Source organism: Candoia aspera, chromosome 4, assembly GCF_035149785.1.
Source record: "Candoia aspera isolate rCanAsp1 chromosome 4, rCanAsp1.hap2, whole genome shotgun sequence".
In the NCBI taxonomy this organism is placed as follows: domain Eukaryota; kingdom Metazoa; phylum Chordata; class Lepidosauria; order Squamata; family Boidae; genus Candoia; species Candoia aspera.
This window is the reverse complement of record NC_086156.1, coordinates 44,024,609-44,096,697: the sequence shown is the minus strand read 5'-3', so window position 1 is coordinate 44,096,697 and position 72,089 is coordinate 44,024,609. Positions and strand designations below refer to the sequence as shown.

Sequence of the window (72,089 nt, the reverse complement as noted above, 5' to 3'; positions counted from 1 at the left end):
CGGATAAAAATTTGATCTGATATGCATGAGCCATAGGGTTTTAATGATATAGAACAGACTTCCCCAATCTATTGCCCTCCAGATTGCTGTCTTGGGATTCTGAGTTGTAATCCCAACATTATCTAGAATGCATCCCATGAGGGAGACTGAGTTAGGAGGAAGAGATGGATTAGGCCGAACTTGAAGAATTTGTTCCAAATTGCCTCAAAATCTGGAAACTCCTATGTTTCTAATTTCACAGGCTTAGTCAGAAGGGTCAGCAAGTTTCAAAAGGATTCAATTATCCTGTTTTGAGCCAGATAAAAGTGCTGAATATTTCTAGAAAGTGTGTTTCCTGCCATCGTTCTGCTAGTGATGCTTCTTAAAAAGAAAAACAACAACTGGATTTTGATTGACTGCAACAGCTGTAAAATGGATCAGCAACACAAACCTATCAGGTCTTTCCATGTTCATACGTTGTTGAACCTTCTCCATTCCTAAACATGTCCTGTATACCAAATTGTCTCAGCATCAGGTCATTTTGCATAGCAGGCTGGCACCTTCATTGCTTGCCCGTTCCAGCAACCCGCAGCTTTGAAAAGCCCCATCTTAATATTGTTTCTGCCTTTCCTCAGTCACAGTTGCCATGGAAATGATTAAGATGACTTGCCATGGAAGGCAGCCATCAGCAGCTAAAAAAAAGCCCTTTATGAAATAAATACCTTATTTTCATGTAAATCAGTTCTGCTTATAATAATGAGATGGGAGAAGGTGGGGAAAGTAAGGTTGACACTCTCAGTACCAATACTGCTGCAGAAAATAGCATACCGTGATATATTTTGGTATTTATATTCTATTACAAATCTAAGGCCTCCCCCCACACCACTGGGCAAATGTCAGGTGAATACATTTATCTCTCACTGCCCTCCATATTCATTGTAGGAAAAACAGATGAGACACAGACAGTTGTGTTGGTCTGTGAGAAACAAACACAATCCAAAATCCATTTTTGTATCATATTTCTGTTAGGGCCCACCAAAATGAATGTACTAGGTTTCCAATCTGCCAGCCCTCTTTATCACACAGTACAAAATCCCACACAAAATAAGGTGGGCAAGATGCAGAAAAGTTTAAAAAGTCAGTGCTTATCTGTAAGCGTGTAATGAAGATTCAGTATTAAGAATAGTAATTGCAGGCAGAATTCAGTCACCAATGAATAGGCTAGTATCAATTTTGTTCCTAGCATAAGGGACAAAGCAATTTTCTACAGTTTTGAGAAGCAAGGCTCACAGACTGTCAGTCTAGCCTTGAGAGAAACATGCTAACTCCTGGCTTAACAGATAACAGAAATGGAAAGAAATACAACAGTCTTCATTTTAGCAAAGCCTGAGATTAACTGTATCATCTTGCCCAATGGGGAGTTCTCAGAAGCTTGCATGCCCCCTGTTAGCTTCATTGGCCTTATTAAAGGTATCACCCATCTATAGATTACAGGAGAGGTCTGTTGAAAAAAGCCACTGTCATTTTTATTTGTTTTAATGTTTGCTCAGCCACTTCCAATTTGACCCTTCAAGACCTTCGTTAAGTTCAAGTGACTTCAGGCAAAAGGAATTATAAATTAACTCCATACATTTGTGCTTGCCCCTTCAGTGCTCATTCAAGTGGAATTTAAACTATGAGATTGAGAAGGAAATATTAGCTATTCATTAAAGGGCACTTTATGAGTCAAGTCATAAAAGGGCATTGGAGGTTAAAGGGTGATTCACTGGCTGTTTCCAGCTATTATTAACTTAAATGGGAAGCCTACTAAAATTTATCATCACTCATACCACATTACTGGGAGATATATTTCCTAATTCCCTATGTGGATATTAACATAATATTATTCTGCTATGTAGGAGCATCCATGAAAAGATAAAGAGAAAATAAAGCATGATAGAAAGGGCTGTAAGAATTGATAACAGTTCACAACTCCCAGTTCCTCATGTATATGACACTAATAATGCTGTTCCACTTAAGTGATGGTCCCAAAACTTACCAAAAGAAACAATTTAAAAAGTGTGGGGAAAGAAAAACATCAAAACAATCATCTCAAAACTCAGGTCCCAAATTTGCACATGATGTATCTCACTTGATTTCTTATTAAGACAGCTTCCAGTAAAGATAATCACTGCCTGGTTCCAATGCTTTGAATCTAAAAAATACCAATTCTTCCACTGAATGCATGAGATTTGAAAGTGCCAGCCATGCACCTGGATATGCTTACTGCTGCTTCTATATCATATGTACTTGTGTGAGGCAGTACTTTTTTTTAAATCACCATTATGAGCAAAGGAACCCCCCCAAAAAAATCAAACCAAGAGCTCAACAGCAAATAGTGAATGAGAAGCAAGAGAGAAAGAAACAATCACTGGTGGAAATATCATGAACACTGCTTGGAGAAGGCAGGCTATGGAGAAAGATGGAAATGGGGGACAGAGAGACTATTGAGCAGAGGAGACAGATAGCAGGGAAGCTTGTAGTTTCTACACACACACACACACACACACACACACACACCTTTGATTTAGCTGCTATGATGTCATGGAATACTTTGGAAGAAAATTCTCATTCAGCACAAAAGGTAAGTAGAGAGGTATCTCAGCTATTGGGGAAGATTGCAAAAGGAAATGGGGGACTGGATATCCAATGTGTCCTTTGCTCTAAGTTTCTGGCATTGTTCTAGAGAAAACACATAGAAAACTATGTTCTTATGAACTACCAATAGTTAATATACAAGAATATTTCAGAATATGCATGCACATCTCAAATGTGGAAGAAATACAGGGACATAAGAGCTACATTTATTTACAACAGCTGAGTCATTTAGTATTATATTAATAACAATAAAGCCTTCCATGCATTTTCCAGAGTTTCTGTTTATAATCACAGTAATAATAGCCAGTTTGGTCTAGTGGTTAAGGCAACGGGCTAGAAACCAGGAGGCTGAGAGTTCTAGTCTCACCTTAGGCATGAAAGCCGGCTGGGTGACCTTGGGCCAGTCCCTCTCAACCCAACTCACCTCAGGGTTGTTTTTGTGGGGAAAATAGGAGGAGGAAGGAGCATTAGGTATGTTCACTGCCTTGAATAATTTATAAAAATAAAGGTGGGATAGAAAATAAATAATAGCTGATACTAATAGTACTTGTCTGGCTTTCAGGAGGTAATGTTATGTATTTATATTGTTTGGTAGCTGAGTCTCAAAAGACTCCCATGAATATGTTACCTTGTAGTAAACCTAAAGATGAATGGATATAAATTAGTCCAATTTTCTATTTAGAACAAACAAAGAGAAAGCTCCTACTGTGATGGATTTTCTTCATTAGTAAGAAGACCACCTGAGGAAGAGCTTTTGACACTCTTGGCTTTCAAATGGTTAGGCAAATAGTTTATCCAAAAAACAAACAAGCAAACAAACCTGTCAGGAAGTGAAGCAGATTAATGAACAGCCAACTCAAGATCCCTGACTTTTTGTTGAAATGAGCAACTGGGGACATGTTTTCTTCAGAGAGCTCAACACCTAATCATACAAATGGCCAAATACAATGGGGATGCACATGCCACTACGTTTTTTCAATTATTTAATGAAATCACATCATCCATACAAATATGGATCCATGGAAAAGTATTACAAAGACTTTGGGCCAGTCCCACTCTCTTTCATCCCAACCAATCTGACAGGGTTGTTGTGGGGATAAAATAATGGGAAAGAAGGTTTGCAGTATTTGGATCCAAAGCATCTTCCATTCTTTGGATATGAAAACTACACAACTCTAAGAAATCCCATGTAAGTTGGCTTGAACTCTTGAGGAAGATATAAATAAAATAGTCATTTATTTATTCATTAGATTTATATGCACCTTTCATACTGGAGCTGAAGGAAGCATACATAGCATTTTCTCCTATTTTTCCCCACAACCACCACCTTAACTACTTGACCACTCTGGGTTTTAATTTAATTTCAAAAGTAATATGCCAATAGAAATCTAGCAGTCTGGTCTGAAATCCCTTGTCTGGCAGAAAACTTTCCTCTAACATGCTAATTTTTCTGTTTACATGTAGTTTTGTTACATGAGATAGTATTCCCAAGTAATCTTCCCTACCATGCAACCCGTAATTCACACATTATTAAGTGTGTGTTGTCATCATAAGAAGAGAGCCGTGTTAGTTTGTGGTAGCAAAAAATCAGGAGTCTGATAGAACCTTTTCCGATTAGCAATTTTTACCAAAAGGCATTAGCTTCTTGTTGTGTGAGTGCCCTTCTATATCTGCACAGACCTATTTTGGTCATTCAATCATGCTGTAGCTCTGTACCATCCTCCTTTTGAGGTATCTCTTTGGCCATTGTGGGAATCAGTGCTAGACTAGCTCCATGTGTGCTTTGGTCCAGCTTGGCTCTTCATTTTCCAGTGGCTGAGTTCACACAACAATCTTAATCTGATTTCTGCTTGAACCCATTTGCTGAGTGTTCACAATACATCAAACACTAAACTAAGTGAACACAACAAACCACAAGCCAGCCTATCCAAGATTGAAACAGATCAGTCTTAGAATGTAGCCAGCACATCTTTAACATGTGGTACACACACATCCATGATGTGCCAGCAACACCGGCCATTTATTGAAGTATTTGGGGAGAAATTAAGTCCACTATTTATGCCAGCTAAGGCAGAGGCTAGAAACCAAGAGACCATGAGTTCTGGTCCTGCCTTAGCCACAGAGCCAGCTGGGTGACGTTGGGCCACTCCCTCTCTCTCTCAGCCCTAGGAAGAAGAACTCAAGGGCAAACTGCTTCCAAAAATGTTGCCCAAAAAACTGCAGGGACTAGTCCAGGCAGTCACCAGGAGTCAAGACTGACTCAAAGGCACACACATACCCCCAATATTAAACTGGAGGTCCCTAGTGTGAATATAGCCTATAAACCACTTTCCCCCTTCCAAGTGCCCATCCAGCTCCGCATAGCTACAAATCTCAAGTTTCAGATGCCTTATTGGCTGGAGATAACATGTCAGACTTCAACCTGAGTAGACAAAAACATTAGGTTGTAAGAAAGGCTGCTTTAACACTTGCCCTAGCCTAAGTGATAGCCATTGGGGAGCTAAAAACACCAGGACAGGAAAAAAAATCTCAAGAATATCAAGAAAAAAAAAACCCTCAGGAAAATCTCTAAGAATGAAATTTAAAAATAGAAGCCTTCTTTTTGCAGGGGAAGAAAACATGAGCAAATGCAAAGGAGACTTGTCACAGCTATAGACCTAACTACCCCTCCATTCATTCCCAAAATATTATAAGAATGGGAGAAAAACAGCTCTTTGTGTACTCTTTGTGCATCTCTAAGGAGAATCTGGATTTCTGTATTCAAGCCTGGCCTTGACTGGCGTCCTTTAAAGCCCTATCATACATTCGCCAAAAGAGAAACTGAAATAGTATCATCTCCTAAAAGCTATCTAATATAGTGAAACTGTAATGGATCAATGAACCACCCACTCTTCAGACGTTTCATATTTCATCCCATTTAATTTTATTATCTCTATATTTATATTCTCTTCTTCAAGGCCTAAACCATCACAAAGCTCCTCAATGTCACCAAGCCAATATAAATCCAATACAAACAAACCCATCACCTGAAAAAAAATCCAAGAGAAGAGTTTACATGGAAGAACTGCAGCCACAACAGGACCCCGAGCAGAGAGGGGGATAATCTGGAGCTGTTTGGATAAGGATTTCTACAAATGGTCCTGCCTCATGAAAAGCTTTCTTGCACTGCCACAGAAAAGGCCCTCTGGTGTTGCCACTCGCTTTGTCTTGTAAGGTGATGTGGCAATCAAGAGAGCTATAGTAGATGATCATAGTAAGGGAGGCACTAAGCTCCTCAAGGTTAACACCAGCTGTTTCAACAGTTGCAATTTCCAGTGCCCAAAGTGGATAGTGTTATAGATGTGCTCCTAAATCAGCAAGGATAAAAAGGCATTTCCATCAAGGCATTCTCCATCCCTGAATGCAGTAAGATCTGGGTCTCCAGCATGGCACCAAGGGATAGCAGCGTTCATCCCTTGAGAATGCCATGCTCTGGGCCGTGATTTGATTTGATTTGATTTAGAATCTGTGAATTGAAATAAAGGGGAAGGTAGCATCAAACACCATATTCTATTTCTTAGATTCCTTTTTTGTTTCATGTACCCTCAAGAATAATTCTTAGAAAGTAAAGGAGGAGGGGAGACTTCGTAGCCCAGGATTTTGCTTTGCTTTTTGGTTGTCCTGTCCAGAAAAGGAAAAGTGCAGCTGGTAGAGAGCATCTTGGACTGCTAAAGGTTTCTGGAAAACAACTTTTTGCTTTCTTGGAGATAAAAATGATGTAACTGGCCTTGGGCTCCATGGCAGCCAATTGTGAGATGCCCATGGTATGATCTCAAGGATCATCATCATCATCATGAGAGCCAGTTTGGTCTAGTGGTTAAGGTGCTGGGCTAGAAAGCAGGAGTCTGTGAGTTCTAGTCCCGCCTTAGGCATGAAAGCTGGCTGGGTGACCTTGGGCCAGTCACTTTTTCTCAGCCCAACTCGGTGCAATGTAGACTAGCTTCCTTGTGGTGTACCCTGGGCAACGTCATGGCTAAATAGTCTACACATCTGGCTGCTGGACCTCACAAGGATTTCCCAGGAAGAAAAAGCAGCATGAACACTGAACTGCTATGCCATACAATAATAATAATAATAATTTATCCAGCCTTTTTATAATACATATTCGGTCAACTCAAGGCAATGAACGTACCTGGTACTTCTGCCTATTTTCCCTGCAACAACAACCCTGTGAGGTGGGTTGGGCTGAGAGAGAGGGACTGGCTCAAAGTCACCCAGTCAGCTTTTATGCCTAAGGGAGGCCTGGAACTCACAGTCTCCTGGTTTCTGGGCCAGCACCTTAACCACAGCACCAAACTGGTTCTCAAATGTGCTCACTTAGCTCAGAAATGTTGAGGACCCCTAACTTCAAGGTTTCATCTATCACCTTTGTAATTTAGAGTCAGGTTGGAGCAGAATAAATAACATCACCAACCTGGAGGAGAGCTGGCAGGGAGGCAAAGCCTGGAGAGGTAAAATGTAGCTTGGATCAAGTCCAGAGATATAGTTTGAGGAATCAGGAGGTCCTCATTTGGATACAGTTCAGTGATTCACCTCTCCAGCTACAGAAGAACTCAGAACAGGCACGGCATTCAGAACCTTAATATTTGCTCTTAATTCTCCAGGAGCAGTTGGCTTAATGTAGCCAATGTTTAAACTCTGTAGGAAGTAATAATAACCAATGTTTCTCTTTAGAAGCTAGCAGCACAGTATATAGTCTTTCTATTCATGTAACGGCATATTGTTCTCTCAAAAGTCTCTGAAGTTGTTTGATCAGGAATATACATTATTCGTTTTCTGACATAATCAAACACAGTGGGTGATGTACTGTGGATATGTTTAAACAAAACTGTCTCCCAAGAATTACAAGTGGAAGGCAAATTTGAGAGAAAGCAATGGGAATTGCACTTCTAAATATATACAAACAAAAGTGGCCTTTGGTTACTTAAAAAAAAATCCAAATTCATAATAGGGTAATACGAATGTCTTAAAGATATTGCAATAACAGTTTTTTTCCTCTCTCTCTCTCTTTCTCTCTCTCTTTCTTTCTATTGCTGTTACAAACAGCAGAATGGAGAGCCCCCCACTCCAGCCCAAAGGCTGGAATTAATTAAAGGTTTTATTATTCCAATAATAAATAAATCTATTACTCTCTATCAGAGGTACATAACCTGCAGGCTTGGGCTATTATTGAACTAAAACTCCTAGCAACCCTTACCTTTAGCTACAGTATGTCAACTTGAAACTCATAAGACATAATCAGAAGATTGGAAACTAAATCTTAAAAAGAGATTGAAAAACAGGGTATGTTTAATCTAGAGGAAAGATGGCTAAAGGGGCATTATACACAGAAAAGAAGTCACAACTTGTCTTTAGCATTCAAGAATGCACAATACGTAGAGCATAGGGGATGTAAGTTACAGAAACGCAAATTTAGGAACAACTTACTGATGGCAAGAACAGTTCAACAAGAGAATCACTTAATGAGGAACATGGTGAACTCCTGTTCATTGTGTGTGTTCAGGTAGCAACAAATGGATACTTTAAACTGGATTCCTCTACTGAGCAAGTTGGGGGGGAGATACAATAAACTATATAAAAACCATACATGAGGTTCATGGAGAAAATAAATCTATATGGTCGCTAAGAATTGACAGTTACTTGATGGCACATAATCAAACAATCAATCAATCAGTCCATCAATCACTTCATGAGGTAACTTGGTCTAAGAAAAAGTGATTGGCCCAAAATGATCCAATGGGTTTTGTGACTGAGTGGGGATTTGGACCTGAATTTCAACTGATTCCAGTCTAACACCTTAACCACTGTCTCTCCTCCTCTTCCTCCTCTTGATTTTCGCTTGACAGCAAATTCTGGATGTTCAAGGGCACAGCTATGGGCCTCAATTTACGCACCTTTGGTATAGTCTATTCTTCCCAGATTGCTGGCTTCACAGTAGATTCATGTTTACTTCCTTTTTATCCAACTTCAGTGAATCCAGAGAACCTTGCGGGTCTTCTCTTTATCCTAACAATATCCTGCCTTTCCCAAATCTGATCTGGAGGATTGGGGAGCCTGTGGAACAAATTTGGGATTTATGCAGGTACAGCAAACATGGGAAAAGAGAGAACTCAATGGGCAAAGAGTAATTCAGATTTGTGTCATGCTTTTAGCCCACTGAATACTTTTGAAGAAAAGGGGATGGGGACAGAATGATGTCCTCAAGCTGAGCTTAACTTTTGGTGATTATGTGGACACAACCACGGAGTGGTTTTGGTAGCAGAATGGCAGTGATTTGCCATTGTTTTCTTCCAGGCAGCTTTTCAATTTTCCAGTCTAGTTGACAGCCTATTCTTCTACTTCAAAATATATTTTGTCACATTGCCTTCGGAACGATTGTCATGGATATTGTCATTGGTTATACTGCATTCAGAGCAGGCTCCCCCCCCCCCCACCACCACCATTTTCTGCAAAACGCATCTGTTAAGATAAAATCTTAATATTTTCGCCCTATCTTCTTTTATGACATGTTTATATTTTAGCTAAATATAAATTCGGCAGCCTGGAATCTTTCTGTCCCTGCACTCATACTCTATTTTCTTCTTACTGGCTTAACACTGGAATAGCATAGCTCCTTTCAAGGTTCATCAGTATTAGCGTTCCTCATTTCAGCAACTGGAAAGCTTAAATAACTCAAGCTAATGAGATGCTATTTTGCTAACATTGTGACTTTTTTTTGAACCCAGCTCAGTACAAATAGTTCTGCTCCTGTTTATTCTTTCCTGTTTTTACATTCATCTGTGCCTTTTTAAAAAAAACAATAATAATCATGATAATTTGCATTTAAATACCCATTTAAATATGTATTTGTACATGAATTTTCTCTCAGAATATACATTTGTTAGTCGGTGCATATTGGTTGGTGAATAACTACATTCTAATCTACATTTGAGGTTAACAGATATGAATTGGATTAGGCGATATTACACCTCCCAAAGCTTGCATTTCCTCAGGTTCCCTACAGCTTTTTCATTTTGTACTGTAATAACAATTTACCCATGATCCATCATTCCTAATAAATATGAACAATTATTATTTTTTATTTATCTCCCAACTTCCCAAAACTATGGGCTGAATCTTAAAGGAAAAAAAGAGCTATAAACATCTAGTTGGAAGAACAATTGTTTTAAAGCAATGCTTGCCTCTTCAGCCATGGAATAAACCATGATTCAGTGCCATTTAACTCTCTGCCTGCCTACACTTGTTTTTTGGCCCCTAACCAAATGCCAGTAGCTGCTTCAGAATGTTTTACATTTAAAGGAAAGAAATATTGATGATTTGGGGGAGGGGGGAGCATCTTATGCTTTGCAATGCCAGTCAGAGTAGTATATTTCTTCCATGAAGGTCAACATGCCCTGCCATGGATTTTTATTTCTTATCTTTGAAATTTAGTCATAGTTATGACTGAAATATTTTCAGATATAGAAGTAATCAGTTTTGCTGTCTCAGTTTGTTTTATTGTCTTGTTCTCCACTCCTGTTTTCAGTTCATTAATGACAATGCTCTGGCAGCTGTTACCAAGTTGCTCTAGTTGGGAGGTAAGTGTTAGGGGCTTTACTCACAGGTCCTCATCACAAGTGGTGAGGCTGAGTGACGGACCCTAAGATTCAGATTTTGGAACACCTTCACGAACTCTTTTGCTCTTCAGAGAATTTTTTTAACTCTTTAAAAAATTCAGTCAAGTTTTATAATATCTAATTGTGTTGCTTTCCTTTTTACTGTAGTTTACTAGTTCATCTGTGTAGTTTATTAAAACCACAGTGGTTTGATAGTTAATGGCATATGCTCCAATTGCTGCCACCACCACCACCACCGCCACCTCCCCCTCCCCCCCCACCCCGTTCTCTCAGTATATTTTATTTTTCCTGCCAGAGGTCCTGTTCCTTTTACAAATAATGCACAAATTATTTTCTTGTTCATCACCTTCTATTTTTTCAATGTTGCATGAACAAGGTGTAGTAGAGCAAGATGGGCAATCTGTGATCCTTGAGAAGTTGTTGAACAACCATTTGCAGCATCCCTTGTTACTGAACATGCTGGCTGCAGCTACTGGCAACTGAAATTCAGCAATATCTGGAAAACCACAGGTTTCCCATCTCTGAAGCACAGCAACAGTTTTCATGAACAAGAGGTAAATATTCCCTTGAAGCTATGGGGTTACATTCTCAGTTTATCACCCTTCCAACTAAAACTTCCATTATTCCTAGTCACAGTGATTCTGCTAGCCAAAGATAAGCCCAATTAATCTTGATGTGTTCAGGCTGAAAAAGGTTGGATTCAACTGTTACATTGTAGCATGTGCCACTTGTAAATGCAGCAGCAAATTGATTTATTTATGAAATTTATCAACTGCTTCAATTTCAAAGATTATAAATGGCGTATAAAATAATGGAGTAATGTTGTGAGGAAAAATATGCCAAATCTTTGAAAGGCAAAGTAGAAAGAGGGCTCTGAACCGGTTACTGGTTTTCTTGGATGACCAACTCTTCTTGAGATGTGCTGTTCCAGGGCTCTATTTTATGCCTGTACCAGCAGTGATTCTAAGCTATCAAAGAAGATGAATGCAAAATTATGGGGTGGATAATTTGTATAATAACTATGTGTCTCACACAGATGTGTGTCTGCTGAAAGGTAATACCCAGCTAACCAATTTGTAATTTCATTTTGTCACTTAAAACCAAGGAATACTGAATCCCATCCGAAGGCCTTGAATCTTCTAGCTGCTTTAAAAAGCTCACGTTAATATTAATTACATGTTTGTTTTATACTTATTAGGATTACCATTTTAAAAAAAAATCAGTTGTGTTCCTTTGCCTTTAACAGCAGTTCAACACCATGGAATTTACATGGCCTAAAGTCTTCCCTGCTTTTTAGCTGTACTTCCAAGCTGTAGTTTCAGACACAGGAACTAACAATAATAAAACAATAAGTTAGCAATTCCTACTTTATTTTACTTTTAAAATAACTTTTATACTGAGAAAGCACCTGGGAAACACACACACACACGTGTGTGTGGCTTCTTGAAGTAAGATGTTGATGCACAGATTAAGAAAGTGTGGTCCTTTTAATACCATTACGTTCCAAATCCTAAAATAATATGAACAATAATGAAGACTGTTGTGAGTCATAGTCTGGTGACATGTGGAGGGGCTCAGGGTCCCCACTCTTGGGCTAATAATTCATGGACAACAGCAAGGCCTTCTGCTCTCTTTGGACTTGGATTGTACACCTTCACCCTCTGATGGACCTCCAAATCCACAATTCCCAAATGGTGCCAGGGCACTGCAGCAAACTCATAGGCATGCTGCAGGATATTTTAATACTCAGTAAATGGAATTGTCCTAATTCTCTCCAGGGCACCATGGTGCATAGCTTGGGAACTGCTAGGGAAGTTGCAAAAAATAGTAATTTTTTGCATGGCGCTAAGGGCGCCATGAACTAAGAACGTTTGGGATGCCCCCACCTTTGTTCTAGGTAAGAATTCAATTTTAACTCCCAGACAGCATGTGATTCTGGATAACGAAGTCCAGCACATCTGAAAAAAGCCCCAGATTAGGGAAGTCTGTAAAAACAATAGTCCTTTGAATAGAAGGGCCCTGACAACCCTTACTTTGAAAGACTCTCATTGTTTAGCATTGAGAACTCAGATTCCTCTTCAGCGTCTCCAAAATATACAACACGTGTTTTCAGACTCATATGAAATAGGAGAGCCACCCACTGACAGGGCTTCCATGTAGAAGGGTCAAAAAGTCAAGAAGGCCGTGACTGCATGATCAAAGCCTCATACTCGTTCGGTCATATGCTTCTTATGGGTCCATTTTTTTCCTGTTCTTCGGTTAATGTTTTTTAAATAATAAAACTATGATTGTTGGGGAAGGTGGTTAATACCACTGCAAGAAAGGACTTTAATCCCTTGCTCCTATTGTGGTTCCTTCCCAGATGCTCCTGCCATTACTCCCATTTACTAAAGAAAAGCTATAAATACAGGAACCAACCATACTGCCATCTCTTTTTGTCCCAATTACACTCAATTATTCCATATATTAAGGGACGCGGTGGCGCTGCGGGTTAAACCGCTGAGCTGTCGATCGGAAGGTCGGCGGTTCGAAACTGCGCGGCGGGGTGAGCTCCCGTTGCTCGTCCCAGCTCCTGCTCACCTAGCAGTTCGAAAACATGCAAATGTGAGTAGATCAATAGGTACCGCTTCGGCGGGATGGTAACGGCGTTCCGTGTCGTCATGCTGGCCACATGACCCGGAAGTCTGCGGACAACGCCGGCTCTAAGGCTTAGAAACGGAGATGAGCACCGCCCCCTAGAGTCAGATTCGACTGGACTTTACGTCAAGGGAAACCTTTACCTTTTATTCCATATATTGCTGCTCCGTGATTCAGTTCAGTGGACAATACCAAAAAAAGTAACAGGACTGTCCCATTCAAAACAGGACGTATGGTCAGCCTAATATCACATGTCTTTAATTGCTTGCTTATATTTATAACTTTGCTTTACAAAGGAAAATTCAAGAGCAAAACCAAGAAAATAAATAATTAAATTAAATAAATCTAAAGGGCAGTTTTCTGAAATAAAGGACTGCCCTTTATAATAAAGGAAGTATGGTCACTATATATTATACCTGTGTCTGCATTCTGTTCCTTAATGATATAGGTAAAGCTTTTTTAAAAAGTCCACAGCTAGGAGCAGGACATTTCTTCCTATTCGATGTCCCCAAAGGGAAAGAAATCATCCCTTTAGAGTGCCTGCCCCACTGGTGGGAGATTTGGCAATAGGACTGATTAAAGAAAGAGCTGAAAGGATCCTGCTAAGGGTTTCAATGGGAGAATTCTCTCTCAAATTATTTTTCAGGACTGACTTTGCTGTTGCAGCAGATTTTACCTTTACACATTACCTGGCCACCAGAAAACAGTGTACAACTGGTCAGCTTGGCTGACTGGGGAATTCTGGGAGTTGAAGTCCACAAATTTTAAAGTTGCCAAGGTTGAGAAACACTGGTCTAGTATGTACAGCTCTGTCTCTGTAATCTGAGAGTTAAAAAAGGAAGGCGTACACCACTCGTAGATTGTCCGTACTGTTTGGTTTATTGATGGAATCCACACAAATTTACGTCTTAAGAGTAGAAAAAAAAATCTACTGTAGATGTCGAAAATGAAAGAAAGCACCCCTGAACAAGATGCAGTAAATCAATATTCATTTTTAATATAAGAAGGCACAATTGTGCCTTCCTAATCTTTGATTCAATATGTAAATACTCTGTGGGCACAATTTCTATGTTGCATAAATTATGCAACATAATTTACCTTGTATTCTAAAGAACTAGTTTTAGAACTAGAACTAGTTTAGAACTTGTTAGAATAGATCTAGCTTAGAACTAACTGTTCCTCTGTTTAAAACCCACATGAGATAGAATAGTCCAACACTTAGCCTTGGACTGGGAGACCAAAATTCAAGTCCTTTCTCATCCATGAAAGCTCACTGGGCTGTGTTCCCACAACATGTTGGGAATCCCTAGGCCCTGTTCCAGGGATTCCAGTCCCTGGGCCCTGTTCCCACAACATGCTTAACCCAATCATCCACTGACCCAGTAAAATCTCCTTACCAGTTTTTGCAGCATACAGTCACGCTACAGTCAAAAATCTGGGGGCAATAGAGTCCCCACCCATTTACTCTAAGAAATGCTTAGTATCCTGGTAAATCTTCCCCACTGACTAAGCATCCAACAGTGGTCATGGCTTGATCATTACTGCCTTCAATATTTAGGACGTGTGTTCTATGCCACCAGACCTCAGAAATGAGTTCTGTTATGGATGAACCTGCTTTTCCAGCCCCAGTTTCTCTCCAGCTTTTTTTCTTGCAGAACCAGGTAGCCAAAAAAAAAAATGTTATTTGATTGGGTTAAGGTGATTCCACAACAAAACTGACTTGATATAAAATAACCTTATGTATTGCTGGGCCTGTTTAATTTGATCCTGGGGAGTTAATTGACTGGGTCAGTTGTCCCACAGCATACAAACACCCTGCATTGACCCAATTATGTGGGTTGTGAAAATAGAGCAATTAGCCTTCAGCCCCATTTACTGCAAAGTGTTGTTTGGTGAGAACTGGAGGTCTTATGTGCACCATTCTGAGCTTTGAAAGGAAAAACATGGTATAGATCTAATGAGAACTCAGTCACCACCCTGACTACTCTGTAGGCAGACAGTGGTAGGCTTCCAGCTCCATGTTTTAGCCCGACATATTTCTGTTTTTGTTCTGCACCCTGCTTTGAGAAATAAAATGTTACCACTGCCAACATGGACCTTTGAAATGGTATCCCCATTCCTGACCTATCTCATCAAAAACAAAAGGCAAGGAAGCCCTGACAGAAGTATATGTTATAGCCTGATGTTTAGCAAACTAGCCTCATTTAAAAAATATATTTCAATTCAGAAATCAGGTTGGAATCTTTGATATTTTTTCCAGCAGCTTTTGACACCTTATAAATTAATTTTCCTATATTGAGCTCACCATGTGTGTGCTGAGCTAGAAAGAAAAACTTTGCTTAGGAGCCATTGTGGTCTAAGGATGTAGCTCACACAACTGATGAGACTATTACTTCAGATTGAGGACACCTTTATGCAAAGTAATGGTCTTCTCTGACTAGGGAAAATTAGATGGTATTGAGAAAAGTTGTAGTCTGATCATCTCCTTACACACTTTATTCAATATGCAGCGAACAGCCTGGTGTCACACTCAGTATAGCTGGGCTGACCCTGGCTTCCTACATCAATTTTCACTCTTTTCTGGTTTTGTGGGGTGGATGAACCTAGCACAGTGGTATCCACAGGGTGTGGATCAATCTAGCACAGTGAAGGTAAGGTGCCATCTTCACTTCCCAGAATGTCTCTGAACTCTGTGACTTACTTTGCAGTATAAACCGTGCTCTGGAGATAGACTGTTCTATACCTGTTGCTTAGTTTTAAGCTAAGCATTATTGCCTGGCCTGGTAAATGTATTTGAAGTGGTACAAGGATGGATGGGAGCTCAGCCTGGGATGGAAGGGGAGGACCAGGCTACACAGGTTTAGGCATTGATGGTCTGAAGGCCCTTATACTCAGGGCATCCTCAAACCTGATACCAGCTCTGTCAGTTTGTATCTATGTTTGAGCTGTATCTTGAAGTTATCCATTTCAGATACAAACTAATCATCATTTATGAAAACCAGGATGACGTTTTGAGTCAAACTCAACTCATGGTGGCTTCCTCAAGCAAGTCCATGTAGTTTCCATATAGTTTGCCACTGCCACCTTCTGGGATGTTTGTTGACTTCCCAGTTTAGCTTACAATGCTTTATTTCCTGGTAATCTGCCATCCAAATACCATCCAGGCTCAATCCAGCTTGTTTTCTGAGCCCAGAAAAGGATAGCCAAGATAGAAGTAAGGTAAATGATAGATGGTTGGCAGGGAAAGATTTAAGGTAGTGCTGTGCAGAACAATTATTTTGCTTTTTTTTTCTTTTAATTTGAGAAAAGAGAGTTTGCCTTTGAAATGTCTATCAAAGGAGCTATCGGGTGGAATGTGGTGTCAGTGGTCAAAGGCCAGTGTGTTTGTGAATGTCCTGACTTTTTTTGTACAATCATCTCATCAACTGTCTGTGGCCTCTGGGAATGGTTCATAGAGGGTGTCTAAAAAGTCAAGATGGCGGTTGCAATCTTGTGATTAAAGCTCCACCCCTTTTGTATGTCAACGCACATCCATGAGGATGGGGCTTTCAACCACCATCTCATCTTTTTGGACCCCTCTTTCCCCGCAGACAGTGCTGGCAGCTTCCCTGACTTCCTGTGTTTCAGTTAAATCCTAAGGAAGACATTTGTCACACAACAGTAAGTTTATTTTTTTCCAGGTACAGCAGTATGAACAATAGGTCAGAATAGGGCTCTGCACACCTGGAGAGTAATTCAGAAGGACTTTGGACCTCACACAAACACAAGATTTCCCTGCTACTTACTGAAGCAGTGCAACTTTTTTCAGGCTTTTTTTTGCAGTTGCTACAGTTGCTTACAGCTTACAGTTGAGCCTTGTGTGGCACAGAGTGGCAGGTGGCAGTATTGCAGCCGAAACTCTCCCCGCAACCCGAGTTTGATCCCAGCGGAAGCTGGATTCTCTCTTGGGTAGCTGACTCAGGTTGACTCAGCCTTCCATCCTTCCGAGATCGGCAAAATGAGCACCCAGCTTGCTGGGGAAGGTGACGACTGGGGAAGGCAATGGCAAACCACCTTGCTGTAGTCTGCCAGGAAAACGTCACGAAAGTGGCATCCCCCCAAAGGGTCAGACGTGACTTGGTGCTTGCACAGGGGACCTTTCACCTTTCACACATTTGCTTTAAGGCAGGGGTGTCTGTGTGTGTGTGTGTGATCATGACTGAGCAATCAAAGCCCTACCTCTTTTTTACCTTCACTGTATGCATGACACACGTGAAACGGAGCTTGATTCCTTTGATCGCGTGGATGCCTCAGCTTTAAGGTGTGTATTCATTAAAGTTAACACAACTCTTAAAGCAGTTGCAACTTTTGTTCAAGTGGTGCAGAAGCCTAAAAATAAGAAAAAGAAAGCAAAAAGAAAAAATTAAAGGACTATCAGAGAAGTGCTGTACTTGCATAAGGTATAAAGCACCACTTCTGAATCATTTTTGAAACATGCAAATGCATGAGCGATGAAAAAAATGGTGGGAGAAAACAGGAACACCATCAATAGCACTTATCACCATCTCCAAAAATAAAATAAGCTCAGAAGCATGACCAAGTGAAAGGTGTATGCCAGCATCCTGAAAGCGAGGGGGACAAACAACAGCCATCTCCAAAAGGAAAGAAAGCTTTTGAAAAAGCAAGGCAGAGTTTAGCACAGCTTGCATTTAATCAGACATATTCACTCTTTTCTTGCTGAAAATAATTCCCTCTCAAAGAATGGTTTGAAATTGCCCAAAAGTGGGAAAACAAGAACAGCAAGTTAAACAGGACAAAAAGACACTGATTTGCATGAACTTGCATGCATTGAGGCATACATATAGAGTTAAATGCTGAAAACTTTGCTTTTCACCCACATGGGGAGACTGTGACCAGTCTTTTAACTGTTGGTTGACAACTTCAGGGACAACACATTTTATGGCTAGCTTTAAACTAGGCTTGTACTAAGCTGCCCTTCAAATGGAGGACATCTTCAGATACCATCGCTCTTTAGACTGGGGACTATGAAATACCTACTGTAGAATATTCTTCTATTTGGTTGCGCGTATTTGTATACTTTGGCTCAGAGCTTCTTGGAGGTGGAAATGTAAGGTGAATTCTAGATTGTTCTTATTTTAACCTGTATGAGTGTGTGTGTGTTTAACTCCTTTTATGGTTTTTTCTCCTTATTTTCATGGTGTTTTATAAATATATATTGCCTCTGTTCACATAATGCAAAGCATTTTTAAGGATAGTGATCCAAGGATTTGGCTGGGCTAGGCCACAGCTTTGTATTAGCAACAGCCATACATTTGTGAATAAAGACTTAGAAAATCAATCCTCACTTAAATTTACCTCTGTGTGACATCTAATCTGCTTCAAGGTGGTCAATAATTCAGGACAAATCAATTTCATCTGCTGTAAAGAAATCTCTGCTTAGTACAGAAACAGTGGTGTTTTTCTTCTGCTATGTATTGCTTAGAAACTGGTGATTTTGAAATTATGATTTATGAACTGCTCCTGGTTTAGGTATGTGAGAGAATGAGAAACAAATTCTATTTGGTATCTGCAAGGTTGACAACATGGTTCTAGGGGTACGTTACTTAAATAAATCCTTAAAAGTGCACACTTTTGTTAATCTGTTTTTCTTTGCTTTTTTCCACTAACGCTACAGAGGCACGAAAACTAAATAATTAAATCCTGTTGATAAATACATCTCCTGTCCCTTGAGATAAAAATTACTACTACCCTAACCAAATGTCAGATATGCGGAAACATGAAGCTAGAGGTTTGACAGGTGGAAAATATTTCTGGCGTGCATTTTACTGCCTGACTCTAGTTGAGATTAATTGCCTGGCTGCAGTCCTCAGTGTACCAATGAAATTGAATTCAAAATCAATCAAGCAGAAGAAAGAGGGAGATTTTAAAGAAAATGCCTCCTTGGAGTCTCCTTCTAATTCCCAATTACTTCCATTTCTTCAGGATTCTGCCTTTGAACAGCTCCCCTGCTTCTCATCCTTGCACGTGCCATGTATAATTCTACCAAATATGCACAGCTTAAAAAATGGGAGAGGGAACGTTCATCAGGATTTAAATCTATTGAATTGCAATTTTTAAAGGCCATCAAAGAAAGACAAGTTTGTAAGACAAGGTCTTAGTAAACCTGTTAGGTCTGAAGAAAACCTTAATTCTAATTACACTTATTTCTCTTTTGAAAAAGTTAATGTCATTTTTTTTTATAACTGTCAAACACTATATCCTAATTCATTATGGACAATGTAGGAGGACTGCCGTATTAGTCCATGGTAGCCAAAAAAAATCAGAATATCTCGTAGCACCTTTTTAGACTAGCAAATTTTATTAAAAGGCATAAACTTTTGAGAGCTACAGCTCACTTCACCAGATGCATAGTGCACCTTGACTGATGTCAGACTTAAATTGGGATAAGTTGGAAAGGGAGAGGAAAACAGGTTTGTTATTTACAGATGCAAGTTACTGGGCATGTGAGACAGATTACAAGTACTTTACCAATTAACAGTTGTAATACATCAAATCCTACATGAGTTTCGCTATTCTGTGTAACTGACAAGCGAGCTGTACCTCACAGAAGCTTATGTCTTTTAATAAAATGTGTTAGTCTGAAAAGTTGCTATCAGAGTCCTAATTGATGCCCTTGCTAAAAATGGATATGGATTGCAGCTTTGTGATTACAGCAGATGGCAGCACCAAGCCAGCCCTGGTTAAGCCTGAATAAACTGAACCATGTGGCTGTAGTAGCTTTATTTATTACTGCATATGCTTGGTACTTAGATAAGAGACCAGAAAAAAATTGAGGACTGTAAGTTAGACTGGGAAGTAGAAAAGACATCTTTGGAAAAAGACAACGCTAAACTACTAGGTGGTACGTAGATGTGAAGTGATCAAAATCTGAGCTCAACTCAGAATCTTTCCCTTTTTTAAAAAAAATGTTTTTGTGAGTCAAGCTAAAGAAAGCTCAACAAGCTAAAGCTGAAGGAATTTAGTATAAGAACACTTTTCTCATTGCTGGTGGGGAAAGGAAGAAGAAAAAAGCAATATTCATGGAACAGAACAGAGCATGACAGCAGAGTTCTGAAATGACACTCTTGGGAAAAGGAAAAATAAACTCAGATATGTTAGCTCTTAAGACAAGAATCCTAAACCCCTGGTTGGGCAGTATTTCTTTTTAGGATCAACTAAAATGTTTTTTTAAAAGTCATATCAGAGTTATCCAACAAGCAAGGCACACTCTTCGCAATTTGTCACACTTTTATATACTGAGTGTAGCAGGAAATAATGTTGCTAGATCAAACTCTTGGAAGGGTTATCTAAGGGCCTTTCTACCCATTCTTGAATCAGAAAACTATACCAGGGTAAACATGCTGTCCCACTGTCAGCTCCTATCCTCCTATTGCCTCTGTTCCCAGTCCTTGCAGTCACTGCAAGGACTTCTCTCCAAGGTGACAAAGCCTAACGAATGTTATATGCCTTGAGGCTGCCCTGATAATAAGGTGGGGGGGGGAGACATTGCTTCTACATCAATACAGATAGAAGGATGACTTAAATGTGACTTATTCTAGGGCTCAGACAAGATGGTGATGCCATGAGAATGCAGCAGACCAAAAGGGTAGTGAGAACATGCCTGTAATGTGGTTAGATTCAAAGGGGGAAAGGCCCTAATGTTCAAGCTACACCTAGGATTACTGAAGCAGAGAAACATGCAATGGCTTATATATCGTTTAAAAAAACACAGAACATCCTTAAATACATGGGACTCTTCAGAGAAGACAGAAGCAAACAGATTCTGAGCAATTCTTCTGTCCCTTTTCTCCAACAGGCAGACAAACTAAAAAAGCTGATGAGTGCTGATGGAAGCCTGAAAGTGTATAAATGTTAAAAACAGAACATTAATTATTAAAGATCAGTGCCAGCTGGAGCTGCCATCTGGATCTTGCTTCTAGGGTTAACTGAGCAGAAAGTAGGCTGGGGATCTGGAAGACTAATACAGAACACCTTATACAAGGAACACAAGATGAATAGCAGTAACAACACCCAGAAATCTATCTTTAGCCCTTCTACCCATGTTTCTGAGCTGGATTCAGAATAATTCATCCCACCTGAACTCTGGCAGCAGCAGTACTGTTGTATAACCCAGACAGGCCTGCAACTTGGGTCTGTGTCACCTAGGGCAAACATGGATTCCGCCCCCCAACCCGTGAGTTGGTAGGGAGGTGTTAGCAAGTTTTATTATTCTATTATACATTAAATTAATAAAACATTCAGTATACAAGTACTATTTTGGCATTTTGGCATCGCCCCAGCGTGGCACCCGGGGCACATGCCCCACTTCCCCCCCACCCCCAGTTGTGGCTCTGAACCCAGATCGCTACATCTCATTCCACATAAACACAGGAATTTTGATATGTTTTTGCTGGATGGCTGCCATTCTAGATTTCTTGAACCCCTGGTCTCACTTCGTTCTAATCCAGATCTACCGTGTATGTCTCACTACCAGGACATGCAAGATAGGGTGTAATTTTTTTTAAGTGTTCTTTGAGCCCTAACACTTACTATCCTGCCTAAATATGCACTACTGAATATTAGAGGTTTTATGGAGCAAGCAGGTAAGATAATCATAACAAGGAGATTAACAGGATGGCAACAACAGATTAACCTGTTGCCAAACCAACCAGCATGCAATTTCTCCTAACACATTCCCAACACACATTATTAAAAGGGTGACAAAGAGTCTGTTATCATGTTGACAGGCTTATTAAAGATATCTGGGACAATGAAAAAGGCAGAAAAATTCCCACGAAGGTGTCATTTCACTTTGGCAACTTATAGTATAAATAAGTTCATAAAATTATCAGTGGCCTCTTGCTGCTTAGGACTCCCATATGAAACTTTGGTAAGTACACTGAGCTTCCATACAGCACAGAGGGGGATCCACTTCTTTGAAAGCATTTGAGTGTGTCTGCAAGTGCATGTATGTGGAAGTCCACATAGTTGCAGCTTGCCACGATGGAAAGATGACACGTGTGGTGACATCATAAAGCAAATTCCACCCTTATATCCTTGCCTTTGTGTCTGACACAAGGGCTTCAGTCACAGAGTTTGCATCATGATGTCAAGATCTGTGTTCCATCATTTGCCTTCCTCTCCTATGGAAGTCTGTCACATTAAATGCATCTAGTAGATAAGCAGAAGCCACTGAACATATGGCCAGCAATGAGGATTTAAAGTCATGGGTCTACTAATCAGGAACCAGTTCCCTGAAAAATACTTCTAACATGACAGTGCTTGCTAGGAGAAGGCAGAGGAACAGTTGCAACCAGCTGTCTGTGACAAAATTCACAATCCCACAGGTCAGGTGTTACCAGTGTTCTGGGGGTTTGGAAGGGCTTTGCAGACACAGTTGTGTGAGATAGATAAACTGCAAGCCCAGTTGAGTAAGTCTAAAGGCCTTCAATGAAACAAACTGGCACTGAGGAACCTGGTGTCTTGTTTCGCAAACAGGCAACCAGGGCCACATATAGAACAGGGCGGAGCAATTTCCTTACAAGAGACATTTCTAGACCTACAATAAATAGCAGACTTGGCCTTTCAACCTGGTTGCTAGGGAACACTCTGCAATTAACAAGCCCTATGATACTCAGTTTGCATGCTTGGGTGTGATCTCTTGCCATCATTGTCCAACCTGGATGACTCAGTGGTCCTCAAAAAGGACTTCATATACAGGCTGCAATTTCCCCATCTATTCAGAGGTGGCTCCTGGATTCTAAGCTTAACTATTGCTGGTATTTCTCAAGATGTTTCCAGGTGGCTCCATTTTTACTTTACTTCCCCTGATTGCTCACAAACCAGTTTAAAGCTGACATTTAATCTTTTATTCCTCTTTGACTCTGAAGTCCTGGGAGCAGATGGGGAATATCAGAAGCCAACCAGATCTCTCTCCAGCTGATCAATTTTGTTGTTTATTCATTCAGTCGCTTCCAACTCTTCGTGACTTCATGGACCAGCCCACGCCAGAGCTTCCTGTCGGTCGTCAACACCCCCAGCTCCCCCAGGGACGAGTCCGTCACCTCTAGAATATCATCCATCCACCTTGCCCTTGGTTGGCCCCTCTTCCTTTTGCCCTCCACTCTTCCTAGCATCAGCATCTTCTCCAGGGTGTCCTGTCTTCTCATTGTGTGGCCAAAGTATTTCAGTTTGGCCTTTAATATCATTCCCTCAAGTGAGCAGTCTGGCTTTATTTCTTGGAGGATGGACTGGTTTGATCTTCTGGCAGTCCAAGGCACTCTCAGAATTTTCCTCCAACACCACAGTTCAAAAGCATCTATCTTCCTTCTCTCAGCCTTCCTTATGGTCCAGCTCTCGCAGCCATATGTTACTACGGGGAACACCATTGCTTTAACTATGCGGACCTTTGTTGTCAGTGTGATGTCTCTGCTCTTAACTATTTTATCGAGATTTGTCATTGCTCTTCTCCCAAGGAGCTGATCAATACTAGCATTTAAAAAACAGGATGTGATCAACATTGTCCTCAACGTTCCCCCACAAAGAATGTGCAGTCACACATCAAATATGTACCAGCCCTTCAAGGTAGATCGGAATAGGAAGCCAGAGTTATGAATGCGAATACTACTTCTATTATAAGGTTACAGTAGCAAAGTCTCGCAAGTCTGAATGCGCTCTTCCCCGCTCCCTCCCTTTATCTTCATGAGAACTAGGTAGGGTCATGTCTGAGATGCTTTCTCAAATTACATTTCTGCCCCGGACTCAGATTTCTCTTTTCTGACCATTGCCTTGGCTGAAGCTCTTCCTCCTGTTCTTCAGGGTTATTCCTTCTTCCCATTGCATCATGTTTTCAAGTATGTGTGCATAAGACAGAAAGTGCATTATGTTTTTATTACAAAAGGGAACATTACATTCCAGAAGTTCTGTCACCCATTCCTGGCTGGCCACATTTCAACAGAAACAGAACCCAGAATGATTTGTATGTGCTGGGTTTGCTAGAAACAAAACCCAAAACAGCTTTGGATGTTTCGGCCACTTAGAGCAAGTGTTTGCCCCGGGGCAGAAGTGTTCTAATTAAAACGAAAATGAGGAGAGATTGGCAGGTTCGGTATCTCTCACCAAGGCACAATCCTTTCAGTTAATTACCTCCTCCAGGCCACGAGAATATCCTAGCAGAAAATATGAAATAACCTCTTTTAAATATACATAATCTGCGCTGGAATCTAATCTAGCAGGAGGTCAGGAACATGGACTACTTAAAAGTTCAGTGGCAGATTTACTCCCACCCACACATACACCCCATACCAGAAGCAAATAAACAAGATTTGCATTTCTACCTGGTAGAAACAGAGCAAGCAAACAAGCAAAAGTTACTTAGGAGAGAGGCCCTATCCTGGGAAACATACAAAAAATCCCTCTCTGTCTGCCAGACTGTATAAATCTACATTTATATAACCGTATATAACTACATTCACAGTGTATACAGTATAACCGCATTCGCAGCGTCAGTACTCAGTAGCATACAGAACAGAAGATTTGTCATGTTCCCCGTTGCAAGGCATATGTGCATCACAATGGGGAACATGCACATTAGGTAAGAGGAAGGGATAAGCATAATCCCTAAATCACTCAAGCACCCATAATCCAGAAGGGAACCCCCAACACGATAGATAAGCCCTTCAGACCAAGCTTAGCACCCATCAAAAGGCAAGGGGAATGCCTTCCCATGTCCCCCGGGGATGCGTTCACACCTCCCTCAGGCACGCATATCCACAGAGTAATGCCCAACATAATGGGAGCACCCATCAGGCAGTAATTAACGCATATCAGAAGATTGGGGAAACACCTTCAGAGGACACACCCAGTCTGGACGAAGACAGGGAGACAAAGGAGATAGCCAGGATCGCCCATCAGCTGACACATCGAGGTCTCAAGCACCCATCTGGTCCTGGCCCGAGGGTGGAGAAGCACGTCGTCCGCCAGCAAAGTATAAACAGGGCACCCTGTCACCACATAAGGATTCCCGTCTTTCTCTGCACGCATTCCGTTTCAATAAAGCCGGAAATCCTTAGACCCTCTAAGTGAATCCGTGTTTTATTCGAGGCGAGGCTGCCCTGACAAGATTCATGAGTCCCACACATCTTGCTCAGCAAAATAACTCTTCTTTTTACCCCTTAAGTGCTAAAAAGATAGAAAAATTGCAGCAAAAACATCAAACTGAAAAGTCTGACATGCTTTTGTGGCAAAAGGCCCCATGGCCTCATGCAGTACTCAAGAGCATGAACAGAGTGCATCCACACTCCTTCAACAGTCCAGTAAGACAAGATTCAACTTAAGGAAGGTGAGTTGAAGCAAACCAGCAAAATCATTCAACATTTCTTTCTAAACCATATTAACAAAGAGGCAATCTGACATGGTGGTAATGAGTTTCTTCCTCTAGGCCCAAAGCACTTTAAAAAAAAATTAATAATTATGTTTAAAAAACTTACAAAATATTACTGATGTTGTTGAGCAAGTATGAGTGGATTTACTCCAACACAGCATGCATCATGCTGAAGAGACTTTATGACAAAAAGGCTAATATTAAACATAATCTTTTAATCTTTAACTTTTATGGAACAACTACATTCTAAATTAAATTTAAATGCTGAAGATGGAAATTAATGAAAAGTTTCAAGGTGGGGGCAGGAACAGGGTTGAAGTTACAATCTGCATCTCCCAAAGGGAGAGTTTGGTTTTTGTCATCATGCTGGACAGATTTCAATAAATAAATCCCATTTTTCTACTCCAAATATACAAGGAAGTGGGTAATCATGCTGGAACACCCTAATCATACAATATTTTATAATCTATAGAAGGCAAGCATCTTTTGAAATAAACTAACCCATTATGCTTTAACCACCAGTATTAAAGAGAGCTATACAATCGTGATTTCTTTTCACCCTGCCATTTGCCATGTTGCAGTGTCTTCTAGGATTGCATCAGTAGTTAGCGCATAGACTCTTATGTTACTGTACCGATGGTCATGGACAATAGTTAATGCAGTCTTCCTTAACTACAATCTAATTCAGTGTCTGGGTTTTGTCGTCATATGCCAAAGCACAATATGGCTTAGTGTATAAAACCAGCTCACTGGTTCATATTAGGAAAGACACTATTGCTCTTGGCATCTGTGACTATTGCTGCTAATTTGTGCACCGATGCTTAATTTAGGATTTGCAGGATGGATAGCAAAGAATGAGAACGCCAAGGGAGACACCATGACAGCAACAAACTTTCAAGAATATACTCACAGCACCGGGGGTCCATCCTTAATCTGACAGGTGGGCCCAATTGGCAAGGACGGTCCCGGAATTTGACTCACAAAGGCAGTGTTTCTCAACCTTGGCAATTTTAAGATGTGCAGACTTCAACTCTCAGAATTGCTGGCTGGGGAAGTCTGGGAATTGAAGTCCCCATATCTTAAAGTTGCCAAGGTTGAGAAACACTGCACAAAGGGGTTGCTTTCATTGGGCAAGTTTTACAGCCCTGCAATCTCTCTTTCCCCCTCCATCCCCAGAGTCGCTTAGTTTAGGCATCAGCAAACGGAGGTTACATATTAGAGGATTTAGTGTCTAGCAGAAGCATTGCTAATAACAAGGCAGCAGGAGATGACGGCATCCCAGCTGAACTGTTCAAAATCTTGCAGGATGATGCTGTCAAGGTAATGCATGCTATATGCCAGCAAATTTGGAAAACACAAGAATGGCCATCAGATTGGAAAAAATCAACTTATATCTCCATACCAAAAAAGGGGAACACTAAAGAATGTTCAAACTATCGCACAGTGGCACTCATTTCACATGCCAGTAAGGTAATGCTCAAGATCCTGCAAGGTAGACTTCAGCAATTCATGGAGCGAGAATTGCCAGATGTACAAGCTGGGTTTAGAAAAGGCAGAGGAACTAGGGACCAAATTGCCAATATCCGCTGGATCATGGAAAAAGCCAGGGAGTTTCAGAAAAACATCTATTTCTGTTTTATTGACTATTCTAAAGCCTTTGACTGTGTGGACCATAACAAACTGTGGCAAGTTCTTAGTGGTATGGGGATACCAAGTCATCTTGTCTGCCTCCTGAAGAATCTGTATAACGACCAAGTAGCAACAGTAAGAACAGACCACGGAACAACGGACTGGTTTAAGATTGAGAAAGGAGTACGGCAGGGCTGTATACTCTCACCCTACCTATTCAACTTGTACGCAGAACACATCATGTGACGTGCTGGGCTTGAGGAATCCAAGGCTAGGGTTAAAATTGCTGGAAGAAACATTAACGATCTCAGATATGCAGATGATAGCACTTTGATGGCTGAAAGCGAAGAGGAACTGAGGAGCCTCATGATGAAGGTGAAAGAAGAAAGTGCAAAAGCTGGCTTGCAGCTAAACCTCAAAAAAAAACCAAGATTATGGCAACCAGCTTGATTGATAACTGGCAAATAGAGGGAGAAAACGTAGAGGCAGTGAAAGACTTTGTATTTCTAGGTGCAAAGATTACTGCAGATGCTGACTGCAGTCAGGAAATGAGAAGATGTTTAATCCTTGGGAGAAGAGCAATGACAAATCTCGATAAAATAGTTAAGAGCAGAGACATCACGCTGACGCTTGTCTAAGCAGCCCCTCTTCCAGGTGTTAATTGAAAACTGCAGATCAATCACAGGACAGTGACTCAAATGAACTCTTTGAACTCTTTGGAGAGTGAATTCGAAATAAATGCTATGACAGCCATGTGTAGTATACGTCTCTCTCATAAGTCTGACCTCTCAAGAGCACCATACATTGTTAGGCAATGTGTGTCCATGTGCATATACCCAGGAGTACATCAAACTGAGTTGGGAGATTATGGGTACTGAAGTCCAACTCATGGGAAAGATGGGTAGTAGAGAAAGCTGCTGTAGTATGAGACAGAGTTTCTGAAACTGTATCAGAAGGAAAACCTAACCTAAAGTTTCTCATTTGATCTCAATAATCCTAACATGAACAGTTGACAGATACTGAAGAATGAATGAAAGGCCAAACAATGTTGTCATCTTTCAATGAAGCATCTTGTTTTTGGTGCAGTGTACAGGAATAGCTTTCTTGGTGCTTCTGTGTTACAATTCTCAACCTCCCAGTATCACTGTGTAGCTGTTCTGTCCTGCCCCAGATTTTCCCCACCCCTTCTATTTTTTAAACATACTGCTTTTGGCCACTTCAAAGTCAGACTTATCAGGGTGGCCAGAACTGAGATTGCTTTAGGTGTCTTTTTAACAGACAACAGTCCACTCAATGTAAGCTGTAATATCAACATTAAACAACACCAAGGAGTCAAACAAGTTAAGATGGTGGCAGTGATGGTACAATCAAAGCTTCACCTGTTTTGTACACTGTATGTGCAACACACACACACAAGACAAAGCTTCAATCATACTGTTGCAACCACCATCATAACATTTTTGACCATACCCTGGGGACACCTCTGAGCAATACATTCATATATTTATAGTTGACCTTACTTTAAGAAGTTCCATAGACATGATTCTGAACATGGGTAAAGCAATAGTATATACTTACCTGATGTGATCCTTGATTTCCCAAACACTACGTGCTCAGATGGCACAGTTCTGCAAGTAACACTTTGGGAAACATACTCATTTGCATCAGTCTACCTAACTCATAATCTTGGAGGAATCTCATAATTCTAACGCAAGATTGAGGACTGCATATTACAAGGAATGTGGAACAAATTGGTTGCTGATTTTAATCAAGGATGGTAATTATGATTAAATGAAATGTCTGTTTATTATCACCACTGCTATTAGGAAAAAATGGGCAGCAGTCTTAGGACACACCCAATATTAAATATACCCTGAATTTTATATACTGAATCAATCACCTTCCATTTGTTCATCATCTGGGGCTGGAGAGGTACAAATGGAAAGGTGACACATTGCCCTCATTTACTCCCATCTATAGATCATCAGGATGATATTCTTTCCAATCAGTAGTTGTGTGAGGGGAAGGCAGAGTTGCAGCCCCACCAGTATTTTTGGACTACTCCCAGAATCCCTGAGTATTACTTTTGTTGGCAAAGCTAAGGGGATTTGGAGTACATGATAATCAGGAAGGTTTAAGTTTCCTGGCCAAGCCTCATCTGTACATTCTTCCTTTATCAGAGAAACAGGTAGCCACCTCTCCAGTTTATCAATGGGTGGTTAAAAAGATGACCAAGAAATCTCCACCCTAATAACTTAGAGACAAATTGGACGCTAAAGAAAATGTGACTAGTTGCCAAGATTCCTGTAACTTCCCCCTTTCAATACATTTGGTTGAAGAAGACACTGAGAATCTTGATTTTTGGTTGTAAGTAGCTGCTCAGGGGCTGACATCACACCTTTTCATGCTTTCTAAATTTCCTATTACAGTTTAGAAATGTTAAATATCTCAACAGTTACATCCATGTTTTCCTTGTAGGGTGACTTTTCTTGTAATTTTAATGAACAAAGACCTACCACCTTCATAGACTTCATCTTCGTATTTTTTATCAGATGTTCATCCCTGGGCATTGAATTTGGGCAGAAAGGATACCAAACATCATTGGACGCATGGAGAATACATACTACAAAAATAGGAATACAAAGCAATGCAACAAAAAACAAGTTAGGGAAAGCAGTCAGAGCAGGGTTTCCGGAATTCTTTCCAACTCCTTAGTAACAGCTCTGCTTTAGGTCCTATGACCAGGAAGGGACTTAGAATGGAGAAAAAAGTAACCTAAGTCAGTGGACAATTACTTATCCCATATGAATGCACTGGGGGACTTTTTTTCATCCTTCTCTTTCTCAGACCATTTTGAACCTTCATCTTTTGTTGGCTTCTTCAGCCATATCAGCATTGATCCCCTTCTATTCAATTTCAACAGAGTTCTATTTTATGCATAAATATCAAAGACAAAAGAAGAGGTACGAGAATAGGTTTTCAACAATTTAATAAATATTCTGGTACCAAATTTTTGCTCTGGGATACAGACCTTTGGGGAAACAAACAAAAATTAATAAATTAAAAATTGTACATCCAGTGACATAGCCAAATTCCAGTATAAAGCTAGGTTCAAAATATTTACCACACAAAAGAAGGAGAGAAAAGTTCATAGAACAATCAAGATAAAACAATTACTCCACTCTGATTGATTTTGTAGCCTCGTGCCTGTTGCCTCTTTAAAGAACTAAGAGAGTTTATCTACCAACTGGATGTAATGTTACACAGAGCAGAGAAGACATTCAGAATGCAATAAAATGGACACGTAGGCACTAACATGGTCTGCAAGTTCTTGTCCATCCTCTGTAAACTACAGGACATCAGGGTTGGGCTTGCCTTCTTTGAAGCCAGTTGATGGAGAAAAACTATGTGCTGCACACCAACACATCTGCAAAGGGCCCAAGGAGATTTTTGTTGAAAATGCAGCGGATCCACACCAGGTAGTTCGTGAATGGCTTAATGTTGTCTGAAAATGTATGATTTTGGTGGGACAAAATGTAAGGCATGTACGTATTTTCTCCTTGCTCCTGTATCCAAACTTCATATTTCACTTCTCTGACCTTCAAGTATTTCAGGTTCCAAGGAATCTGCCAAGACACAGAGAGCTTTGCTTCGCTGGTACCCTGGACAGAGGCTTGGCATTTGGCATCTCTAACTTTGCCTGGGTAGAGACCACTAGTCCACTTTTGCTTCTTAGGTCCTGGTTTGGTTTTCACCGTTTGCCTGATCACCTGGATCAGGGAAGCAATGTTAACTTTGGTGTCCTGGTAGATACGGAAAAGCCATTCTGGGTTTCGGCAACACAGGTGCCGGGGAACCTCACTGCTCTTTATAATGCGATCCTGCTCTGTTTTGTCCAAGTGGGCAATTCCTCCTTGATCCCAGGGCCTGTCTGGATAGGTCACAGTATTCTCCTTTTCAGTGTTTTGCCATGAAATGTACTGAAGATCCATGCCAGGAAGGGTAGATAATGTCTTGTAAGGTGTGTAATGTTCAGGATTTATGGCAAAAGGGAAGAGTTCCACAACAGTGGCTCCTCTCGGCAGGAAGAGAGACATCACAAGCTGAGCTCCATGCATGCTGACAAGCATGGATGCATTGCTAATCAAGCGGACAATCTCTGAGAATGTATGGTCTTCTATGGAGACAGTAATGGTTTTCATCTGAAATTCTTGGGCAAGCGCCAAAATTAGCTCTGCCTCATTTAGGATTAGTCTATTGATGGTTCGGCTGAACACGATGATGTATTCCTCGCCAGGTGTTCCTTCCTCGCTGACATTCAGCCTCTCCATCATGAACGTTTTGAACTGTCGGATCTCGTTGCCAGACACCAGGAGGTTGGCCTTTGGCCCCTGGGGCTGAACAAAACCGTACTGATACCAGGTTGTGATTTTAGACAGACCCACGTATGACTTGGTGAAGCACAGGAGCCGCCCAAGAGTTTTAAGCTGCTCCCTGAGGAGTGGTTGCTTGCTGCTAAGCAGTCTGTAGAGATCAAAGTGCAGTCCTTCACCCCAGCCCTCCATGAAGAACAGTCTGGCCTCCAAGTCCAGATCTGGGAACTGCTGCATGGTATAGAAAATGGGAAGGAGGTCATCGTGAAAAACGTGCATCAAGTTATCCGGATTGAACCTATTCATAATCAGTGCTACATCAGGAACAAAGACAGGCTTTGGCATAAATTTCAGAGCTGCAGCTGGCAGTTCTACAAAATTGAAGTACTGAGTATTATGGTCCTCCACCGAGGAGAGATCAAGCAGGGCAGGCTGAAATCGTCTGGAGCCCAAGTTTGGAAGCATGACAGAAGAACTGCTGTGGAAGAAGACAAATTCCTCTGCCTCGGTGGAGTAACAGAGAGACTCAAAACGGCAGATACGGTCGGTGTGCATCCTGCCAGTGCAAACCATCTTGGTGCCATCTTCTACCAGAGCTCGAAGTGCAGCATGGTAGTCAATGCGGACCTGAGAGAGTTCCTGGGACTGGCGCAAGAGGGCTAACTCTTCTTCCAGCACAAAGACATGGTCGTGCAGCTTGATATACTTCCACAGCACAGCAGCAAGGACACACACTAGCAAGGCGTTCAACACTGCTGCTATGTTCATTCTGGACCCAGGCCCTAGCAAGTGGGCAGGTGGTGAACACTAAGGAAGAGGGAGGCATTCTCAGTCTTCTTGATCATAATGGAGCAGAGACCTAAAAAAACAAAGGAAGAGCAAAAACACAGTTATGTCCATTATGTCACCATAAAGAAGTAACGGCTCCCCCTCTCCCCCATCGATAAATTCTTTAGCATTTATGCAAGGAAGGAAGGACTGCAGATAACGTTTAAAAATATGCTTTGAAACAGCTGCCCCAAACAGATTCCACTCTAATTTTAGCAATGCCGCTCTCTAAACAAAAATACATGTTATATTACAGCCTGATAAATAGATGCTACACACCAGCAAATAATTTCTGTTCTTAAAGCACTCTTATAAAACTTCATCCATGGACATCTTTTAGGAAAGAAGGTGTACTTGTAGCCACATGGACAGACTTTTGTCCCAAACCAGCTATGTGATTTGTGTTTCTTTTACTACCTTATTTCTTGCAGCAAGAGAACAAGTGGGGGTGAAAAAAAAAGAACCTTTGAGTTTCAATGTGACTTATGGCAACTTAAGTATGTATAGAATTACTGCCTAATGGACATGACAGCCAACAGGGGCATTCTACAGCAGAGCTTTGATAACTCTATCCCTGCATCCATCACATCAGCAGAGTAAGTGCCAAGAAACTGCAAAGAATCCACTGCAGAAGGAGGTGATGGATCGGCAGGAAACTGAGTCTCCTTTGTTTTCAATTTAGGAGAGACTTTTAAAATGGTCAGCCAGAGATGAGCTAGATAGGAAAAACGAACGATCTGTCTTAGCTGAGTTCTACCATATGGTTTAGAGCAGTGTTTCTCAACCTCAGCAACTTTAAGATGTGTGGACTTCAGTTCCCAGAATTCCCCAGCCAGCATCTCTGGATTAGAGATAGCAAGTGTTACAGGAGAGGGGCATAAGCCGTTGATTCTGCTCCCCAATGCCATACAATTAAAAAAAATCAAATCAAGACACAGACAGGGCCAGTGTCCTAATAAGACCCCCAATTGTGGCTATGAATACTCTTAGGGGAAGCAACATCAAGCAAACCCTGAAAGCCTTTCCACTATCTTGCTCTCTCATTTCAGACTGATGTTATAAATGGGCTCCACCTTTTTGAAACTCTAGTTGTAGCCATTTCAAAGAGCAGAAAAGTGCTTGTGCTTTGCTTTGTGTATGAATACAGCATCTCCAATAGATTAGATTTTCCAGAGTTTGGGTTCAGTAAGGTGAATTTTTGGTCAAAACCCAAGCACAGGATTAATGAGATGGTATCTTATTTCAATTACAGCTATAGGGAATTATGGAAAGTATTCGATTGTCACCAGACTGGCTGAGTGGCAGTAGGAAAGGACAAAGAAAGAGGTGGAGGAGGATGGAGTGAAGAAGAAGTCCAATAAATTAATATTGATCTCTTTGAAGTGAAAGTTATAATCCTATTTGGAATCTCCAGGGATTTCAATTCTGCTGGAATTCTCTGTAGGAAGGGAAGATGACTTTGTGTCAAAAGCACAATTATAATAAAAATAATACCACCTTAAGTGTTGGAACAAATCGAAAAGTGGAGTATAAGTTCAATAATAAACATACATAAAATAAGGGCACATGTTAATGATCTGTAATCCTACTGCATACAAACATGTATACAAATATTTCACCTAATGGTTTGAGGATAGCATTCGTTTCCCTACATTTCTTCCATCAAAGTATTCTGAGAACTTCTAGGAAGCCTCAACATTCCTCACAGGGGCATAAGCCCCACCATTTGATGGACTTCAAGAACATAACATGTCAAGGTCCATTACATATCAAGATTTGGAAAGGGATAGTAACAAATTTTCAACCACATTTGCATATGAAAGGAGAGGGGCAGGAAAGTTGCTGAACACAGAACAGGACATGGATTAATATCCCATGGAACTACTACTTCATAACATTGTGACCTTTGCATGCTTATTCAGAAGTAAATCTGCTGTACTCAACAGGACTTATGTTTAGGTAAGTGTAAATCGGCTAGGCATAATTACTGAGTATAAGAGGAGACTTATTTCTGAGCAAGGTATTGTATACCTATTTACTTGTTTTTTCTGTAGTCTTGAAATATCAGATTTTAAAAACACTTTAGAGACAAATTTGTGGGTACAAACAAGCATCACAGTTATCCAGATATAATCTCTCTTGAAAAAAGCCTCATAGAATTTAGCACACATTTACTACGTTCTGCTTAATATGACTATATCTGAATAAAGAAACAGGTACAGTCTGCACTGCATAGAGATTTGGACTGATTAGAAATCCTTAGAGATACACCTAAATTATGGTTTGGGCCAAACCTTTTTTATTACTTAAGAATAGTTGCTTTCAAAGCATCTTCATATCCATGTAATGAATATAGTAACGGGGTTGGATTCAAATCAAGCTACTTGAACCTAGGTCGCATCTAGTCAGCAACCAGGATGTTGGGTCTAATGTCAGGGCTACCACTGCTAATGGTCTCCATCAGTTTCTTCCCCCACCCCCCATATATAATACTAAACTGTTTATCTCTGAAAAGGGAAGCACTGGAATGTTTTTCTAGTGTTGCTGGTTGTCAGAAAGGCAGTACTGAAAAAGAAAATACCATCTGTCTCACTCTCTATAACAAACTTCTCAGTCTGGTGCCTTCCAGATGTTTTGGACTTCAGTAATTTCTAGACAGAAGAGGAATGATGGAATCTGATGTTTAACACATCTGGAGGGCACCAAATTGTGTTACAGGGGCCAGCAATAGTCTGAGGGAATACTGGACTGCACTGCTTACAAATTTGGCTATCCCCCCACCTTATCAAGTCTAGGGAGGGCGGATTGGATCAGCACCTCAGAAAATCTGGTCCTGCATCTGACTGAAATCAGTGGAACAGCTTCATAACGAAGAGAACTCACTGAGTTCAGTAGGAAGTATTGCAACTAACTGGCTGGATGCACTCAATGTGCTAAGTCATGGTTTGTTGCAATCATGATTTGTTGAACAAGCAGAGTGGTCTAGTTCACACATAAACCTAAGTTATACATCATGGCTTAGAACTGCAGTGAATGAGTTAAGAAAATTGTTTAGACTGAGAGTTTGTAAAAACTGATGGGTCAACATGTAATGTATATCAGGGTTTTTTTTGACAATGTAATTAACAAGGAAGGGATATCAAGTGCCTCAGTGTTTCTTTGTTTTGAAAATATCAATATTTGTTCACTGATAAGACAGTTGCAAGATGCTTTTGCTTCTCTCTTAAGCCTCGTCTAGCTAGAACATTATTCTGGTGACAAGTGATGTGTTAGTATGCTGATTGTTTTAAAAAAAGTGAAGGGGGAAAATGGCACAACCCTCTTAACAAAAAATATCAACCATAAAAACAAAGCAAAATCAATTAAACTGGCCAACAGGTACACTGTAAAATTACTAAAATAAGCCATTGCTGTTAATAATCTCATTTCCATCAGTAGAGGATTAGAGCTGTCTCTCTCTCTCTAACTATGCCCAAACCAATTTAACTGTTAATTAATGAACAGGACTGCATAGAATTCAGCCAGCAAGAATCCAAAATGGGTACATCTCGATGTCAAACTAAATCTGATCTTAGCTCATCCTTGAACACACTCCAGTTCTCTAGAAAGGAGTTCAAAGGGTTTGTCTACATTTTAGGTGATAACTGTCTCTCATACATGCAGCCCCCAGACCATTTTTTAAGTTTTGCTAAATCATGTTACCATTGGTAGCAAATCTCTAAGTTCCTATGAGAAAATTTTCTTTTTGTTTTAAATCAATAAAATGGGTGCATTAAGTCTCCAGTGGCTTAAAACACACGCCCTTGCAAAGTGAAGAAAAGATCCCTTAATTCTGTCTCAATTGCCTTCAATGATGTTATCATTTCATATCTTTGGTGGGTTAAAAATGTGGCTTTTAACACACACCCCTTTGCCCTCCTGTGTTAGACAGACTGCAGTTCGGCAGGATGTATTAGTGCAGGTAATTTCTAGTTAACTTTAACTATGATTACAAGTTCACAAGCCAGAAGTATGGTTTGAAGCTGATTTATTATCACAAATTATGTTAAACTCAAAAGATTAAATTCTGCTTCAGTTAGAACCAAAGTAAATCTTTCAGCTATCCCAAGGAAGGCTCATTCCCATCACAACAACCAAAGTTATTACTGGGACATTTAAATGCAGCCTTAGCTTCCAAAATGATTTTTAACACAATTGCCCTTTTCAGGCAGATCTCCAAATATTTTCAGTTCCAAGTCCAATTAAGATGACAGGACCAGTGGACTGAACAGTTAATAGGAAGGTGAAATTCAATGTGCAAAGATAGAGCAACGAAAGAAACAGTTTCGCCTGTTGCACTTCTGCTGGGAAAAACTACATAAATAACTGCAGTAAACAAGTCACTATAAACATTTTAAAATAAAACTAAAGCTGCAATCACAGGTAGGTGAATTTGAAAATAAGTCCTATTGGACTCCATATAGCTTTACTTCCAATCAGCTTCATAGGTTTGGCCCGCAAGTCCATTAGCTCTCAAAGTAGTTGAACATCAATAATGAAACTCTGACAAAAGAATACATGTTAAAGATACACAGACAAATCTAACAAAGTAAATTGCACACATTTAAAATTGCACGAACCCATCTGTAACAATAAGCATTAACCATCTCCAAGATACCTGCATGCTTCATTTCATCTCCTTAGTCAAGCCACAAAGTATGACCTGCATCGAATATTAAGATCAGCTTAAGATATGGCTATACTTAAGTCTGTTTCCTATCCAATAAATTTTCCCTAAGGCTCCATAGAGTTGGATGCCACATCAATGGAAATACTTAAAAGCCATCTGATGCCCTCCAGATGTATTGGACTATAACCCCTATTACTTTCCAGCAGGCCATATCAACTGGAGGTGACAGGAACAGTAGTCCCACACTTTTGGGAGCATTGTATTATGGGTATCAACAAAAATCTCTACATGTTGGGTAAAACCTGACCACAGAAAACCGAATCTGAAAACAAAAATCCCAACCCAGACTTTTTAACCATTCTTCCTTCAGCCTGGAGGGGAAAAGATGTAAAGAAGTACAAGTGGCTCAGTGTAATGAAGGTGTGTGCATTCACACATACACAATCACCATCAATAACAATAATATAAAACACAGTATTAAAAAACAGCCCAAACAGATAGCAGAACTGAAGAACTACACATGCAAATTAGTACATTTCAAATAGTGTTAACTCCCATTAACACTCACTAAAGAAATGTATTAATTTCTAGCAGCCTCAGAAATACAAAATACCAGCAAATTAAAGTTTCAGGCCATATACAAATGCACACCTGAGCCAGCTTCAGCAAAGGAGATGGGTTATCAGTTCCCCCCTCTGCCTCCCCAGGGAGTGAGAGCATCCCTTAACGAGGCAAAAGAAAATCCTCAGCAGTTTTTCTCCACGTGTTCCCTGCCCACCTGTCCCACCGCCCGGCCAAAGCAGGAGCTTGTGCTTCATCTACAACTCCAAAGAGATAATCTCGCTTCTGGAGAGGCTCTCTGAGCGAGCTCCATCTGTCAGGGTGGCCTATTGCTCCAGCTGACTCCTCTCTGTGCCCCACCCACCCAGGTTGGCCCGGCCAGCCGGGTGATTGCTGCAGTGTTCCTGAAAAGCTGCAAAGGGCAGGGAGGTTGAAACAGTTTGCCAGGGAAAACAAAGCTGAAAAATATGGCAGGGAGTTGGACAGGAAGCTTGTTAGGCTTTGGGGCAATTAAAAAGAGAGGCAGGCAGGCGGGCGGGCGCACAAACCAGACCAAAACAAAAGACAAGGACAGAAAAAGAGCATCAGCCATGAGTGCAAAAAAGAAAAATGGGGAAATGCTTCCTTATGAGTCTCCTGGCTCTTTATAAAAGCTACTCTAGGATTAACACCAGATGAACCATCAAACAGCACAATACACCCTAATCAAGGAACTATTAACTCAGGCAATCAACCAAGCAGCAAACAGCCCAATCAAGGAACTCCCAAGGAGAGGACAACACCTCCCACCAACACAAGCAGGGCAAGCCACGGTATATAAACAGAGAGCAAGGCCCACTCCCTCTTCGCACTGAAGATGTTGCCTAGTCTGGCAATGAAATGTCTGCAAGAAAACAACAAGGCTCAGAGAGCACCAAGGACTCCACAGTTCAATCCTGAGCTACAAATATTCGCTTCAATTAGAAACACTTCTTCATACAGTGCATAGTCCTGTTACAGAATGTACCAACTCAAAAGACAGAACAACTCCCAACTTAAAGGAGAACTATATAAACCCATAAAAGGATGAGGCTATTAGTAATTATGGTGTCAACTAGTCAAGAAAGTTATATGCTCCTTCCAGGATCAAAGGCAACATATATTTGAAGGCTAAGGGCTGTGAAAATGTCTCACTGGGTTGCCTTTCTTTAGGCATCTGGTTGGCCACAGTAGAAATCAAGGTGCAGAATTAGATAAGCCTTTGGTCGGATCTAGGAGGGTTGCTGTTTCTTATCCAGCCACTGAATAGATCCAGAATAGTTTTGCTCCAAGAGGGTTCCTACACCCTGGGCTGGACATCTTATCCCTGCCAATAATCATTAATGAGGGCTTGACAAATCCTTAGCGTGAATCTGTTAACTTGTTAAAACTACATGGATGTCTGTGTTTGAAAGACTGGATTTCATCCCTGATTGAGGCTATAAAGGGTTGTTTTATCTCACTCTGCCATTTGCTTCATGTCCAAAATGCTGCTGTGCACACTATTCTGGACCTTCCCCCATCCATCCATCATCTGTCAGATCTGTATAGCCACCCATCTTATGCAGCATAACCCTGGGTGGCTCACAAGCAATAATAAAGCCATAAAAACAGTAAAAAAATCCATAAAGCCAATTTTAAAAGCCTCCTGGTACCCCCAAATAAAACACAACCCCACGCATCAAAGAAAAAAAAAAGCTTATCTGGGCTCCAGCCTCATACTACCTCAAGAACTGTGGGAAAAACCAGGTCTTCATGGCTTTTTGGAAGGCCAGGAGGGTAGTGGCCTGCAGGATCTTGGAGGAAAAGCGTTCCAAAGGGCAGGGGCCACCACTAAGAAGGCACACAGCCTAGGTCCCACTAGGTGGCAACATTTAAGGGAAGGGACCTGGAGCACGCCCACCCTGTCAGATCTAGTGAAATGGTCAGATTCCCTCAGGGAAAGGTGATGTTGTGAACAACTTGGCCCTATGATAGTCCTCAAGGGCAGCCCCATTGCCAAATATTACTTGGTTGGATATTCATGAAAGATACCAATATAAATTGCTGGTGTTGATACACTGTGCCCTGCATATGAGGAAACCCAGTTAGCTGAAAGACCTCCTGGTGGCTCATGTGCCTGTTGATTCAACTATCAGGCTACAGTCAACTGAACTCTGGGTACTAGAACAGCCACACTGCACCTGAGGGCCTTTTCTTATCTGGCTCCAGTATTCTGGAATAGAGTCCCACCAGAATTATACCTGGAATCAGGTCTCTTAAAATTTAAGAAAGCACTAAAACTGCTCGTTTTCCCTGGGGCCTGGTGAAGCTGGTTAAAAGAAAAAAAAAACTAATTTGAATACATGGATGTTTATTGTATGTTATGGGATTATTCATTTAAAGGCTCCTTATTTTATATTGGCTTTACAACACACCACAGTCTATTATAATATTAACTGCTATTTTTATTCTTTATCTGTATTCTACTTTGTTCTAGCTGCATGATAAATACATTTAATATTACTCAGCTAAAACGACCAGATGAAGCTGCCTCCACTAATTCTGACTGCTGATTTATCTGTAGTAACTCTGGGTTTGTTTGTTTGTTTTTGATTCACAGATGCTAAATTATGAAGGTTGAATGAAAAGTAATGCCTCCAACTTCATAACTTTAGGTTAAATAGGAATATTTTAATAAATGAAATAGGAAAATAATCCTTGAAAGGAGCTTTTGTTACCTGCATTTCCTACTCCACATAATCATCACCATAGATTCATACTTCTGCCAACACTGGACGAGCATCTTAAAACTGTCATGAGAGGCAGTTTGTCCACATTTTGTCCCTTCAATCAGGTCCTGGCAGTCCTTTCCACCTCTTCATTTGAGTCAAAGGGCTGCTCATGAAGGTTTCATTCAATTTGGGGGAAAGGTGGAAATCTAGAATGTATGGCATGATCCAACTTCGCAATTGCCTCTTGAGTGGTCTGTGAGGTGTGAGGCTTAGCACTATCACCTGGAAGCAATTTCCTTCTTGTGTTTTCAAACTCTGCTTAATCACTGTTTCAGAGTTTGGAGTGTTGTAATGCATTACTCTGAGTTGATAGTGGTACCAGGTTTAAGGAAATTTAAAACCATCTGAGCCCCAAAAACTAACCAAGATTTTTCCTGCAGAAAGCTTGACATTTATTTGGCAGGTGAAGATTTATGATGATATTCCATGGACTGATGCTTCGTTTCAGGGTCATAGTGATGAGCCCATGTTTCACTGGCTATTACAATGCTGTGAAGAAATTTATCACCTTCCATTCTAGTAGCATGACAATCGTTAACTCTTGAAGCTTTCATCTCTGCTCTCAGCATGCAAAGAATCTATCTTGCACAAACCTCCCAATATTGAAGAATATCAATAATGTGATGCACAGGTTCCTGTGAAATACTAGTCTTGACAGCAACTTCCCTTTGAGTAATTCACCAACTGTCATTAATCAGTTCATCAATCTTTTTCATGTGAAACTCACTGGTTGTTGTTACAGGTCATCTACTTTGTTATTGATCACATGAATTGGCTCTTCCCGGTTTACCATCTTTATGGTTTTTTGGCCTAGTAACACACAATACTTGCATGAGTCATCATCATAAACAACCTGCATTTGGTGTTTAATTTTAATTGGAGGAACTCCTTTGGCAGTCAAAAATTCAGTCACAAGCATTCTGACGCGTACTCACTGCAGGTACTCACAAACAACAGCAACACAACCTTTTCTCATAGCAATTCCCCATCCACTGAGGTGAAAGAACAGATGCTAAAGAACACGTCAGAGCTTTTGGTGCATCAGTACTGCCAATTGATGGTGACTACTCTTCATTTCAATCCTTGTATAAATTTCAGTTCCTCAAGATTGGCTTGCCAGCAAGAGAAACATCTGGAGGTCCACAGATAGTTTATCTCTGATCTAACCTAATAATGTAACTTCCCAAGGAAGGGATTTATCACCCTATTACCCAGATCCCATTCCTTTAAATAAGATACCAGAGATTTACTTGCTGCCTGACAAGTATATGTCCTACTACTAAGCTACAGATGGGTTTTGCAAGCAAGCTGATCTGAATTCCTCCCATTCCTTTCCTTCCTGGAATAAATTTTCCTAATAGATGACTGCTGCTGCTGCTGCTTTAACCATTCAGTTGTGTCCAACTCTTGGTGACTTTATGGACGAGCTCTCCATGCAGCCCTATCAAGCATGGCTTCTTTCAATTGCTGGATGTTCATCTTGGTATCTGTTTTGATGGTGTCGAGCCAGCATATTCTTGGTCTGCCCCTTCTTCTTGTTCCGCTAACAACTCCTAGCATCACTGACTTCTCTAGTGAGTTTGCACGTGTGACATGGCCAAAGTAAGTCAGTCGTAGTCTTACAATTTTGCCTTCTAATGATGCATCAGGTTTTATACGGTCTAGCACTTCTCTGTTGGTTACTCTGACTGTCCATGGTAAATGTAGCAATCTACGCCAGCACAATTCAAATGCATCAGTTCTTCGGTTGTCCATTCTTACTGTCCAACTCTCACACGCAAACGTCATTATGGGAAAGACTATTGCTCTAATTAGTCTGCCTTTTGCGTTCAGGGTGATGTCTTTGCTCTTCCAGATCTTGTTCATGCTGATGAATAGATGACAATGTTTTTAAAGACTCTAAATAAGACATGTGCACGCCCATTTCTAGTTAAGCTTCTTCATTAAATTGCACTGTTGTGGTCAAGAAAACGTAATCATTTATATCGATGTACACTGAAGCGAACTTAAAATGAATGGTTTGACTTGTTTATTTTTAAACTGGGAAGGAAATAACCAACCAGTTATTTATAACTGATCACATTTGCAACCTGAGCAGTAATGCATTCTCTACCTTTTAGAATGCAACTGTTCTATGATAAAGCAGTGGCCATAATTTATTAGATGGGCCATTAATGAGATCCACTCAGCATTTGGGGACCTGATACTTTTTGAAGCCATGCAGAAAAGACAGGGTCAAGGCTTCCAAGTTTGCCCTTGATACCCATTTGCAAATGGCAAATACTTCCCTATACTTTCTTCCCCCATCAAAAATGGCAAGATTCCACATTACTCTGCATTATAAGCATTCCTAATTGGGTGGAGTTACATTATATCTGTAAAATAGACTGTGGCCATTTTAACTGATGCCTCAGATGTGATGTGGGAGCATTCTGACAAGTAGAGTGACTTACGACAAATATGTGGAGTAAGATACAGCAGCATTCCCTGACTTGGTGCCTTCCAGATATGCTGAAGCTACAACTCTTAAAATTCCCAGCTAGACCCAGCCATGTACAATGGGTTTAATTTCAGCACTTGTGGAGCAAATAGAGGTAAGATGTGCTTGAATACATGTATTATATATTCAGTGAGTTGAAAATCTGAGATAATGAAACAATAAAGCAGTAAAAGTTTACAGGAAGACAAAGTAATGGTAAAAGCAACAGAACCAAGATGGAATAGTCAAGAGTACTACATGCAGTAAAACAACATTTTGCAACATTTAAAGAAGTTAAATGGAGATAAAATGTCTCTGAGCAACCCTGAAAATTAATCAACAGGGAGTTATAAGACGTGCAGAATATCTGGCACAAAACAAAGTGAGCTGCTGAATCAATAATGCCCTCACTACTTGGACAGATCCAGGCTGCATAAGGAATACATTCTTTAATGGCCCTTTCAATATGGCTGTAACGCACTGGACTGTGCTAAAGCGATTCTGTACTTTGACACCATGCATTACTTTAAATATCATCCTGGCCTTAAACTAAAAGACTGGCTTTCCAAAAATACACGGCTCCAGTTGGCCTTTAAGAAGTGCTTGTGTAAAAAGAGTCAGCCTTTTTTTTTTTAATTTTTTAAAATTAAGTTTCCACCCAAGAGTTGTCAAAGAAATTGACTGCAGATTTATTTGGAAGCAATTTGCTAGATCCACTAAACAGACCTGACTGCAGGATGCACAGCTTCATTGGATGGAGTCTACTAATATCCATCTTTCTCTGGCAAAAACCTGTCCCATCCCCCCTCCAAAAAAAATAGAAAAAAGCTTGTGAAAGATGTACCTGCAAGGGGATGCATGCTTCTGAACACTGTATAACATAATGGAATATTTATACTTTTAAAAAAATAATAATGACATTATGGAATAAAAATATGCACATCAAAGCTAATTATGCAACCAAAATGGCAAAAAAGAAAAATTTGCATTTAAAAAGTTTCTCTGGAAATTTATGCTAATCACTACGTATGTCAGAGGGAATTGCAAACAAAAGCTCTGTGTTACAGGAAAAAAAGGTGGCGCAAATCAATGCCAGTTTTTAAACCAATCTTTAAAAAGGGCTGTAAAAAAAATGAGGCCAGCAGTTCAATGGACCAGCTATTTGCTGAAATACATGTCCCTCCTGTGTCCCCATTTGCAAGTGAAGCAGCAGCCCCATATCTAAATGCACAGAGGTGTCACCTTCCATCTTCCGTCGCTGGAAAGACGACTGGGTCAGAGACACAGAAGGCAGAGGCAGCTACTGGAGGGTAAGAGGTAAAAAGCTACATAAAATTTACTTCTTGGAATCAGCATGAATCACCACACATGATGAAAAGAGAGCTAGAAACCCCTTTGGAGTGAGCATCTCTGAATCTATTAGGCATCCATATGCAGCAATTTACAGCCCCACAGCTAGCAAGGTCCCTTTCACAACCCGACAGCCAGAAAATTGCAGGGTCGGGCAAGGGAAGGCCTGCTTATTCATCAGGGCTGGGACTATGCAGCCAAACCTATTTGAAAGGTTTCTTGTTTTATTTGCTTAACTTTATTCATCATTAAAGCCTCCAGGATAAAGCAGAGATGACATATTACGTTAAGCAGTTCTGAGAAAACAACCGAACTTCAAGAACACTGCTGTAGGTGGGCTGAGAGACCAGAAACACTCCCTCAATGCGTTTCCAGATTTGATTTTCAAATGTAGTCACGGTGCTATCAAGCTACTAGCCCACTGCTTGGGGAACAAGATTGGGCTGCTGCGTTACTATCGTTAAATAAGATATGGCAGAGCTGTATTTTTCCTAACAAAATGTTCTCATACATAATTAAAGTCTTGAGCTTTTTGTCCTGCAACAGTTCTCATTTCAACGCTAGCCTGCTACTACGTTGAGGTTGTTACTGCGTCTTTGGCAAACCAGCATCTGTAGTTCTTTGACAATGTTGCTGGGAATTCTTAACATGCCTGGAAAATGCCAGGCTGGAGAAGGCTGGTTTGGTTGAAGCAGTCAAACCAATGAAAGTACACTATTTCAGAAGTGTACTCGGACAATAAATGGTGCTTATTTATATTAGGGGTAAGTGATGAAGTGAGAAATGTAGAGGTAAGGACCTGTATCTGCATCAACAGATATAGTTGGTAGCCCATTCTTGAGAATTGGAGGGCTGACTTACACCTTGCTCACCCACCCCTACAAATAATTGGCTGTCACTCAGGACTATACACCAAATTTCTCTAACCTGGGTGCATGCCAACTCTCAAAATTCTCAGCAGTGGCCATGCCAGCTGGAAATTCTGAGAGTTGACAGACCTGAAGAATACACGGATTGGAGAAGGCTACTATAAGCTATGGATCTTTGTGTACTTTTAAGCCACGTTACAATGTAATGGGCCAGTCGGTTCAGCTGATTAGCTTCTGATGGAGCTGTCATAAACCTTCAACAGGACCATGGATTTGTTAATCCTATCCTGAGCTCTGCGGATCAACTCTACTTCAGGAGAAACTCTTGACATGGCCTGGAAGCCAAATATACGTATTTGTTACATACAGCATATCCTGTGATACAAATACTGTGGTGGATCTGAAATCTCCATTGTGCTACATTAGCGAGTTAGGACTCCCTTCCTACCATCACTTCCTCTATCTATTACGTTTCCCCCACAAAACTTCCAGCACCGTCATTGCCTGTTGATTGACAGAATCTCTATTCAGAAGCATTATTTAGGTATTTGCGGGGCCTCTGTGCTTATTTTGTGGGATTAGAGAAGGAGATGGTTCTGGATGAGAGAACTGGGCCCCTTCGCTCATACTTGACTATGTACCTAAAAATCCCAATACCCGAATCCTTCAAGTTATTCTGTCACAGCCTGGTTGCTCAGCGATATATGAAGCAGCCCTGCCGATTGCTAATGCAACACTTCCTGCTCTGGGCATGAATATGAGTAATAACTGGAGGCCCTGGAAAGAAATAATGAAAATCAAGTGGCAAGAAGAAAAAGTATTCAATTGTAAAGAGCTTCAACTGAGTAAAACCGCCCAGAGTCCCCTTTTCGGGGGAGATGGGTGGTGATGGAAATTTGAAATATAAATAAATAAAAGAATCAAAACAAGAGTTTCTTGTCCAAAAGAGCTTAAAAATGCAACAGCAACCAGTAAAAATCTTTTCATTCCACTGCAAACCTTTACATTTTTATGGGCTTATATCTCATTTTTATGCAGCTCTGCTTCATAACTACTTGAGTTAAACTGTATTTTTTACTGAATTCTACCATAAGCCATCCTTGGAGCTCTATCAAAAGGTGATATACAAACATCCTGAATAAACATAAACCTAGAGATGCATTTACATTTTTCAGTAAGTAATCAACCCATACAAAGGAAAGATTTGGATAATAGATCTTTTCCAATTTAGAAATTCCTTTAATCTATTCTGTTTTTTCCCCTTGTTCTTACATGAGATATAACAGAAGAGAATGCGATCTTTCAAAGCTTAGGTGGTGGGGGAAGCATGCTTCAGAGGAACTTGGCAGGCTGTTTATGGAACCGGATAGAACACTTCCTTTTTGCAATGGCATTCCTTCAAAATCATTCTGCCTTTGGGCTAAATGCTTTCTTTTCTCCAAAGCCACCCTTGTGCATTAAATGGTAGGAGTCCTGCACATTTGTATATTCTTCCTGTGTAGCGGCTCATCCACATCTTGGCCGGGCTACATCATGTGGTATCTCCAGCTCTTACACTGCATGTTCCCTGTGGCAGCCATGTTGTGAATGCACAAACACACTCCCCCCGCCTCCAGTAGCCGTTTAGTCAGAGGGCCTGCAACCATTCTCAAAATTCCACATCTGTCGATCAGCTCCAAAAGGTTGAGGATTTCTGATATAACAGAAGCGATCTACGGATGTAATCAGACCTTTTTATATGCAGTATTCATTCAGGTCATTTGCAGTAAAGAATGTGAGAAGGTAGCAAAGAAGGCCCATAGCTAAAGGGCCTAACCATACTGAAAACTGGAATGGACAGGATTACTTCTGGATCTTTAATTTCTTGCAGCAGTAAAGAGGTAGCAATTCAAGATCAAAGCAACTATGATCTCACATAGAGTACACAGTCAGTACTCATTCTCCAATATGGGTGGGAAAGATTGGCAAGGGCTACCATATAGGCTCATGTCACCAGTGCACACGCTCTGGAGAAGTCAAGTGCAAATGCATCTTCCAGATAAAGCATACATTTGAACCTCTTCAGAGGAGCACTGCCAATGTGCCTTTCAAACAGGGAACACATGAACCTAAGTGAAGTATAGATAGAAGCATATAAAAACACTTAATTAAAACTCAGTGAACTGGATCAGATTAAGTTAGTTGAACTTGGATCCAAGCAAAATCCATGGGATTAATTATCACTGACTTGGCTTTTTGATCTCCCTGAGATTTAATTGAACTAGTTTTAATCTGGAAATAGCGTATTGGCTCTAACTGAAGAAATCATCTGCTTGATCCTCCCTTTGAAGTCAACATCACTCTGAAATGATAATGACTTTCTAATTAGAATTGCAGTGGTAAGTTAAAACAACAAATAACCCTTGGCACTCAAATATTTCATAGTTTAAAAAATGTAAGGTATTTCCCATGCAGAAACAAAAAGGCCCTAATTTTTTGTTATCCAAACACTGCTTCAACATCTTCCTTTGAACTTTGTTTGGTATTAAAGATGTGCTTCCTTTTTGCCTGGTTTAAAGAAAATTCACCTGTCATCAACAATCTACTTCCCTATTGAAACATTACCCAGCCAACAGAAATAGAGGGGAAAAAAAGGTGCATACTTGTGAAAACCTTTTGAAAGGGCCAGTCAAAATATTGTTATGGCATGATGAGATGTCTGCAGCAAGTTAATATAACAGAGGAAGTGAGAGAGAAGAATCTCCCCATATCAGTAAGTATGCCAAACATTCTTTCTCTAAAACAGTAGGTCGTATGAATGCATAATTCAGTCCAAAACTGATAGAAAAGGTAAGGGAAATACAGAAAGCTTCCCTTTAAGGCCTCTTGCCTCTGCTCATTTTTAAACAGAGAAAATGGATGGCTTCCCTCTTGCCTATAGATAGGAAAAAGTATCTGCCAGGAGTACGGTCAACACAGGATGACTTGGCTATCAGAAGAAGCTATATGCTTTTACTGCAAGGTAAAGGAGCAGCAGCCTTAATTCTCCTTTGGCCAAGACAGAATGCAAGTAGGAAAGGGGATAAACTTGGATAGTTAGAAAACAGTTCCCTCATTACATGTAGCAGTTAATGAAGGTGTGTTGTGTGTAGGAGTGACATATGCAGGAATTACCAACTTCAGAGTTGGTGATGCTGTAGTGATTCCGTCTACCTCATCTGCCCTAAGCCAAATTTGACACTGTTGTTTATATTTATTAGCTTCTTAAATATGAAGACTGTCTGCTTGAAACCCCTTCAGTAATGTCTAGAAAACCTATAATGATCAGTTCCCCACCTGATGCCCTCTGGGGGCACTGGGAATACAGTTACTAGAAATTGCAGCCAACACTGCATTGAGAATTCTGGGAGAGTTAGACCCTACACATCTGGAAGATACCAGCTTATGGAAAGCTCAGGTAGAGGTTTACACTAATCTTCCTAAACTGTGTTAGAAAATGGATACATAGAGTATATCAAGCTAAAGCTAGCCTCTCTATTTCTGGAGCCACTTTTATCAGAAAACATGTAAGACATAAATATGGTTAGTATGATCTATGACAGTGTTTCTCAACCTTGGCAACTTGAAGATGTGTGGACTTCAACTTCCAGAATTCCCCAGCCAGCAACCACTTGCTGGCTGGGGAATTCTGGGAGTTGAAGTCCACACATCTTCAAGTTGCCAAGGTTGAGAAACACTGATCTATGATCTGAACTTTTTGACAAGCTCTGAAGAAGACTCAGTTCTAGATCCTAATACAAGATCACACCTTTGTTTACCAGAGCTTTCTCCTACTTAGCCATTTCCAATTCTAGATTTGACTTATAAAAGCAATATTTATTCAGAAGTCTGTCCTTCCTACTTAAGCACAAAAAGCATGAAGCCTGAGGCCACTTGTTTCAAAGGCTACAGCAGAATGAGTTTTGCTCTTCCATATTCACTGCTTACTTGGTGGCCACGTATATTTATTCTGTAATTTAATTGTTTTAATTGAAATTGGTTTAATTGGTTTATAGTTTTTATTGTTGTAAGCCACTCTGAGTCACTTGCTGAGAAGGGTGGCTACAGAAATGAACAAACAAACAAACAAATATTATCCTACATGCAGTTCTACAGTTGCTTCTGAACACATTCAGCATCTGCAGAAGCACAAGAAGGTACTTCCTTCACCCAGCCACCCACCCCAGAAGGAGTTTTAGCACCGACCATCCTTAAACACATTTCTGCAGCTTTTAGTATAGTGGGAAATCTGGTCACTATCTCTCAGCCCAACCCACCTTGCAGAGTTGTTGTAAGCTTAAAGTTGGAGAAGGGTATGCCACAGATAAAGTCTGGAGCTCCAGAAAGAAAGCAGGATAAAAACCTAATGAATAAATAAATACCTAGAGATGCTGAGGACTCAACTTTTGCATATAAAGCAGGCACTCTATCATGGAGTTATGCCCCTCCCAAAGGGCTATAAGCAACACAGAATAATAAATACAGGCTTTGCTTTTATTTCAATACTTCAGAGCCACATTATTAATTTTTAAAAATATATTTCAGCAGTTCGTTCCCTTTATTGTTGCTGTTTTCCTGACTTGCTGCTGGAAAGGAGATCAATAAAATCAATTCTGTTGTTTAGGCAAGCGCAGGTGATGTTAATATTATTTTAAAGCAGCCCATTTGTATTGGGAAGATTTCTCTAAGCTAAGTATCTGAAGAAGGATGCCTAGGCACGAAGAGGCCGGTGAGGGGCACAAAGGCAATTCTTTCAGGTCCAATGTACCGTACAGTACTGTACTGAAACACTACTTCTAATTCAAAGCAATGGAATAGGTGCACATATATTTTATGTAATAAATTATCACTGGAGTTAGAGTAGCTCCCCCCGCCTTATTACAGCTTATTCATTTGTTATTTGTTTGTTAGATTGCTAGTGGGAAAAATACACTACAGAAATCCTCCCATAGCTCCAAATCAGGAATCCCAGCTTGTGACTTCCCTTAACACACTACATGTAGAAACCGTGTTTTCCCCTTGGTTTCTGATCTCTGTTTGTTCACCCTGGTCTGAAGAATGCTGTGGAATTCAATAGTGTCCATATTCCTACATTAACTGAACACCATTGATAGGACACATTCCGACAGATATCCATGTGAGGAGCACATGCTTTCTTTTTTCTTTCATTGATAGGACACATTCTGACAGATATCCATATCCACAGCTGTCCATGTGAGGAGCACATGCTTTCTTTTTTCTTTCAGAAGGGGACAAGGATGGCAAACTATCCCTACCCTCCTCTATTATTGCAATGAAGTCCCATCAAAAGCTGAGAAATCACAGCTTGGTTTTGGCTGAGTTCTGAGCTGGGAATTTTGAAGTTCACGGATTTGCTCCTTGGGTAGCAGCAGCTAAGCTTGCTTTGCCTCAGTTGACAATGGGGGCTGTTTCCTTTGAAGCCTACTTTCCAGGGGATATACTGCCAAATACATTATTAGGACCAGTAACTAAGCAATACTTCAGATGCTTCTGTTTGCAGTTGTATGCAGCTGTAGCACATGCTTTTAATGTGGTAATTATTAAATACATTTTTAGGACGCTGCATTTCTTCTGCCCCGCCCGCCCGCCCGCCCGCCCATGTTTGAACCTTCTACAAAATTATCCCAGAGTTGTACACTTCTGACTGTCATGGCCATGAGGCCCAGGGGGGCAGTATGGCTGCATCAAATCGCTGCCACCCATTTAGCACCATCCAGGGAGCACATGTAGCTTAAGGAATGCTGCGGACACGGGTAACATTTTTAGCCTCCATTATGAGGCTACTGCTATATCCCTGCAAAAGTTTTGTACATAATTGTGTGGACTGTGTGTATATATTTGCTTTTTCTCTTGTCATGTACTCATCATACGCTATATATATAAAACAGAGTTGTGTCCCAAATGTTACCCAACAGCACCCACAGCAGAATACAGTATATGGCATCACGTATAGCAGTTTAAAGTTCATTTGTAAAACCAATTTTCCAGATACACTGAATTAGTAAACGTCAGAAATAGCTCCTGAAGATATCTAATACAGGGATATCAACTGTGAAGTCTGTGAACATACAATGGAGTCCAGATATAGTTAAACTTGAAATCAGCTTTAACACCTAAAAAACTGCACTACAGAACCTCAAAAACGGCAGCCGCTTTTCAATCTGACCTTTCCAAATGTGTTGCGACTCCCATTGCCCGCCCTTAGCTGGGAAGCACAGAAGCTGCGGTTCAACACATCTGGAAGCGCCTGGGGAAGGGATGGAGTGATACACTCAAGAGACAGTTGGTCACCAATTTCTGAACACGCTGGCGGATATATTTACCGATTCAGTGAAGCAAAGAAAACCCCGAGGAACCATCCTGCGATTTCTTTCTCTTTTCAGAAGCTTTGCTCTGAATTATGGCATTTGCCAAAGGTTATAAGGCACACGGTGCGTGACTGTGACCAGACCCAACCCTACAGAAAGCTGTGCTTATAAAGAGAAACCTAAACACCACCCTCATGCAGCAACTCCGTCCCTCAAAACTTATAGCACCCCGAGTCTCTACGTTAGGACGCTCGTTGACAGAGAGACTTCGCGAACAGAAAACGCTCGCCCCACCCCACCCCACCCATCCCGGCAGCTTAGAAGCCCCCCTCGCACGAACTGAAGGCTGGGAGGATTGCAAGGACCCGCCACAAAGACGGGTCTTTCCACTCACCAGCTGCTTTTGAATGCCATCAAAATAACAAGAGCGGAGCAAAGAAGCTGCCTTTCTTTGCACGTCTGAACAGGAGTCTCAGAGCGCTACCCTGCACTCGGGAAAAAGTGCTGTTGGTCCTGCAATCCACTCCTTCCGTCACCACCGCTGCCCCCGTCCCAGAAAAGAACTGGCCCTCTACAGACCAGCCAGCTCCTCACCTCCCGCAGCGCTTCCTAGGACACTGCAGCAGTTCTCGCCCTGCTGTTGCCCGGCCGCTGTTTCAGCAGCAGGCTCTCCGCCCGCTAGTGGGGACGCATAACTTTGCCTCGCACGACGTCGATGCGGCGGCGCCGGCGGCCCGCAATCCCTGGAAGAGGGTCCTTCTCCTTCCGGCTGCCCCTTTGCCTACGCGAGAGCAAGCGTGGTGGAATCGCTCTCTTGTTTATGACCATTTCTTTTCGGCCGGCGCTGCTCCCAGGCAGGACCCACCTATGCTCATGCTCGGTCCCGGCATGGCTGCCACGTTGCATCCTGGGAGTTGTAGTTTTCCTTCTGCACGTTCATGTCTTGTTTTGTGTGTGTGTACACACACACACACACACACACACACACACACAGCGCGCGCGCGCTTATTTGTTCGGTGCGTTGCAAGTCCTCGTGCAGAATCTGTTCAGGCTGTAGTCCTATTTCTAGTTACCTGGGAATAAGTTCCATTCAACTTATTTTCGGCAGGCAGATATTAGATTGAACAGTCAGCCAACAAAACGTTTTTAAAAATCTGAGCCGCATCCTACCAGTGACATCAGCAACATGTGTCCTTCTCTCAGGCCATGCATTACCTATAGGTAAAGCCTTAAAAACCAGGGGGCTTCCCTGAAGGCCCCCAGGGTTGCCAATCAGAATATCTTGTGCTATTTCTATTTCAGTTTTCCTATCTCAACATTGTTTTAAGTCAGAACAAAAACTCTCAATAGATGATTGGGAACATATAGAAGAGTTACCACTAGAAGATGATCATGATTACAGAAGTTCCCGGGAATAAGAGAAAATTGTAATGTTGAATTTCAAATTCCACCATCTTCTGCTATATGTTCTTCTCCTGCTCCTCCTGCTCCTTCACCACAAATTTATTTGATCAATGATCAGAACAGTAAAAGTTGGACAACAAAATTGCATTACAATAAGACAATAAAAACCTATTTAAATCTGTAGGTCTGGTTTCTCTTTAGAACATATACGTCTTTCATCTGCTCATTTGTCAATATTGGCTGGCCACCCCTTGTTTCAAGAGAGGCATTTGCTTCAGGGGTTGGGTGTTGTGGGTGGGAAACAGCAACCAAGTGTTGGAGGACAGATTTGAATATTTCACTTAGGGTGCCCCGCAGGTACTTCTGAGCTAGGCAGCTGCCCTCCAGTGCAGTAAGAAATATTGTCCCTTCTCAGGAACTGAACAGATTGAACAGCTGATCCACTGGAATGCAGGAGGACCATCTTGTCCTTCTCCTCAGGCAACAAGATATTGGGCTGATTCTAAATGTTGGTCTTCTGGTGAGAAGGAATTTACCTCATCAGGAAATCAAAAATATTCAGGCCTGTTGCTCAATAAATGAATAAGAGCAACCAACAGAGCCTTCAAACACTGCCTTATATTAGCTACTGTTCGTATGCATAATTAGATATTCCCAAGATGACAAGATAGTTAAATATCTTTCCAGTAAATTGATGTCAGCCTTTAACTGCTGAAGTGTTTGGCCCTGATAACTTGATGCTTATCTGGGGAAAACTTAGTTTTTAATAGCTGAGCATTGCATCTCCCCACAGCTTGTTTGGTTTTGATACAAATACATAAACACCTAGTCTCCTAATAGGAAGCACTTTATTTTATTTCATTTTAATGGCTGTTATCCATCCCACTGTTTAGACAAGACTGCCAGAGCAGTTCCCATCAGGTCACTAAGAAGAAGAATAAAAACAATAGTTGGATGGGTCTTGCCATTCCAAGAATTCCCATCTGGATGGAACTGGCAGGACAGCAGTGAAAGAAAAGGGCCTCATCTTCACAGGAGAGTTGATTCTAGTGGCCTGGTGAGAGGGGAGGTGGGGCCGAGTCTCAGCTAGGTGAAGGAGCAGCAGAGGGGCTGATGGTAGGTCCCCTTGCTGGCTTTTGACAAAGTTGACCCTCAGTAAAAATGCACCCCAGAACTGCCAGACAGCTGTTGAGTGGATTTGTGTTAAGAGCCTCAAAATGGGTGAAAAAGTTTTTTTAGAACTTAGGTGATTGACATAGTTTCTAGTTTGGGTGATTCAATCATTGTATGCTGTAGACCCATGCTAGACTCAAACAGCACCATCTGCATTCAAAATGGAGATGCCAGCAGGTGAGGGAGGGAGGGAGAAAGAAAGTTAAGGGGAAAAGTCTAAATTGGATGATGAGACCCAAAACAGCTAAATGAGGATTGTGTGGTTATGTTCATACAACACACTTAAATGAATAAATGCATTCTAGCTGCCTTGTAAGATTTTGATTGTTAACAGCCAACTGTAAAAGCCTTTTATATTAGCTTGGAAAAGTATTCTGGATTTCATTTAACCTCTGAGCTTTGTCTATTATTATGTAACTCTCCAGAAAAAAAGAGAAAGGGAGCAATTTAGTGTTGCTATCAATTCTATTTTATAGGAAATTGCTGCAAAAGGCTCTGACTTTGCATGTTGCCTTTGTCTTAATGTGATGCATGAACCCACCTGCTGTAGCTTAGTAATCAAGCTATCATGGCTTGATGAATAAACCATTGTTTTACATCCTTGTTTAGCATTATTTTCCTGGGTTCATACATGCTATTTGATGGCTGGCTTAACTATTGTTTGTTGAATAAATCATAAATGAAGGCTTTGCACATTGCACTAATCCATGATTTACAAACCTTAGTGGCTAGATTTACATGCTATAGTAAATCATACCCAAACATATCACAATATGGTTTAGCATACTGTGTGAATACAATCACCAGACAGGATCAAGGAAGAACCTGCTTTCTCTGAAGCTATTACACTCTTTTTAGTTTGTGCTTCTTTTCTTCTTAAGGAATGCTCCCTATTTAACACCATGAAGCAGCTAAAGTTTTTTTGGAAGCTTGTTGAGATCTAGAATTCATAAGGCCGCTCAACCCCGCAGCAAAAGCAGACCATCCCTAAAAGAGAGTAAGTTCTGTGATAATTTAAGACAGTCTCAAGGTAGCAGCTAAACTTCAGTGAGAAAGATTGCTTTTTCTCATCATGTTAAAACAGCAGATTGCTGAGCACACACAAATTCAAACAAAGCTACATAATCTAAATCATTGGATGTCTTGAAATTATGGAGTGATGATGAATAATCTCCTCATGCTGGCATTAATTCCCTTTTGCACAGACTGGGAATGATTGATTTGAAAAAGCACGTGATGGTAATAGAACCTCATTGTCATGCTTATCCTCCGTCTCCTCTGCAGAGCGCTATAATTGACATGAATGCTTCGGATAATTTATGTGGCGACCAGATTTTCACACTAGCCTGGTTCCACAGAGTTGGTAATAATTCAAAAGGCAGTCACTCCATTAAGCAACTCTGCTTTGTTCATTTGTTGCTATTTATCACTGGATTATGATTGTCTATGTGTAATCTATTTGTCAATTCTCTTCAGTGTACTTCTAAGTGTGGATTGCCACTTGCCATGAAATAACCTGCTTATTATTTGTGGACATAGATATTGCCTTTTAAAGATAAGGATATTACTTTAGTATAAAACTTTATCTGTACAGTATATATATCTGTACAGTATATATATGCTACATAGGCTATGGAGTAGCATTCCCCAACCTGGTGCCCTCCAGAGGCATTGAGTTTACAAATGACATTATTCCCAGTTAGCATAGCTACAGATGTCCACAATTCATCATTTTGATAAAAGCAGCAATCTCCTGTGGATATCCATGGCCAAGGGAGTACCAGCAAAGCTTCATAATATCACTAGTCCTTTCCACAAGCAGACAATAGTAAATGTGGCTTGGGTAATATGGCTAGGCAGTACTTGAGAGTGTTTTGTGCTGCCAAGCTTTGGCAGTAAGATTTGTAATGGAAATGTTCGCTTTTTCAGATCTTCTTCCTCTCCAACTCTTTTTCTTGGAGGACTAGGTATGCAGTACAAACTGGTCAAGGGACTTGATTTAGGTGTTCTCACAGTACAAATAATTAATACCCAAGCCCGTTGAGTCATACAATCCTGTGCATGACTCAATTGACTAAGTTGATTGACCTCATTTTGATTTTCTCACAACATATTAACTCACCACTGACTCAATTAGGTGTATTGCAGGAACAGGGCTTATGTCTGATTTTGTAAATTAGAATGTGATAAGTTAGGGTTGCAAGCTTTAATGGGTAACATTAATCAACTAAGGTTGTAATCCTAAATCAGTAGGGAATAAGCCCACTGATTTCAGTGAATATCCCTAGAATTTGGTCATAAAATTTTATTTATGAAGATTATTCATGTGGTAGTCATTTAGTCTCTTGAAAGATATGCAACAGAGTAGTGCCAGCTTGATTTTCTCTGCATATATGGTAAAAGTGGACTGTGACTCAAAATAAGAAGCCAGGAATTTGCGAGTTGGGAAATTTTCATGAAGATTTTTTTCTGCTTCACATGGAACTTATACACAGATTCTGTTTGTCATGCTATGTTAAAATGTTCAAATTAAGTATGCATAAAAGTTTCTTTACATTTTTGTAAGATTCTCAGGCTAGCAGAATGTTTCCACAGATTTTCTATTAGTTGCTATAAACTTATTTTTTTCTTGCCTATACTAAAGCTTCTAATTATGAAGCTGAATTCCTTGAAGATGAATTGCTAAGAATCAGTATAATGTATTTTAAGAAGCTTATCTTGCAAAGATAGTTTTTATTTTTGTAGGAATAATAATAATAATAATAATAATAATAATAATAATAATACTTCTTTACATTTATATGCCACCAGATTCCCAGCAACTCTGGGAGGTCTGTCTGAGCAGAATTCTAGCATTAACTGGCTGCTGTGATATAAAACTTGCTTTATGCTGATAGCAAACTATTAAATATAGGGATTTCTCCAATTATAAGAAAAGGATTAAGTTGTTCTGTATTCCTTCTCTATTTCTCTAGCTTCTCAGCTCTGAGAGGTAATACGATTTGTTTCACAGGGGAGATTTCTAGAAACTTTGCCATCAGTATGTTTATTTATAAACATATCTATATGCTATTTTTTACTTATAAGGATATTATCATAACCATTATTATGCTTTTCAATTATTAAGGGATTTACCAAATGAGAATTAATAATCGTGAGAAAAATGAAATTTCACGGGAAGCCAGCAGATAAAATTCAGGGGACTTAATTAAAAATGAAAGCAACAGCAAAATTTCTTCTGAGCGGTGAAAGTGCTGGTGAAACAGTTAATTCCCCCATATATTTAAGCAGCTTTCAGCTTTTTCCCATAAAATCCTTTCCCTACAGGGAGACTCTTCCTCCTATTCTATTGGTTTGGTCCCGTAAGTTGGGCAGACCTGTTACTGCTGTATCTTTGGCCTTTGAGATAGGAGATGCTGGGGCTTCCATCTCCCCTTCTGTTTAGCCTGAAATCACTGTGGAACTAAGTCCAAGGTGAAAGCTCCTCCCTTCCTTCCAGGCCCCGCCCTATGGAATCCAGATCGGCAAATGGAAGGACTGGGAAGGTGCAGACTCTAGTTTCCGAGCAGGGAGGGCTTTGGCAGATAGAACTCTCTCATTTTGTCTTCGAGGGTTGATCTGATTTATTGCAGCCTATTATTCTAGTTAGTGATTCATACTGTGTCTCCAGGTATTCTTAAAGTTTAAGAGTGAGTTTGGGTTCTTCCTTTAAAAAAGTGATACAACATATCTCAGTTACTATAATTACATAGTAATTAATGTTATACTGAAAAACTGTACTCTCCATTACATTTCAGATTCCAGACTTATTTGCACGTATCTTACTTTTATTCTTTTTACATCTCTTCTATTCTTCATCACTCATAGTAAAGGTAAAGGTTTCCCTTGACATTAAGTCCAGTCGTGTCCGACTCTAGGGGGCGGTGCTCATCTCCGTTTCAAAGCCGAAGAGCCGGCATTTGTCTGTAGACACTTCTGTGGTCATGTGGCCAGCATGACTACATGGAACGCCGTTACCTGCCCGCTGAAGCGGTACCTATTAATCTACTCACATTTGCATGTTTTCGAACTGCTAGGTTGGCAGGAGCTGGGACTAGCAATGGGAGCTCACCTTGTCATATGGATTCGAACCGCCGACCTTCCAATCGGCAAGCTCAGCAGCTCAGCGGTTTAACCCGCAGCGCCACTGCATCCCTTCATCACTCACATTCTTTTAAAAATATTTAATATTAAAAAATTAAAAAGTATTTCCCTTAGTTTCCAAGCAATAGCCACACTAGTTAGAAAATTCTGATAACTTCTGCTTTAAAAATATTCACCTCTCTGATATTCATATGACAGCATGAAACTTATTTATTTATTTGTTTGTTTGTTTATTTTTAAACTTCTAAGGCTGCCCAAGTCAAAAGTGACTCTAGTTGGCATACAAATTTAAAAAACCAAAAAAGTGAGATCATAACAAGGTGAACAGCTCTGCATTATGAAGAAGCCCACCATCACTTAATCCACATAGACAGGCACCCCAATCTCATCCCCATTCACCAAACTGTGTCCTCTTTTCCAACTCTGGTCTGCTTCTGCTATATACATAAAAGGGTTAAGGCTGGAATAACCAAAGTCCACTCCCTTTGGGACTCTCCATGCTAATGACCCCGGTAAAGTTCTATGTCTTTTCATATAGAGATATTGATAATGTAGTCCCGCGTTTTTCAACCTTAGCAACTTTAAGATGTGTGGACTTCAACTCCCAGAATTCCTCAGCCAGCAATTGTACATGTAACTTCTTATTGCCTGCTTATTGATTTGATTTGATTTTTTTTACATTATTTTAATAAATAAACAAATAAATGAAATGCTAGCATCTGGCCCTGGGAATAATCTGCATTTCCAAGAATGCTTCTGCACCCAAATGGAAATTGGAAGCATTGTTCAGAAAGGAAAATTATTGGGGAACTGCAGCCCAGCACTCTGTATGGACAAACTGTAGGCCATTCTGCTCAGAAATAAGACAATCTTGGTGTTAACGTCCAGGAGGCCAAAGTGTGGGGACCACAACATACTCACAGAATTACAGATATGGTCCTTGGCTCCCAAAGGTTGGAGATTCCTGCCCTTTCATATTGCAAAAGCTGTGTCAGAGAACGTAGCTCATCTAGCACAGTTGGTGAGCTTATACAGCACTGTTTTTCAACCTTGGCTGCTTTAAGCTGTGTGGACTTCAACTCCAGAATTCTGGGAGTTGAAGTCCACACAGCTTAAAACGGCCAAGGTTGAGAAACACTGTCATACAGTTTAAACCCGGAGACTTTTGATCCAGAAGGAATGCCTACATTTGGTATAGACTACACCAAGATCAAACTTATTTCTCAGATTTTGCATTTCCAATCACTGAGAATTAAACATATACCTGCTTAACCCTATTCTTGCTTATATTAATATAGCTGAATATTGGGAAGGGGTGTTGCAGCCTTTATAAGCTGCTTTTCATTAAAAGAAATTTTAAAGTGGTTTATATTATCCATTTATGTCAACTAAGAAATACAATAAAATACAACAATAGAAAGCAGAAAAAACATAAAATATTTATAATAAGTCAATAGATAAAGAATTATAAAGGCATCTGGCCAAAAAATGTATAGAAGAGTCAAGGGAAGGTCTGGGTGAATAAGTGTATAATTTACACCAGACCCATATTATTTGGATCTTATGATGAAGAATGTTTCTGTTGCTTCTTTAAGACCCCAAAACTTCCTCTTTGTCTGGTTTCCTTATAAGTGCTGGCCTTTAAGGAGGCTTTAAAAATATACCTCTCAGTTGGCTTACAATGTTTAATTGATTATTTTAATTTTTTTCATATTTGCCAGAATTATGCTTTAACTTTATAATTATTTTATAACGTTAACATAGATTTTTATATTTTATCATGATTTTATTATTTTAATATGTCTTTGAGAGGTTTTTGTGAGAACTGGGGTCTTTTGCATTCCAGCCAGGAAGTCTAGTAAAATAAAATAAATAATAACATAATAAATAGTTCTGGGGTCTCCAAAGTGTTGCCCAGTGATGTTAATAGCACTCAGATGCCTCCTTTGATGTGTGCCATGCTCCCTAAATTCTAACTTCTTTAACAAAGGATTTTAATTAAACCATGAGCAATTAGCATGATGCAAAGCCAAGTTCTATACTGCAGCATTTTCTTTATTTGCACAAAGACCGTTGGGATCCAAATGGAATCCATAATCATTCTCTAAACATAAAAAATGATGGCTTGGTTTGGGAGTACAGTACAGCTATCTGCCCAGAAAAAAGATAGAAATAAGCAGAAATAGAAATAGCCAGTGTTCTGCAGGAGGATGGTTTATTGAGATTGGCAGGTAGCAATCGGATAAATTGGTGGTTTGTAATGCAATGGGCAAGCTTCTCCCTCAAGCAGTCATTTTGTGAGAGGGCCACAACATGTTCTCAGACTTCAAAAGGTGCCTACCAGCCCCCAAAGCTTGGGGACCCCTCAGATCCTCAGGAACAACAGCCTGCACCTGCATATCCTATGCAGAATAATGTCCTACCTATCTCAGTTAGGGCTGAAGTCTAAAGAAAAGTCTTCCTTGCTGAAATTGGAACTATAAGCTAAGGGGTTTTTTTCTTCCACATTGAGAACACCAAGTAGCACAGTACCTCTGGACAAGAGCCAACTTTCTTAAGATTGGAGTGTAAAGAATTAAACCAGTAATAATCTTTCATTATGAGATTGGTCATATAGAGTGAAGCCAAAAGATGTTGTTTGATATCATTAGCATAAATCTTTGTAAACTATTCCAGCATTCTTTGTAATAGGAAATGTATTAATAAATGAATAGCAATGATTTTGCTGGCACTTTAGACAGTAAGAGTAGGGACGCGGTGGTGCTGCAGGTTCATTAGCAGGACAGTTTTTTTCCACTGCTCCCCCCACCCTCATCCACATTAGAGCAAGGTGGCTGGAAGCGATGGGAGTTGGAATCGAACATCTGAAAGCCAACATTAGGCAGAAACGGCATTGCAATGTTAGGAAGATCAGAAAAAGCTTTTATGTTTCAGAGAAACAGTAATCCAATCTGATGTTGGATACTATCCCGTCCATTCAATTGTTTCTTTCGTGGTGCACAAGAGGGGAGGAATCACCTACTTTCTGCCTCTATTCTGCTGCTGTTATGTAAAAAGGAGCAATCTGAAATAGCATTAGATTCAGAAGGGACTGCTGACACACAATCAGACCCAGATGCAGAATTAGATTTATGAAAATCTCGAAGATCTAATAAAGGAATTCCATCTTAGAGAATGTACAGCACAATTAGAGCAAGGGATAGGACTGATCCCAGTTCCTGGGAAAAAGTAAAGCAGCTGAGGCACAGAAATACAAGGAAGGTGCTTGGAAGAAGTGGAAACAAAACCAAAACATGGATTATAACAGTACTACCAGAGGACACAAACGCCCTAGGCCAGGGGTTCCTAAACTTTTTGCCATCACACCTCCCTTTAGTGTAATTTTAACGTACACACCTTCCCTATAAATCTAAACATCAAAATGAACACAGATGAACAATGAAAACAAAACAATGAAACTTTGGGAAAGGCAGATTAATTGTAACAATATAACTAAAAGGTTCTTCATACCTCCCCTGGACTCTGTCTGCACCTCCCCAAGGGAGGTACACCTCAGTTTGGGAAACCCTGCCCTCAGCTGAATGTGGTTTTTCAAGCAAAGCTTGACCCTGATGGAAATGTGCAATGCCATAAAGCTAGCATGGTAGTGAGGGGATACATACAAAAAAGCATTGATTCAAAGGGGCTTAAATGCTTATAGGTTTTGATTATGTGTCATCAAGTTGTTTTCAACTCCTAGCGACGACATAGACAGATTTTCTCCATGATGATCTATCCCCAGTCTGGTCTGTCAGGTCTCCCAATGCTGCATTCATCGCCACTGTGACTGAGTCCATCCACCTTGCTGTCATCTTCTTTCTCCTTCCACCTCTACCACAAATTGGTTGAGGCACAAAAAGGGGAAATTAGAAACCAAATAGCTTTTTTGTTTATTTTTGTTTACTTTTTCTTTTTACTGTTTATTTTGTTTTGTCTATTTTTCTTTTTTATTTAATATGCACAAACAATAATAAGTAACAGTACAGTGGAGACCTTAGTACTAAGTATTAACTACTAAGCTAAAAACAGAAACTATTTGTTTATTCTATAACAAATATTTTGATGTAATTTGCAGTTTATTAATGCCACATTTAGCTTTGGACATAAAATTTAAACACATTTATAATTGTAAACATTGGCATTTTAGAAATCATAGTTAATATAGATATAAGCTTCATTTTCTTTATCTTTAAAGGTTTAAGTTATCTAAACATTGATTGATTGATTATGTTCCATTAAGTTGTTTTCAACTCCTAGCGACCACATAGGTAGATTTTCTCCATGATAATCAATCCCTAATCTGGTCTTTCAGGTTGCCCAAAAGTGCACTCGTTGCCACTGTAACTGAGTATCTAAACATTACAGCAGGGTTCTCCAAAGTAGTCAATACCAATCTCCAAGGTTCAAATGGGACTATTCAAAGGGTTGTTGTTATTTGTAGTACTATTTGTAGTAAATTAGTATTTATTAAATTATTTTCATATAATAAATGTTTGGGAGTTAATGAACAATCTGAAACTTCATGAAGGGGTTGGTGAGCTGAAGAGTTTGGGGACTCCTGCATTAGAGTGTTGATAATATCTAGTCGATACTGTATAAATACCACTGTACCCGCTAGGTAGGTAGGTAGAGATAGATGATAGATACATAGATAGAGATGATAGATGATAGAGATGGATGGATGGATGGAGAATACATTTCTTGTGCTAGTAGTTAACATGCAAACATCAGAACTCTATTAAGTGTAGAAGCATTCAGAAAATTGCAAGTGGAACACTTAGATATTAAGACAGTCTTTCCACATGAAGATCTGAAAGAGGAGATCAACATGCACCAATCACCAGATTATGAAGAGCCAGGGAAAGAAAAACTGGTGTGTGAATTGCAAAAAATCCATATATGGGCTAAAGCAATCAGCCAAAGCATCAACTAAATCAAATGTTGCAAATGTGGGCTTTAAACAAAGAAATGCTGACCCATGCTTATATACAAGGGTTAAAAATAGAAGATGTGTGTTCATTCTCTGTTATGTTGGTGATCTAATTGTATGTGCAGAAGACAAAAGAGACAGTTTGGAGATAATGGACAATTTAAATAAAGAAGTGGATATTATCTTGGGGATATTAGCCACTATCTTGGACATGAAATAAAAAAGGACAAAAGTGGAGAGTACTTGCTCAATCAAACCCAAAAGATAACAGACCTACTAAAGTTTCTAGATTTCAGTGAGGCAAAGGAATCAAGTAAACCCATGGAAGTTGGATACCTAAAGCAAAAGAGGAAACCAAAACAAGTTGGCAAGTAATGAGCAGTACAGGACAGCTATAGGAAAGTTACTATACATCTCAGCTGTGAATAGCCAAGCAGGTGGAAAGGGCAGTAGATCAACAACAGAAGCCCAGCCAGGAAGATTAGGCAGATTAGACCTGGAAGAAGATTAGGCAGAAACTATGGACTTTAATTTGAAATTGCCTGTAATTAATGATCCAAAATTTAGTGGATATACAGGTTTGGATTGGGCTGGAGATAAATTTGAAAGGAAATCAACTAGCCCTTTGCCTGGTGCAGCCAGAAGCAAAGCATAATTAGCCTGTCATCTACTGAGGCTGAACACTGCACTGAAGAGCAAGCATGCAGGGAACTTGCGTAGCTGCACAAACTATTTCTAGACTTCAGAATAAAAGAACAATCCCAACCATATTATCTGAGGACAATATAGCATGTGCCAGAACTGCAGACACAAAGCCATCTGGATCCAGTAGGAAACACAGAGATGTTAAACCGCACGGAAGGAAAAGGGAAGGAAACTGATGTCCCGCCAACTGAAAATATGGTGGCAGGTGTACTTACAAAGCCACTGTTCAAGGACTGTTTCCTCAGACTAATGGAAGCATTTGGATTCAGTACCTGAAACAATGCATGGTGGTACAATCCATTATGGTGCACAATTTGGTTCATGGAGCTGATGAGAATTGAATGGGATTTCTTTTGTGATGCAGAGTAGGGCAGTGTTTCTCAGCCTTGGCAACTGGAAGATGCGTTGACTTCAAATCCCAGAATTCCCCAGCCAGTGCTGCCAGGGGAATTCTGGGAGTTGAAGTCCCCACAACTTCAAATTGCCAAAGTTGAGAAACACTGGGAGTAGGGGAAGGATTACCTGGGCTCTGACTTGCCATCCCTATTCTGCTGCTGTTATGTAAGTAAAAGAGTTAAAACTGGAATAACCAAAGTCTGCCCATGCTAATGACCCCAGTGGTCACTCTGGAAAGTCCTGTGAGATTCAGAGATACTATAGTTTGTGGATATTAAGTCCTCTGCTCATTTATCTCTTGCCTATTGTTCATCTCTCTCTCTCCCTCTCTCTTTTTCTCTGTGCTTTTGCCTGCCTTTTAACCAGATTTGCTATTTAACTGTTTTTGATATTTGTGGTTGTTTAATAAATAAATATCAAGCTGCATTTTTTGATAGCTGGACTGAGTGGTATGTGTGTGCTTGCTGGGATCTGGATGCAGGGATTGACTGGGAGCATGCTGGGTGCATAGGAAACTGGGGAAAATCACCCACAGTTAATTTCCCATCATTTCAAAAGTCTTCCTTGGGAAAGCCAGCAATATTCCAGATTATCGAATTGGTTCTTGTAATTGCTCTGCAGTTAACTCCTATGCTTATTTTAATAATGGCAGAACTGCAGAGGAGAATTATGATAGGCAATGATACCCCCTGCTGACAGCTGAGCATGTCTGTGATTCGAAGACAGCCCAAGAGAAGCTGAACAAGAATCCATAGCAGAAAAATAATTCGGAAGCTGCTGGGATGCATCATCCCAAAATGTGGAGCTGGGCAGGATTAATAAAGCAAGGACCCCAAGAAAATCAGTTCTTTAAGAAACAAGATCTTATTGCCATAGTAGTTTATGTTACTACAATGGAACAGTTAGTCATGTAGCAATACAGTAGATTTTACTGTTTAAGATAGTACAGTTTTACTGTTAAAGCATAACCTTACCACACCACAGTGCTATTAATTAACCAGCGTTCCTTCTTGCCCAGAAATATTACAATCCTTTCTGCTGTTTGGCAATTTGTAACTTAAGTCTAACCTGTGCATTATGGCTTGGGAAAACAGGGCCCTCCAGATGACGTGGGAATACAACTCTCATTATCCCTGGCCCCTGCCCAGGCTAGCCAGGCAGTTGGGGTTTGGAGGCCAACAATATTTAGAAGATTCCAGTGGAAGAGACTATCTGTACCTTCGGAAGAGATAGCTCAACTATTTGTTGAGCGGCGGAGTAGGGCCGCAACTAGGGTCTGTGTCACCCAGGGCAAACATGGATTCCACGCCCATTTTGGTGCCCCCCCTGCACTCATTTTAGCACCCCCCCAGTGCGGTGCCCAGGGCACATGCCCCACTTGCCCCCCCAGTTGCGGCCCTGCGGTGGAGTTCTTGGTGCTCTGAACTTGCTGAGCACCAAGACTCCTCATTTAGAAGGTCCCCCCCACCCCGGCTGTTCTTTAAAGCATCACCACCACTTAGCCTGGAAGCTCTGTCCTTCAGCCACTTCTCATGGATGGTTTAACTGGTTTTCTTGTACACTGCAGTGGGTTGGACTAGATGGCCCTTGTGGTCCAGCCTGTGGCATATACCTTTATGTATCAACAGAACCTTTATGTATCACAGCCAAAGCTGCGTCCATTCAAACTGGAGCCATTGCCATGCAGGCATTTTAGAGATAAACTGCTGTGCCAAAAGCCTACGATCCAAATACCCTACCAGCATTTTTTCCTTTTGGTATGTAAATAATATACCTTATGTTCCTTTCAGTACAACGTTTTTGAACAGCACAAGGTCATTGTGCAATGACAAGACTCATCGCAGTTTTCCTTTTTCAGTGCACCTGTAACCATGGCAACTCTGGAGATGCTGCTGACTTTGGATTGAAAAAAGAGGGAAAAAATCAGCACAGAGCCTGGTGGGCATGTCACATTGCGGATATCTTGGGACACATTTTTAATTACTGTGTTCACTTAATTACGGCTGCGGCTTGTTCTCTGGTAAGTTGCTTTTCTGTATGTTGAGTGGCTCATTGGATACTGAGATAAATCTGCTGCTTCTTTAAGCCAAATTTATTCCTAATGGCCAAAATTAAAGTTGTTGGAGGATTTATGCAAAATGATTCCTGGAGATACCCATTTATTCTGGAAGTAAAATGGCTAAACTGCTTTGTGGGTTGGGCTCCTTGAGTGAATCTACATTCATCAGGCCAGTTTTCTTCTCCTCAGGTATGAATTGCCTGGCCAAGGTAAAATCTGGATTCTTGAGCCCTCATATGTGATTGCTAAGCCCAACACAGAATCAACCAATCTTCTAGCCTCAGTAGCGCCATGTCTTTTTTACTGGGGTCATAACCTCTAACCAGTTTTTATAAAATGCTCTTGACTTCACAATGAAACAGTTATCTTCATGATGCTGGATAGTCACTCTCTTATTTTTATTGTTGTTCATAAATGTGTGACATTTATATTTCCTAGTTCAGAAATATAAATGTCAGGAGCTCATAATGGTCTCTTCTAAAATTGAGTAAGCATTGTTAAATTGTTAGATTTATATCCTGCCTTTATTTTGCACAACTCAAGGCAGCGTACATAATGCTCCCCCCTCCTATTTTCCCCACAACAGCAACCCTGTGAGGTGGGTTGGGCTGAGAGAGAGTGACTGGCCCAAGGTCACCCAGCCGGCTTCCATGTTTAATTCTCAGTCTCCTGGTTTTTAGTCCAGCACCTTCGCCACTACAACAAACTGGCTCTCATCACAAACGAGCCCATTTCTCCCCACTCTCTCTGATTTAAATCCCAGCTAGAGGAAACCTGCTCCTTCCCTCTTTCCATGACCCACTGCATACAGAGCTACCCCACTGACCTTCCACTTGACTACTGATTTCCTTGATGGCTGTTACTCTGAAATCTGCAGAGGTCCCTGGCAGACCTATGGTTCTTGCTGTTTTGCATCCAGTGTATTCCAGAATGGGCTAAGCAGAGGTCTCTGGCATTGGCTTGGCAGCATTATTACATAGTTTAGCTTTCATCTCACATGACCTACGTTAGGACACAACTGGGCTAATTCGGCTCCTATTTTATTTATTTATTTATTTATTGACCTTCAAGTCAGTGTTGATTCCTGGTGACTGCCTGGACTAGTCCCTGCAGTTTTCTTGGCAAGGTTATTGAAAGGGAAGTGGCTGGTTCCTGGAATTGCTGACAGTGCTTATGAGCTGGGTCAAAAGGGGAAAAAACAAACATGGAATGCACCACCCCACAAAAAGTATTTTTAAAAAATCCTTGAATCCCTTTGTGCCACTTGGGATAAGAGCATGGTTTCGAATCCATCACGAACATCCACATGATAAATGATAAATCCACATGATAAATTAGTGATTTTCTGCTTGCTTGCCTAGGCTATGTTTACTTTTTCCAAAACTACTTAATACACTTGACATATTGGGGACAAAGGGAAGCAGGGGAAACTGCCTGGTCCAGAGGCCCAGCCTTGGCCCATCCATCCCTGCACTGTCAAGTCACTCGCCAAGGTTTTAGGCAGGAGCTCTTCTAGTTGGGGATTGAAGAGAAATTAAAGGTGAAACCACCAGCATGCAAAACGCGCTTTTCCTGTGCAGCTCTAATCTCCTTCATTGGTTCAACTTTGCAGATCATACCTGCTACCCTGACGAACCCTGTTTTTCAGGCCTGCTGTCCTTCTGCAGTGGCCTTGTAAATTGACTTGCTTCCATTATTTGGGGGAGGGGGTTGTTAGAGTGCTGGAAAGGATCTCTTGATTGACTGAAGCACAGCTGGATTGTTGTTGTTGTTGTTGTTTGCACTGCTATTATCTGGTACATACTTACCTGAGTTCAAGTTGCAGTGAATTCACTGAAACTTCTGAGTTCTCCCACTGAATTCTACACCATATAAATTAATGATGATTAACAGATTTTAATGAGTCTACTCCCATTATGGTTAAGTCTTGGCCTAACCGACTGAGATCAATCTAAGATGTACATGATGAGGGGGATATTAACAGGGGGATTACAGGGGGGGAAACTGAATAGCAATGAAAAGGCTGTGAAGAGGTTATAAATAAAAGTCTTCAGAACAGTTTCACTCAGATTCTGACAGAGGGCAGTATTTAGTTTATTTTCACAGCAAAAATATTCTTGGGCTCTTTAATGATAGGGCTGCTAGAAAGAAAGAAACATGCACACACAGACAGAAGCAGGTTTTTAATCATGCAAGATCACCCTTGTTTTAATGCGAATCATTAATTAAATCATTAGCCGCTGTATCCCCAAAGTCATCCGTATTCAAAGCAGTAGAAAGCCACACTTCCAGTTTTAAAAAACAGGAGTTAATTTTGAGGAAAGCTTTGGATATATGGAAGAACTCATTACTCAGCTGAAACATTTTCATTTCAGTTCAACTGCAGCATCTAAGAGCTTGACCCTGTTACAGTTTGGTCAATGAGGTTTAGCCTTAAAAGGGCATAGAATAAATCCGACTGCTTCATTCTTACAGATAGCTTCACTCTGCAACGCCAGAGGTAGCTGAAGCATAATCTTATGCTGTGGCTGCCTTGGCCAAGAAGTGGCCATCATTTCCATTAATCTAAGAAATCATATGAATGTTCATTGCACACCCACTGGATGCTTATGCTTGTCACCAGCTCTTAAAAAGCAGTGCAAGAAGTCTTGTGTGGCACAATTAGATCCAGTCATGTTATTTTATGAAATAGTTCTTCATCTACAGCTGTTATAGCAATAGATGAAAGCAAAGCAAATGAGCCATGACACATTTCCAGAGGTCCTCCTCTGTTCTGACAATCTTCCAGTCATGATTGGTGTTGGCATCTGATACACCCAGGAATCAGGTGCTGGGCCCCCAGGGCATTATTTCTGAAAGAAATTGAGCTGCACTTCAACGCTATGCTTGCCTGATTGGCAGTCCCACTGGACTTCATGGAACTTAATGCCAAGTAGACCTGCAGAAGAACAGAGTCTACACCACTGCTTAAAATTCTCCTGCTTTCAGAGCCGATCATGTCTTTCGGAGTAATATAAACCAGATGATTTCTTAGGTTACTCCCACAGATCAAAGAAAATAGACAAACTATTCTTACCTACGCCATAGAAAAGGATTGCCAACGTGAAAAAAAAATAAAGGATTCCCAAATGGCATTGCAAACTGGAATCAGAACCAACCTGTTGACCACTAGTTGGCAATAAAGGGCTGGAGTTTTTGTCTCTCTTGCCTGCCCTGTAACCATTGTCCTGATTTGTGCAACTGTTGGATTAGTGCTGTTGACGAACTAGAGTTGGAGGAAAAGGTTTAGCTGTGGGGATTGGTGAGGAAATTGTAAATTACAGTAAAAACATTATATGAGGAGAGGAGGTGAAAAGCCAGGACTTCTGGGCACAGCAACCAGTGAGAGGGGAATTTCTTGCCAGGGAAGAGATGGTTCTTTCAATTACACTTTCAATTGAGTGCTTTAAGCCAGGGATGGATCACAGTAGTCAGTTTCAGGGTTTCACATTTGCTAGTTTGACCAGTAGACCAACCCATTTAAAAAAGAAAGGGGAAAAAAGTGGTGTGGAACCGGGGGTTCTATTTCCTTCATAACTAAAAGAGAATTGAGGGGTGGGAGAACAGGTCAGAGACTAGATAGAAAGGGGTGATCCCACAGGAAATCAGAAGAACCGATTGGAGCCGCTTATGTCAATGTAGAATGCGTTGTTTCAGGCACCCTCCTCCACGTCCAGCAACATTGCTCAGAAGCAGCATCTGGAGGAGTGACAAGAGGGAAAATATCATTTCCAGAGCAGAGCATCTAAAACTGTATTTAGTTTGCCTCAGTTGTGAGGGGAAGGAAGAATCAGTAATGAGTGTTACTTCATTTATTTCAATAGAGTTAGTCAACTGTTAGTGGTAGGCAAATGTAATCTTAGTCTGCATCTACTGAAGTAGGGCTTCTAAATCACAGGAAGAGGTTGTATGCTTTATTCTGCTTTGATCAGACCCCATTTGGGGTACTGAGTCTAGTTCCGAGTACCAAACTTGAACAAGGATTTAGACAACTTGAAACAGGTTCAAAGAAGGGCATCTAGGATGATCAGGGACTAGAAACTAAGTCCTATAAAGAGAGATTGAAGAAATGGAAATGTTTAGCTTTGAGAAGAGAAGACTGAGGGATATATGATAGAACTCTTCAAATGCCTGAAAGAATGTCACATGGAAGAAAGCTATAGCCTGTTTGCTTTCATCCCAGTGGGCATGATATGGAAAAACAGATTTAAATTATAGGAAGGCAGATTCTGATGGAATGTTAGAAACATTAAGAGCAATGAAACCAATTACACAGAGTGCTGTGGGTTCTGCTCAAGGTGAAGCTGGACAGCTGTTAGGGATGTTTTCATCTGAATTCCTACACTCAGCAAAGGGGTGGACTCTAAGGTTCTATTCTTTACAGCAAGCAAACCCCTCTACATTTGGAAGTTTCCTGCTCCTTCTTCTAAATGGGGATCTGGACATCTGCCCCAAAGTTCTGTTCTGATGCCACACCAGACTGCAGTGCCATTGCCATGGCTACTGGTAGATGAACACAGCTATGCTATAGATACTGAGGAAGACAATGATGCCTCTTTAAACATGGACCCCCTCTCCCTTAGGGCTGGAGATGACCCTTCACAAGCTCTGGTAATGAGCTGATGCAATCTTCAGTATAGTCTGGTGACTTTCAGGTATTCCCAGTATTTTGGAAAGTTTGGGTGTTGTAATTCCAATATATCTGGAAAGCATCAAGTTATGGAAGGCCACAGAATGTATGGTAATCCTGCCAAGGCACATATAAAATCATAACAATGATGGGAAGGGGATGAAAGCATTGTCTAGCAACTGCACATGGAGCTAATTCATCTAATTCATCTGGCAAGGCTGCATGGAGGTTGGTGGAACTAAACGTTTAATATTCCTAAGAAAGGAACAGGACAAGACACAAACAATTTAGCTATGCTTGCCCTCGTCTTTCTAGATCTGTGTCAGAAAGCTATTCCATAATGCAGCGATCTAACCATGAATGTGTTTCAAACAACCTTTGTCACCCATCCCAGATGTGGATAAATAGGCAAGAATGCTTAAGAGCTGGTTTGGGGATTTTCCTTTTTTAACTGATATTGTTTGGTCAGCTGTTGGTATGAAATCTGAGTTTGACATGAAAACCAAATCCTTTCTTCCCCAGCTGTGAGAGGCTACAGAGAGGGGGCAAGGTCACTGTGGGGATAGAAAGCGCTTTGCCTCCTTCTGAAAGTGATACTCACCCACCCACCCCCCGGTCACTTCTGAAACATAACAGATAGTCTCCTGAGGTTACTTGATCCAGCATTACATAATCAGAGCAATGGAAAAATTGATGTACCATAAAGATCTGAATGGACAAAGCCAAGAATAAAAGCAAAATGGGGGGGGGGCAGGAGCAGAACTGACTGTGTCTATAAGGAGAGCATTTGGGGTGAGCACAGTAATGTAGGAGAAAGACTGGAACAAAATATGCTCTCTCAGGAAGTGCAAATCTAAAATATTAGCATGGCCTTGAACTACATGTTATTTTGAATCATTAATAATTGCCTGATGTTTTGTTTGGAGGGGATTTAAAAAAAAATCACCACCAAACAGATGGTTGTTCAATATCCAAATCCTAGCAGAAGTCAATGGAAAAATCAGTGGCATTGAACAGTCACTTGCCTCTTTTAGAAGAGCAACCTCTCTCCAGTTGCCCATTGTATTGAAAGAATGAAAGCCTGCATGTCAACTGAAGAAATTACGAGTGAGATGGGTGGGAAAGGGAATGGCTCAAGGATTATGATCAAACCTCTCTCTCTCTCTCTCTCTCTCTCTCTCTCTCTCTCTCTCTCTCTTTTTGGCCAAAAAAGCTCATAACATGTATGGCCCACATCAGATGGGAATGTCTTTCCTCCATCCAAATTTTGAAACTTAGCCAGGGGTCCCAACAGGATAGGGCTTAGGGCTTTCAGTTGAAAGAGGATATGGCAATCTTGCCAAAG

The 72,089-nt window shown here is 40.6% G+C and overlaps 1 protein-coding gene across 1 annotated transcript; it reads right to left on the bottom strand.

The window, feature by feature from the left end:
* Positions 1-29,930: 29,930 nt before the first annotated feature.
* POMGNT2 (protein O-linked mannose N-acetylglucosaminyltransferase 2 (beta 1,4-)) lies at positions 29,931-52,084 on the bottom strand. Its single transcript, XM_063303946.1, has 2 exons — positions 51,821-52,084; positions 29,931-32,190 (listed from the first exon to the last, which is right to left on the bottom strand). The coding sequence occupies exon 2, from the start codon at positions 32,097-32,099 to the stop codon at positions 30,363-30,365; it is 1,737 nt and encodes a 578-aa protein (XP_063160016.1). The 5' UTR covers positions 32,100-32,190; positions 51,821-52,084; the 3' UTR covers positions 29,931-30,362.
* Positions 52,085-72,089: the final 20,005 nt, after the last annotated feature.

Bases quoted from the DNA above. Each gene is read 5' to 3' on its own strand.
- POMGNT2 (XM_063303946.1), bottom strand. From the start codon at position 32,099: ATGAACATAGCAGCAGTGTTGAACGCCTTGCTAGTGTGTGTCCTTGCT.